Raw genomic sequence first — 72,089 nt, 5'->3', positions numbered from 1 at the left:
GATGTAAAGCCAGCTTGAAAAACGGAGATTTTTCACATGTTGTTTATGAAACATGTGCAAAAGCGTTTGCGGACATTAATGGAGCTGGAGACTCGGGCCATCTGGGCTCACACTGATGCGCTCGCAGCCATCCCAGTAGGGCACTGCGAACGGGACCTGTTCATGGTGCCACCGTTCTTAATGTCCATCATTTTTCATTCGTTTCTTCAGCCAATTAAATCGCCTTCTCAAAACAAGACCGGTAGGTGGTTAGGTCACACAGCTAACTATTGAAGGCTACGTGCGGTGTGTCGAGAACAAAATGACGCGTTTCCATGTGTGACCTCATTGCTTCACTGCAGCTGCAAACTAGAAACGGGTGAAGAGCAACATAGAAGGAGCCCCTGGTACTGTAGCAGTTGGCGCTGCAGCCTTTGGGCCCAAAAGTTGCAGGTTCGAGTCCCATGTCATGCTGCAGTAGCCTTGATCGAAGTACTTACCCTGAACTGCTTGTTGAACGTTACAGTGGTGTGTAAATTGGTAAATCAGTGTAAGTTGCTTAACATTGTAAGTCACTTTTGGGAAAAGCATCAGTTACTATAAATGTACAGTTCGGGAGCTGCATCTCAACCGCTCGGTGAAAACATTTCGAAAGCTCTTTACACATAATCGTGTCAAACCAGATGGGCTAAAAACAGAACCGCTGATCCCGGCGTGACCCCGTTTGTCCTTCCCGTTTATTAGTCGTCCATCGTTATCGCCGCCCATTTTGCACTGATCACATGACCAAAGGACCAAATTTGGGTCCACTGGTCATTCCCAAATGATAATATTCTGTAATAACCACGTTTCAGCACAGACATAACAAGGAGTAATGGCTCAAAAACATTACAAATATTTCATTTTAATAATGTTTTTATTTTGTAAAGAAGATTAATAGTTCTTTGTACCCAAAGATGGTTTCGATGGAACAAAAAAGTCTTCATAGATTGTAAGCTTTAAAGACATTTCTGTCATGATGAATAAGCAGGTTAGGATATTATGAGGCTGTTATTACATTACACTTTCTGGTGCTTTCAAACATATTTTATAACCCAGGAGCTCTGCATCTCCTTAGAGCTCAGTGTTGCTCTCTGCTGGAATCGAGCGGCAGATTCATTGTGAGGGTGTGTGTGTGAAGATGACTGCGGTACACGGTACCCACAATGCACTGCTGTTCAAACTTTCAGTGACAGGTTGTGAAGGAACATCTAATAGAAGAATGAAAACGCATTTCGAACTGTTACATCGATACATCGATCAGAGGTGTCCAGGTCAGTTATTAGTGATCTACATTGAAACCTGGGTTTTCCTGGGTTAATTAATTACATTTATCGTTTTTTTTTTATATTATTTATTTTTTTTGCCAAAAACAGTGCTGAAATGTGATGTATGGATGATGTAAAATAACAAATCAACATAACGAAGCAAACTAAGTAACTATTGTTTCGGGTTTGGAGCTAAATCCTCCATACAGAGAGCCAGAAGCGGCGTGACACACACACACACACACACACACACACACACACACACACACACACACACACACACACACACTCTCCATCGTGTAGCTGGTGACTAGTCGGTTAATGACCATCAGGTGCCCTACCTGTATTACATTGACAGGACAGCAAATGTCGTAGCAATTAAGTGCCGTCTTGTAATCTAAGGCCCTGGGTTCAAATCCCGTACACGGCAATGCTCATGAACACAACATACTTGAATCAGTGATGCTCAGAGTTTATGTGCGATTTCAAGAATTAACGCAAAAAACAGAATAAAGACGAAAGCGACGCAAACGAACTCTCTGAGCCCAGCGGGGAGCATGTCGGTGTGAGCGCACTCATATTTCGATGAATGAAACTGCTCTTGTGAGCGCTCTTTCCTTGCCACGCCAAGCGGGAGGGAGGCCCCCTCCCACGCCGCCCTAGAAGAAGCCGAGCGTTGGCATGTCCACACGTCCGTATGGCGAGCGAGAGCAAAGAGAGCACTTCATAGAGCATCCGTCCAAGTGCCCTCATCATGTGCTGCTCAGAATTAACAGGAAGGGCCCTGAGAGCAGCAGGCGGTGAAAGAGAAAGGAAAGAAAGGTCCGGGGGAAGATTAAACACATGGGATTACGAGTCCCACGTTCCGCCCCTGTTGGTCCATTGGGAGAACAAGGGCTCCTTGAAATGAACAAAAAAGTGAAAGGAAAAGATCCAAATGCTTCCGTTGAAGCTGCAGGTCGAAAGAGGTTCTTTGCAGCCCGACCGGAACTAAACCCTTTCGCCCTGAAATTTACATCACATTTTCCCCAAAGCAATTTCCAGCATCGGGCTTCTTACATTGATTTACCTATTGGTACACCTGGGTAATTTTCACTGTCGTTTCAGGGTAAGTGCCTCGATCACAGGTACGACAGCAGGAGGTGGGAGATGAAACTCCAGGAGGTCTGACCTCTACGCTGCAACTAGCAGTTACCATTATTCAGTGATGGGGGGTTCATATACTATAGCACACATGTAGTACTGTGGTGTAGTGATCATTTCCAGCCAGTTCCCGCTGCTCGCTGCTGTGTGCCTGTTTTTGTGCGCAACGGCGAGGGGTTCGAGCTCCTTTGCCTCATTAGAGGTGTCAGTGTGAGTGTGGGTTTGGGCTCGATCGAGGACTGCTGTGTTTGAGAGGGTGATGGGTGTTGAAGGGCCTGGAGAAGCAACTGGGAGATATAGCGCAGCCTCGAGTGTGTGTGTGTGTGTGTGTGTGTGTGTGTGTGTGTGTGTGTGTGGGCACGTGTGTGTGGGTGCGTGTGTGTGGGTAGGTGCTGCTGTCAAGCCGACCTCCCTCCTTTATCCAGGGCTGTACTTTAGAGCTCCCCATCCCTCTACGTGGGTGTAAAGCGGCTCCGATTTCTGCGCTGAGGCTCCGTGGGCTGAAGTCCCGTGTTCAGGTGGACGTGTCGGCGCGTCCCCAGAGTCAGCCGGTGGGTGTCCTTCTCACACGATCCGTTCTTTTTCTTTGCCTAAATTGTTTGCGGCAAAACGGCCACCTGGCACAAGACAGTCTTCAAACATCAGTGCACACACGCGCACACACACACGCACAGAGGACACTGAGAACGTTCTAGAATTTTCTCATTAAAATGCGTAACATCCTTCTCAAACTGCTGTACGGCTACATATTGTGTTTCACGCGGACGAATTAAAGAGTGACAAACAGAAGTGACAGTAATTTAGTTCTGATTGTGTTCCATATGGCAGCGGAAGGTGGGATGCGGGACTCCAGATGAGACTGAATGAAGAGCAGCACTGAGACGCAGTGATTCCGCTGCGGTCCCCTTGAAACGTGATCATGCGGCTGTCCGCTTCCCTCATGCCAATTCATTTTTTGAAAAATAACACAAAAATCTTTGCTATAGACCGGGGTGCAATAGCACAGTGGGTTGGACCAGGTCCTGCTCGCGGGTGGGTCTGGGGTTCGAGTCCTGCTTCAGGCACCTTGCGACAGACTAGCATCCTGTGCTGGGTGTGTCCCCTCCCTCTCCAGCCTTGTGCCCTGTGTTGCCGGGTTAGGTTCTGGCTCCCCGTGACCCTGTATGGAACAAGCAGTTTCAGATGGTGTGTGTGTGTGTGTATTTGCCATGAACAAGAGGAAATTAAATGGTCCCTTTCAGATTCTACTTTTCCGAAGTAGTTCAGCTGCAGAACTGCAGCCCCGGACTAGACCCATAATGTCTCGTCTTGAATTTAATTCAATATTTATTCTGAAACTGCACTGAATGGTGCTCATTTTACAGGTATTCCTAAATCATGTGAACATAATAAAAAAAAAAAACTAACAAACAAACAGATAAATAAATAAATTCTCACTTTGATGAATAAAAAACTTCCCAGGCACTTTTTTTTCAGCTGAAAGCTGAACGCTATACACGTTATCAATATAATATAATATAGCACTTTTATCAATACGACAAATTAGTCTGGTGAGGACTTCTGGAAATAGATTTAAACAAGAAGGGAATGATGGGTAATGGAAATAGTTGTGTAACCGCGGAGGGGTTTGTGAGGGACTGGAGTGAAGTGTGTACTGTACTTAGCGTTGACTCAGCCAAGGAATGTAAAGTTATTTTTGCTCCAGGATCTGCGGTTCATAGAGCAAGACAACATGTCTGTGTGTTTTCTGTTACTTCCCTGCGGTGAGGCTATCGGTTTGGCCCACGGTGCAGAGCCGAAGGCCACGGCATCCCGAGAGAAGGCGAGACTCATTGTGCATCTCCGGCGCTGAACGTACAACCTTTAGGTGGAGGTCTATGGACCGTGTTCTGCACACCTCTCTGGCAGCAAACCCTCCGCAGAGATCCAATTCAGCACCGAACGCAGTAGAGGCGTCGGCCACGTTCAGCACGAGCGCTCACGCCGGCGCGTCCATCCTCCGATAATCCGACGGAGGCAGCCGGGCATGCTGGGAAAGTGTCTGGAGCGGGATCGTCAGCAGTAAATATTCAGAGTAAATCAGGATTAACTGTGATCTGAAAAGTGCTTCTTCATAAATTCCCTCTCTGGGGTGCCGTGAGAGAGTGGTGAGCGCGTGTGTGTGTGTGTGTGTGTGTGTGCGCGCGCCTGTGTGTGTTTTCATCATTGTATCTACTTTTAACATGATTCCTGCTGGACTTGTAATTTCTATGTATTTCTATACTGATCAACACAAAGTGAATTTACAGTTTTTTACACAGATTTTGTGGTTACAGCCGACAAGCCCCTCCAGCATCATCCCTTCCTGCAAAGTGTTGTTTACAGCGTTTTTTCCAGGTTCCAGTCTCAGGTGTTGGATCCGTGGCTGATTCTCCAGACTCGGCTGTTGGTGCCCATTCACATCCGTTCCCTTTCCTGGAGCGGAGAACCAGATAAGACGAAGGTCGTGAGGTCGAGTCCCTTCAACACCTCACTGTGTACATGAGGTCAGTAAAATACTGTGGTGTATAAATAAAAGCAGGGTTTGTGGTCTCTGTCCTTTCTGGGAAATGACGATAAGAGACTTAATCATTAATGTCTGGAGACCCCTGATATTAAGTTGCGACCAAGATCTTGCTGTCTGTGAGGGACACATGGGGGTCATGGGGTGCATAGAGGCCTTTGACTTTTGTCTCTCAAAAGTATAATTTTTGAGATATTAGGCTTTGAATTCACCAGTTAAAAGATACAAAGCATTTCTATGTGACTTGCAGTTTCTTTGATCAAATGTTTGAACTTTTTCACTTTTCTCAGAGGCTATCTAGCCTTTCAATAAGAGCAGGAATATGTATAGAAGTTTACAAAAACTGAGATTATTGATTAAGGCTTTTTATGAGCGCTACACTCTTTTTGCACTGTGACTTCTCTTCACTGGTTTGTTGCCATGTCTTTTGAATGCCGTACTTTACCGTCTTTTACTGCAGAAGCATCATGGGCTTGGGGCTGGGGATGGGGGGTAATGTTCTTAAGAAACATTCAAAGGTCAGAACAAAGAGAAAATGTAATGGGATGAATTAAACCAAACTATTAACTAAAGCCCATAATTTGGATTTGGAGCTCAGTCTCCACGTGCGTTTGTCTCAGAATTTGTAATGGGAAATGTTTCGGTTACAAAAAAATCTATTCTAGATAAAAATGTCTCCTAAGGTCATGCATTTTTAGTGTTACTCAATATATATGATCACTTTATCAAACATTGTTTGCAACAGAGCTACAGCTAACCCTTGTTCGTCATCGGAGTATTTCCTGGGATGAGAACCAATGTCCTTCCTGCTTCATCCCCTAGCTTTCGTTACCAAATAGGACCTTGAAGTAGTGCCTCATTGTTCATACACTTTTAGGCTGGGGCAGCAGGTGGCGTAGTGGTTAAAGCCACTCAAAAGGCCTAGGTTTGAATCCCCTTCCTGCTGTAGTACCCATGACAGTAAAAATTACCCTAATGTATGAGCAGGTAAATTACTGCAAGAGTCGTAAATCATGTTGGAGAAAAGCATGAGCTGAATGAATATGTAACTCACTCCAGTTATAAACCATATGCAATATTATTATGATCTGTGGGTTCGGGCTGAATTTTGCCCCCTTTGCTGTGGAAAATCACCAAGTTGCAGTGTTTACCTCGATAGCTGTAAACAGTGTTTCAGAAACTATGATGGGGAAAGTTGGTAGTTTAGGGGTTAGCGCTACTGCCCTTGGCTCCAAAGGTTGCAGGTTTGAGTCCCACCCCCTAGTGCTGCGCCCTTGAACGAAGTACTTACCTTCAGTTACTCCTGGAGAAAAAAAGAAAAAAGAATTATCCAACTATACGTATAATTGTAAGTTGCTTTGCTGAAAAGAGATGGCTGAGTGAATAAATGTAAATATTAATTCGGAGACAGAAAATGAGCCCCATCATGTGGAAGCGAGAGCCTTTTCGCCCGTTCTCACTTTACACTCTGCAGTAAATTTATACGCACAGTTTTGCAGTGCGACAACTTACTCTGAATTTACTTTGCCTGCGTGGTCTGAATATGAGACGATGGGTCTGCTGCTCAACTTTCCTCACTGCGTGCTGCTCTTGTTTATTTTATAAGCCGTCTATTTTAATCCAGTGCCGCCTTATCCATATCGGGAGAATTTTCTCCTTCAAAGTATTTTTAATAATGAAATAAAAAGAAGAGCGGAAGGAGCCCCTACTTGGATGCGGCCGACAGACCTTTAGGCGCCCTTCTTTGGGCGTCACGAGGCCCAGCGCCGAGCACGGTGCGAACGCGGCAGGCCTCCGTTACACAGCCTCCGCAGGTCCAGCACCTGCCCTTGGAAGTTCTGTCGTCCTCCACAGAGGACAAGGCTTCCTTCCTTCTGATTTAGTGCCTCGCCAAAGAGGTGAATCGCGCCGCCTTGTAGGACACCTTATTGTTCCATGTTATTCTTCCGGCTCCTGGGTAAATCACTTTGATTTATGAACGGATTTACGTTTCTGAGCTCAGTAAGTCAGGGAGGCTGTTTTCGCCGGCGGTTTCCTCAAATGCGGCCTTCTTCCTTCATGTGGGATCACGGTGATTTACTGTGTTTGTGGACAAACCTGGGCGGAAAGAGCCGTTCGGTTTGTGAGACTTTCTCGGAGAAGCGGCGTGTGTGTGTGTGTGTGTGTTTTCGGGTTCTTGCTGAGCAAACTGACTGAGCATCAGTGTCTAAAATACTGCGCCCCCTGCTGGTGGGGGTGGGGAATAAAATGAACACTTTTAATCTTGAGCTCACGAAGGGTCTGAAATCCTACGTCAGCACCTCTGAAGGTGCTGTAGAGGTTAGAGATGTTATGTTCCATCCGAAGGGTGCTGGTTCCAATCCCATCTCCTGCTGTGATGCAGTAAAAACCACTTTGCTGTGTAAATGGCTGAATCGTTGTAAGTAGCTTAATACCGGAGCTGGATTCTGGTAAATTCAAAGTGTCGTTTATTAAATAAACAGCTGTTCGTCTTTTAACAACAGTTACTTGGAGAGGTGAAGATGCGCAATTTCAAATGGATGAAAACCAGTCCAGATTTTGTCTCCCCTTTACTTGTGTCCATTTAGTAGCGTTAAAGTCTTGTGTCCTGATGTGCATTGTCACTGTGCCTCAGACCATCTGGTTTGTCCTCTTCTTCTCAGCATTAGGGTTAGGGTTAGGAACCTCTCCTTCTCTTTCAAACTTATTCCACCATCGCTGTCTTCTCGAGACAATCTCACCTTCTCGCGGTGTGTCCGGGGCACGAAAACCTCCAAATATGATCCAAAATCCACCTGTTTATCTTCCCCTCTCTTTCTGCGACATCGTTAGTGTAACAGTGAGAACTGCTGACTTTGGATCCCAATCCTACCTCCAGCTGTAGGAGCCTTGAGCAAGGTACTTACCCTAAATTACTCCAGTAAAACAGCCCATCTTTCCCCTTTGGAGAAAACAAACCAATACATTTTTGGTATGTTATTATTGTTATTATTCCTCAGTCGCATATTTCCTCTGGTTCTTGATGAATTCAGATCTCAACAACAGACCAAAGAAATTCATTGAAACTTTGAGTTATTTTCTGAACTTTGGATGTGTTTGGTTGCCCTTGGAGTTTCTCTGAGTTGTTACATCCAAGTTCTTTTTATTAATTACTGTTTTGTCACACCCGCATTGACTGAAACTGCTTGTCCCGAGCGGGGTCGTGGCGAGCCGGAGTCCAACTCAGCAACATAAGGCACAAGGCCGGAGGGGGAGGGGACGCACCCAGGACGGGACGCCAGTCCATCGCAAGGCACCCCAAGCGGGACTGGAACCCCAGACCCACCGGAGAGCAGGACCCATTCAAACCTGCTGTGCCACCCCACCAATTACTGTTTTTGTTTGTGTGATACAGTAACATATTGTCATGTCATGTCATCGTCGGAACCGCTTGTCCCACATGGGGAGCCAGAGCCTAACCCAGCAACTCAGGGCGTAAGGCTGGAGATAGATAGATAGATAGATAGATATACTTTATTGATCTCACAAGGGAAATTATTATGTTACAGCAGCAGAACACAAGTCAGATAAATACTTGCAATATATATATATAAAAAAAAAGGAGGGGGAGGGGACACACCCAGTCCATTGCAAGGCACCCCAAGCAGGACCAGGATCAACCCAGTGTGCCGCTACACACACACACACACGCACACGCGCACTCTGTAGCGTCCGGACGGGAGTCCGACACGGACGCGCGTTGCTATTACGTCCAAACACAGACGAAATATATAATGACTTCACGTGCAGTGTGAGGTTAGACGTGTACGGTGAGTATTGTAAGACACTCGGTGGAAGTGAAACAAGAAACACGAGACCAGGAAACACACACGGTGTTGGAACTACGGTGAACAGTGAAACGCTAATCTGTGAGTCTGACCGCAACCCTGAGACGTGACGAAATACCGGACAGGAACGATGGACCAGGACTGAAGAACAAGAGGCAGGAACTGACGGGACGGGCACTCGGGACTGGAACATGCACACCTAGGAAACAAGAGACTACCAATCGCCAACGAAGCACAAGAGAACTGCTGATTAAGAATCCGCGACTAGTTCTGCTCCGCTGGCTCCTTTTATACCTCCATGTCCTACGAGACTGTGAGGTGATAGGTAAGCGTTAGCTAGCGGCACTGAGTGGCGCCGCCTCTGACCAGGAGGGGCAGTGACCCCGTGAGATGTGACACACGCACACACACACACACAGAGTCTGAACCACTTGTCCCATACAGGGTCGTGGGGAACCGGAGCCTAACCCAGCAACTCAGAGCGTGAGGGAGAGGGGACACACCCAGGGTGGGACGCCAGTCCATCGCAAGGCACCCCAAGCGGGACTCGAACCCCAGGCCCACCAGAGAGCAGGACCCGGTCCAACCCACTGCGCCACCGCACCCCCCCTAACATATTGTAAATATTGTAAAATGTTTTCTTAAATGAATGTTGTTTTCACTGATTATAAATGTTAATGTCCTGGAGTACAAGGTGCTGAGTCCATAGCCAGAGGTGGACACCTGCTTGTATTGAGGTGTGTGAGTCATGGGGGGGGGGGGGGGGGGGGGGTCACTCGAGCGCTCGAGAGGATTCTGGGATTTGCCAGCCGTGGCGTTTACTCTGCTTTTATTTCTTTTAATAAATGGAGAACTTTGGACATATGTATTTCTTTCCTTCGCTTCTTTTTGGGCTCTGCTCTGAAGGAGAGTCACCAGCGCGTTGATGGGAAAATCGCCTCTTCTATTTCTCCCTCTCAACTGCTTCTGTGAGAGATTTGGTTCATATTGCTGCAGAAACACAATGGTTTGGTCTGAAAAAAAAAGAGCACCTGGTTGACGTGAATAGAAGAGAGTCGCGTGAAGAGAGAAATAATTTGTGGCAAAGCGTTGGGCCCAAGCGGGAGCCGCTCTCACACGTTCGCCTCTTAGCGACGCTGACGCACAGATCATTGTCGACGAGCACAATTGATCCGGTGCTGTTTAGTAATTGTTTGGATGACATGTTGGCGGGCAGGAGAGGGAAATTTACAAAGACAAAATCTATGCCAATATGGTGCTAAATACGCACCCGCCCCTCCGCCCCCAATCCCTGCAAGCGGCGCTCTTCAGGTGGAGTGTGCGCCGCTCAGCTAATCTTCCCCTTGAAAGAGGCACGTGGCGCTCGAGAGCTCGGGTTCGAAATGAGACGCGAAACGAGCCTCGCCGTTCTCCGTCTCCTCTCGGGACGGACGCCCCGCATCACGTCCGATGAAAGGCGCGTCGCGGTAACCCTAATCCCCATCGGGGCTGGGATACGCTCGGAATTGGGCCTAAGGGGAAGGCGGGGGGGGGTTGTTGAGCCAAAGCGCTCTCTCGACGCCGGGGTCATCTCCGAGTGCCCAGCTTAGATTTAAACATCTCTGCACGTTACAACAGATGTTCCCGATGCGATTAGGAAACGTTATACGTCACACCGGATCTGCGCTTCTCATCCGTCCGGTGACCAGGGAGTGACCGGGAGGCGCCAGGGACGTGAGTCGCATGCAGACGCCGCGCTCCTGCCGGATCCGGATCCCGCTCTGATAAATGGAGCGCCGTCTGGCCGCGCGCGTTACATGTTGATCACATTGGACACGCACTTCACACGCTGTACGTTCGCTAGCTGAGCTCCAGTCGCATCCCACTCGTCATCTTTACGTGGTTCTTTGATCGGGCCTTCGGAACCAGCGCAAAATTTAATTGCTGTTAATTTCTAGTCAGTGGTTGGTGGTGTCGCTTTTTAGCCAGTGGCTCTGGGTTCAAAGCCTGCTCCTGTACCCTTAATCAGGGTACTTACCCTGAGTTAGAGTAAAAATTGCCCTGCTGTTAAAATAGGTAAATCAACATCTGTCACAAAAAAGGGAATTATGTATCGCTCTAACTTACCTCCCTGAAATGTCCTTTGGCCACACGTTCCGACGTGCATCGAGTCTCCGTTCGCCTCCTCTTTCACACGATGGAAAAACCGTGACGTTTTCTGACCGTTCCCTGCATTCGAGCGGAAGGTTGGCGCTCGCTCCTCTTCGCCTGGACGAACAGGAAGGAACCTGAGCTTCGTCTCGTTGTCTCTTTCTGGGAGATCGATAATGGACACGGGACCAGTTTCACCTCCGTGGGAGAGGATTCAATGGCGACGCGGTGCAATAAGTGAAAACTAAAAGGCTGCGCCGCACAAGTGTTGTTCTGTACTGTAAATGTGAATATAATGAAGACATAAATGGCTCCTGCTTGTTATGTGTTTATGTGGCGGAAATGTTTGCAAATGGAACGAGTGGCTCATTGTCCTCGTTGGGTCCCCGAACCGCACTCGCCACTGCTGCTGGAGGGCCAGCCATTGGTGGGGACAGGTGTGAAAGAGTGAAAGTATATAAATTAATGGTAGAGATTGGGGGGGTCTCAGTTCTGGCTTCCGGTTTCAGGTTGTGTTTCAGAGAAAACAGCTCCGTGGCCCAGTCAGAGAGGATGTGTTTCACACACACTGTACGCAAAGGAATGTTCCAGGTTTATAGCTCTGTTGTCGTGTAAATCTGGTACTTGGTATCCAGTTATGCAAAACACCTGGGGCATTTCCAGGTGCTCTGGTTTCCTCCCACAGTCCACAGATGTTGTGTGAAGAGGTCTGGTGACTCTAAATTACCCATTGTCTGTCTGTGTGTGATAGATAGATAGATAGATAGATAGATAAAATGCCCTGTGATGAACCGGCTCCCCATCTTGTTAAAGACCGGGTTAAAAACCATGTCCTGGGTAAGTGCTGTCTGAAAAGGGGTAGTTGGATCGATTACAGCAACTTAATTAGTTTATGTAAATTTTCTCCAATTTCACTTCTTTAAAAAAAAAAATTCCCTCGACTGACCAATCAGGGTAAGAAATCTTAATTTATGGGAAGTGCAGTCAAACAGAGGACTGTAAAACAGTCCAGTGTCAGCAGGTCCTTGTTCCTCCTTCCAGGTCATGTGGTGATAGAGGTGATTGCTGACAGGCTGCTGGAAAGACTGTTGAACACACACACACACACACACACACACACACACACACACACACACACACACACATATCACTGGACCGAAAGCTAATGTGTCTCCTGTAGTGATAATAAGAACAGAAAAAGTCACAAATGTTTCTCCTCCTTATGATCTGGGGAGATAGTTTGCCCTGCAGTGTAGATGGAAGACGAACTACAGGAAGTAGTTCTCTACCGCAAAGTGCTTCAGGCAAAAACAAAAGAAAACTAAACAAACAGGACCGGCACCCTCTCCCCAGGGCTGGTGGCCAGTGCTTCTGGGATAGGCTCCAGCCCACCACGACCCTGCGGTTGGATGGATTAATGGATGAAAAAAAATAAAATAGTCGTGAAACTGGTAGCTTTGAAGTGCCCCTTTAATTAAAAGTTTGAGAAACTCACTAAAAACAAACGTGCGCTGCGCTGACAGCGTGAAAATGTGCAGCGGTGATACTTTGCACTCCATCGATATTAATAGTGCACATGCGTAGTGAGAAAGCCGATGTGAGTACGGCTCCAGAGCATCATCAATACACCTTGGAGACATCACTTTTTCTGTGCTCTGCTTTGTGGTCCGGCTGCAGCATCGATCGCTTCCCTCTTTCACCCTCTTTTGCCTCACTTTGTTATAAATACAATAGGAAATTATACATTACTGTTCCTGATCATTGATTTCTGAGAGAAAACCAAAATGTTAATATAATTGGCTGGAAAAAAACACATGATCATCATAACTGTACATAAACCATAAATATATAGTCTCTGTGCACATATTTATAAAACTTATTCTGTGAGCTATATAATTTTTTATAATGTATTTCATGTATATTTGTTACAATAAGCAGAATTTAAGTGTGTGACTGTGTGTGCACTTTCTATAGGTTTCCTTTTATGGAAGCAGACAACTTACAAGGATGAGATATACAAATTGATTTTTTATTAGTAAATATAAAAAATATTTTTGGTATATATTTAAAACCAGAAGAAGACAAAAAGTTTGATTTATGCACTACATAAAAAATATATATACTGTATGTATGCACTATGTAATAATTTACCGTTTTGACTCACTACCATCGTTGCTAATATTTTATTCTGTTGTTTACTATATTAGCCTGCGATGGACTGGGGTCCCGTCCAGGGGGTACCTCCCGCAGCATTGCATTCTGCGATAGGCTCCGGATCACCGGGACCCTGATCAGGACAAGTGTTTGCTGAAATTGGATGCATGTATGTTTACCACATGCATTATTGCCTCAGTGCTCAAGGCCAGTGGGCTGGGAAGAGCATCACATAAAATAAAATTAAAGGAAAACTAATTTTTTGGAGAGACAGCCTTTCATTTTAACCTTGAAATCAGAAGCACCAGTGGAGCGCAGAGCTACACCTCTGCAGGACACATTTTGAACAGCAGAAAGATCTCATTACCCAGTAACTCAATAACAGTAAAATATATTTATTCCATAATAAAATATTAAATAATAAATAAATAAATAAATGAGTTCTGTCTCTGAGCAATATTCCAACAATGCACTGATTTTTTTTTTTACCACCGACATTTTTTCATTCTCTTCAGACCTATTTGGCTGACTCGAAAATGATAAAAAATAATAAAAATATGTAAATAAAAAACCTTGATATTGTTTCTCACAGCACACGGAAATACCTCCAGCAACAACATCTTGAAACATGGTGAAACCACTTTCCACAGAATGGATGTTCAGAGCCGAACGTGTTCCCCGCGATCTTCTCACAGCTCCGGATCTCTCAGCACTCTTCCGTCAATGGTGATGTATGAAGCGATGACCATGCAGGATGGACTTGTCCTCCACACCCATCTTGACCCTTCACCTTCTCCATGTGTCTTTCATTTACATTGGCTCCACTCCTTCTGCGAGACCTGGGTTCCGAAGACAGACTCCGGAGACGTCTACTCCCTTCCGATCAACGCGGGCAAGAATGTCAACGGAGCCCTGTCCCCGTGGGGTCGGATCTGAGAGCTGACCAGGAGGACTGATAAGAACTGCCGGGCTTCCTTCACTTTGCTGGAAGTAAGTGACCTAATACTGACCTTCCCGCACTCTCACTTCTCAGCCATATGAGCAGATACCATAAAGACTTCATGTCTCCCATCGGCTTCCCGAGGAGGTCCAGTTTCATCATCATTTTCATCTTCATCAGCAAACAGAGCAACCAAAGGTCAGAGAAGCCAGATGCAGGCTTTTGACCTGAATTATCTTCCTGGCTTTAGGAGGCAATCATCAAAATTTGGGGCTTTTTCTGTATATCTCTGATTATGATGGTTTTGTTCTATCTTCATGTGTCCAATTATGAAGCTTTGTGCTCTGTCTTAGGATCTGCAGTCATCAAGGTTCAAATCCAGCTTCACTTCTCCAGTTATGAAGGTTCATCTCTGCCCTCATGTCTCCAGTTACGAAGACTGTATCCCAGGTTTTAAAGGCTGGTTCCAAAGCAGAGCAACAAATGCAAAGACACAATACAAGATGCATTAAAATGAAACTCTTAACTCAGTGCATTAATTTAACATAAGCACATTACTTTCTTTGCACAGATGGATATTTGATGGAAGCAATTACATTTAAGTGCTTTTCTCAAGGGTACAACAGCATAGCCACAAACTCCAAGGTGAACTGATGCTCAGTCCATCACCACAAAGAGCCTATAAAGTCAATAGGCAGCGTTAACCTTGACCATGTTGGCCATCGTCCATCTGATCTGTGACCCAGAGAAATTAATGGCAGTGATTATATGTACTAAGAAAATTAATGACTGTGATGAATGATCAGTTTGCCGGTGACTCACACATCCTTGAGTAATTCTTCAGCACCACTCTCCAACCTGTGGCCTCACCGTGGACACACTGCTGTCCCTGCCATAGCTTCCGATGTTCACACGTTGGGTTTTCAGTTTTTATACACATGACAAATTGATAACTTGGCGAAAAGTCACAAGAATCCAAGTGGACATTAAAGGTATTTTGGATGCCGAACTTTTTGTTGATAAACTGGAGATCACGTTGGGCCTGGATTTCGGAGCACACACCGTCTGCGGGGCTTTTCCTGGGCGTACCTGTGTTTTTACAGTAGTGTCACAATAAAAACTGTCAACGATGTGACTATAAGTGGAATAAAATATGTTTGATGACCTGATAGTCATAATGGTCATAATTTAAATAACCATAATGGTTTAATGTCTGGTGTCATAATTCAAATGATTCATCTACTCATACAGCTGGACTATTAAAATCAAACAGAACAAATAGATATTTTACACATTGTTTTTTATTTATCTGATGTCTTCATCCATGGTGACTTAAACTGTTAGATAATCAGAAAACTTAGCATTTTACATTGATTTATTCAGCAGGGTAAATTTTATGGGAGCAATTCAGGGTAAGTACCTTGATGAAGGAAATTACAGCATGAGCAGAGATTCGAAGCAGTAACTTTGAAGTTGCGTGATGATCGCTCTAACCATCATGCCACCTGCTGCCATTACGCATGTATGACACTGACAGAAATTACTGAACCCCTTGGTAAGTGGTTAATGCACCTTTAATATACAACTCTACCAGTAAAGAAGTTTTTGCTCAACCAGGTGTTCTTCATTTGTAGCCAAATCCTTGGAAGTTGTTCTTTATTGCACACTATGAATGTGTGATATCATAATTAGAGGTGATATGAAGGATCTTCTCACAAAAGGGTCACGTGGTTCTATAGAGTGAGAAAGTGGCAATACATGCAGACACGAGACGGGGGTGTGTGGTCGGCTGTTTGGGGGTATATGGAGGCGCCTCTATTTATATATCTGTTGTCCTGCCTGGTCCAAGAGCTCTGCTCTGCTCTCCTGCCCCCTGGATATTGGACATGGTTTTTTTGTATTTCTAATCATAATTCTAATTCTGCTGCCTGCATGGAGACTGAAAAAAGCAGCAAAATTTCCCCATTAGTGACATTTTGTGACAATATTCACTTCCTGCACCCCAGGCCCAAGGATGGTCACCTGAGGGACACCATGCAGCCACCAAGAGACAGGAGCACTGGACCTGGTCCAAATACTGTAACTCCATCTCCTGCAGGCACAGGATGCAGATGTGAGGTGACCTGTACAGAAGACAAATTTTCCTGATCGTTCCTTCAAATTTATTGCTGTTCTTTTCCAGACTGAGGCACTTATTTAGTTTATTCAGTTGCTTTTTTTGTTGGGTGCTAATGCCTTGACTTCCTCTGCAGTTTTGTTCTAAGTATGTCCACAGCTTTAACCAGGACAGCATTGGAGAAGTTTCCACTGGGATGTTCAATGACCCAGAATTATATCTACTCCTTTAGCTGACATTCTTCTTTATACAATTGGAATTACTTGTTTCCTTAGAGGACACTTTGTCAGAAGAGAGTAAGGAAATATACAATTTTTCCAAAGAATTCCAGATGAGGGCAGCACTGGATTCAGACATGGGTTCAAATCCGGCTTGGTGGCTCCGCGGACCGTGCACCTTTTCCCTGTGTTGATGTAGGTTTCCTCCAGGTACTCTGGTTTCTTCACACGATCCCAAGACATCATTTTCCAGCTAATTTGTGCTTCAGGTGTATTGCTGACACTAAACTGCCTTTTGTGTGTGTGTGTGTGTGTGTGCGTGTGTGTGTGTGTGTGTATGTGTGAGTGTATGTACACAAGATCAGTCACATGGGTAAAGAAAATGTCATTTGCGACCACACCAGTGCTGTCAGGGACGGGACTCGGAGGTCTAAAATTGTGCTGCTGCTGTCAGTTGAGCCAAATACGTGAGCGATTACACACAAAAATGCAAACTTTAAGTGGAAAGACATCAGAGACACGTAGCACATTTGGGTCAAGAACCTTGAAAGTTTAACAAAATATCAATTTCCTCCACGAATTTTAAGCGAGTCGAGTGCAGCCGGCAAATGGGGGGGAGGGCTGTGATGCAACAAACCACCACTGGGGATGAAATAGTCACAACTGGACGTTCGGTTGCAACCTCTGTCTTTCAAACATGCTTTGTCTTAAAAAAAAAAAAAACTGTTATATGGCATGTTCACTTTGCTACACATACGGTAACTATTAGCATAAAAATAGGTAAGAAAATTAAAATGTGCACAACCAACCTGTAGGAGGCAGTAGTGCTTCCAGCAAATTAGTGCTTCCCTAGTGGACTTGAGCAGTCTGGAATATCAGGTCCTTCCTTAATTTAGTCAGTGTGTTTGCAGTTAGACTGGTTCAGTACCTCTGTTTTAATGGTACTTTTACTATAGTCACTGAATTCAATCACATAACTATGTATATGTGTAAAATATGTGTGTGTGGGATCAGCAGCCATGGAAGAGAAGAGATGTCGTTCAGAGGTGCTCATCTATTGCTTGCAGCCACGTCCTTGTAACCAATGTATTCAACAGAAGGGAACTGAGGGCTGTTGTAGGAACAACATGGTAAAAAGGGGCTGAAAATATCACTGATTTTCACCAGACTGACTGACACTGTTCAGCTACTTACACTGATTTACCCATTTATACAGCCGTATAATTTTTACTGGAACAATTTTGGGTAAATACCTTGCTCGAGGGTACTATATCAGTAGGGGGGATTCAAACCAGCAACCTTTAGATCCAGGAACTCAAACCACTACGCTACAGAGTCACATGTGAGCACTGCACACCAATCCAATTGCCTGGACAACAAGCACTCGCACTTTGACTCATTCGCCACCAAGGAGCCACAATCACATGGAAGCTTCTCCGTCTCCCAGGTGTCTTTAGAAGTGTGTGTGTGTGGAGGAGGGGGAGGGGTGTCAGGCTGGACACACACTGGGGATGAGCGGGTCAGAAGGCTCTGAACCCATATGACTCTGTCATGAAGACAATAACCTGCTGGGAGGCAGAACACATGTGGAACACATCAGAGCGCCACGTCCGTGTAATTCCAGCGAACACGGAGCTCTGGTTGTGGCACCACTTCCAACCAGCTCCCACACCGGCAGTCTGAGTTCTGGACCCACAGTAAGCGCCCCTGCCCACCGCGCTGTGCTCAAACCGATGCCTCGGTTCATTTGCGGCCTTCAAGAACACATGTTCATGGGGTCCTCTCTCACTGTGTGCCATTGCCACAGATATGGGGGACCTGGGCCGCACCAAAACACTGAGACCACGGAGAGAGGGCACCTTCTCAGAGCCAGTGTTGTGGGGGCCACAGTGTGCATTCGCTCATCCTGTATGTTCCAAAGAGGCGTGGAGCACATGAGCGGCACAGATGAGGCCAACGGGTCCATTAGCAGCGCTGTCTCTTTGTGTGAGAACGCCGTCCCCCGATGGACGTGGCTCAGCCCACCATCCTCTCCTCACGTAATGAGAGCGTCCAGGAGGCGACGCCCACATGGCTTTTTTTTTTCCATATCCACAAACCGAGCTTGACGAAGACGGGGTCAAGAAGGAGTGATCTTAATAAAGCCGTCCTCCTGATCTGGCTGCTGCTTTCGGTGTGGATGAAGGCAAGTTTGACAGCGGGGGACCAATGAACTTGTCCTAGAAAGATGGTTAAAGAATACCAGAAATCCTCAGCAGAAGTTTCATCCAACCAACTCACACTTTTTTCACATTTTTTGTTTAGCTGAAGCGAGTCAGGAGAAATATTTCTCAAAAGTTCAGACGCAGGGATCCTTTAGAGGACTTGAAGCAGTTCCCTTTATATTACAAGTCCACGTGCTTAATCCTAACCTGTCTATCTATCTATCTATCTATCTATCTATCTATCTATCTATCTATCTACCTATCTATCTATCCATCTATCAGCAGCAGCATTGTGCACTAAGGATACCAGGTGTCGTACTGGCAGCTGTTGGCTTCCAACTGAGTGGAAAAGATGACAGCCATCAAAATGATCTTTTATATATCGTATGAAGTAATTTGAGTTGAGAAATGGCACTCTGTGAGACCCAGGTGTGAGCTGCAAACCACTAAATGACACTATCTGATGTGCAATAGACCTGGTTAGCATCAGCCCAGCCCCCGAGTGAAGGGGCGCTCGAGGAAGGGTCATGACAGGAGCCGTTTGCGGCACCGCGAGGAACCTCACCGTTTTACTTAGGACTTAGTTGTTTTTACCATGATCCGGAGGGACAGAAAGCCCTCCTCAAAAAGGCAGAATTTTAATGCTTCCAAGTCACCAATGTACAGCCTTCTCTTGTTCTTCCTCTGAAATCCAGGCCCGTGTCACAGTTTCAATCCAAGTGAAGGCGCAAAAATGATTACAGTCTTGGCAGAGATGGAGACCTGCTCTTTAATTAATTTAACACGATTAAGGTTATATGTAGGGTGGTACAACGCAACGTAATTTGTTAATTTTGGCTTAGGTTCACCAAATAATTTGTCCAGAAACAAGCATATGATAATAGAAACTTGAACCCAAGGACAACGCTGAGTTATTGGTGCATTAGTGCACCACATTAGACTTCATTACGGGTGACGTATTGCGGGCAGAGCAGGAGATGCGAGGCAAAGCGCTTGCGCACGCTCTTCTATTTGAGGGAAGTCCAGTGGACCAGGTGCTGGCCAGCTGACCAGGAGGTGACTGCAGGACAGCTTTCTGCTCCTGCAAACGGCACTATGAACTACACAAAAACAATCCCATCCACTTTTTGAAGTCTCTCCAGCCACGTCCAGGTAGAGGGTTGAATTGTTTCAGGATGAATGGTATGGTAACTGTTCGCAGTACTGCTGGTAACTGAAGGATCTCAGTGGGCAGTGGATGCCTGACATGACTGAACAACTGATGTTCTACTGATCTTCTACTGTCACTGGAATCCTGATCGCAATCAGCTAAGTACAGGTGAAATTTCAGCCCAACCTCGGCATGATCTCAGCTGTGGAAAAGCAAATTTGAAAACCTGAGCCTTTCAGGGCCCCTGCGAAGAGCATTCTGATGCACCCATAAAAAAATCATTAGATCTGATTCCTGCATAAAAGCTTGGAAGATTATCCCACAGCTCCATAGGAGGAGACAACTCCTCTGAACACTGCTCACTGGTTTTTCTGGATTTACAAGAGAGCGAGCCTTTTGTGAGCCAAGCAATGAACGTGGGACATTCAGTATGGTCAAAGCTCTGTTGAACTGGCAGAAGGCCCATTTCACGCAGCTTTATTGGTTAAGAGCAGCAAGACTTTTTTGTTGGTTGTTGGTCCATCACTTTTTATTCTTTGTGAGCCGGATGACTTTAAAAAGATGTTAGAAGTTCCTAAGGCAATGGAACAACCTAGCTGAGACGTGACAAAGCCATGTCAAATCCTCTGACCCACTTATGGCTGGATACCGAGTGTCCTTCTAAGGTGCGAAGATGCTGTCTGAGAGACATTATCACGTCCACTGGGGGACAGCTCTTAGCTGGAAAGCTTACAGAGAGCTTCCGCAGTACAGCGTGACCCTGCACAGCATACATGTGTTTAACATAGAAAATGACAGTGCATGGTGGACAACGAAGACTTCCATTTTTTCCCATGATAAACAGCTTCTTGGGAGAGATCCAGTGCAGCTTCACAAAAAACTAAAGAATGTGACATAAAAACGGAAGATGTTGCTTGTTTGCATTGATAAATCAAATGGGAATGAATGCACATATGCAGTATTTGGCTAGCTGAGATTTCATCCTATTTATATTATCGCTCCTCGTACAGTATGTCTCCCTGTTACAATTTGGAATACAGTTCTTTCTAATGCCTCTAACCTTATAATTACATGATCAAAACAGATTGCACGGTGAAATACTAGATGGCATTTGTTTAGTTATTTATTTATTCCTCTTCCCTGTGTTTTCTCTAATCGTTTCTGAGATGTGAAATGTGCTTTTCACACTCAATTTGTTTCATTGACGAATAATAATTTTGGAGGAAAATTTCTAGTTTAGATGGTATTGAAACCTGAACAGCTGTTATAAAAATCTTCTCAGCAACACATTTTCACCCTCATAAAATTGCCATCCCTACTGTTTTTGTTCATGTGCCCTCTTTCTCATATACAAACACATTTTTTCATAAATACCTTCGAAATACAACAGTGGATGGAAATCATCAGGGCATTCAAACTGTGCAAGTGCATATGGGCTTCTGGTAATAGTAACAATAAAGATAGAAATATAAACCAGAGCCAGCTTTGCATTATAGGACAATTGACATACCTTCCTGTTTATGTTCCATGACATGTCATCCACCATAAAAATCTCAGTTTTCCACAAGACTCATTTGGAAACATATATAGTGGTCCCTCTGGCTTGTAAAGCTCTATTGAAAATATATGTTTCCTGAATGCAAAGGAAATGAAAATACAAAGAAATAAATCAGACTACGTGAAGTACAGCTACACAATCCATTTCCTTCTTCTTTTTGTGTATAAGGCAAAATAATGAATAATATGTGTATATAAATTATGCTGATTGAAGCCAAAGCTGGCCATGGCTATCTTTTTCAAATATTTTAAGCAATTTATTTAAGGGAAGATGGAAAAATCATGTTGAACTCTATAATTTCAGTGTCCATGTCTTCTAATCACATAGGTAAAGTTTAGTTGTCCGTCAGCGTAGTGCTGACTGTGTACTGCATTTAACTGGAACAAAAACACAGTGTAGTTTAATTTGATTGAAAAGATTTGCACATACTTAAAAATGCCCTTGACATTATTACGGAAAAGTATTTTAGCTCCGTCAGCACTAGACTGAAAGCTGCACTGTCGCCTGCTATTTCTCACAAGTACGAAGTATCCATTTTCTCAAGTCTTAGAAAGTCATCAAGTGTTTTGGTGTCTCTGTGTTACATTATCACAGCTGAATTGGCACAGTAACTGGTAGATTTCAACCGCAGACTGCAGCCAAAGAAAACATCATGCCATATGGACTGTTTAAGTACTGCATCTTTCCCTTTGGACTCAGTGGTGTCCCTACAGCCTTGAAAAATGTGTTGATTGACCCAATGAGTGAGTTTAGGCCTTATTCCTCAGTCTCTCTCAAAGGGTGATTGAGGAGCTATAGCTTTGGGAAGCCCCTGTGGAAAAAAGTTGGAGACACTGTGTTACCAGGGGTGTCTTAGATGAAAGATTATGGATTACAAATTGAGGTTATAAAGAGGGAAATAATTTAATTGGCATCAAATGTAAATAATTTATGGGGGTAGGCGGTAGTGTAGTGGTTAGAGCTGCTGCCTCAGGTCCAAATATTACAAGTTAGATTCCCACCTCCCACTGTAGTACCCTTGAGCAAGGTACTTACCTTAACTTGTTCCAGGAAAAATTACCTAGCTGTAGAAATGGCTAAATTATTGTAGGTAACTTAACCTGTAAGTCGCTACGTCATTTGAATGAATTGGAGTCGGTCTTCATGTCTGTTTGAACTACAAAATGGAATTTTAAAATGTCAAAGTAACTTTTGCTTTAGAGACTTTTTTCTGTATTTCTCTCAGATGGTTATGACTAGAAATAGACAATAAGACTGATAATAATAATAAAAAAATGCATTGAATTTTGATGGGCTTCTTCCATAATCTAGACCACTAAAATCCATTTTAAAAAGCCATTTTGCCCCGCAAAGCACCTTCATACAAATTTGAGACTAAGTTCAAGCATCCATGGCCAATTTAAAGGTTTGAATGGCAATCTATCTTTAAATTATGGTCTTGTCCCATTCTGACCCCTTGAGTCTTTTGCTTGTTACGGCACTCGAGGATTTGACGAGCGACTAAGCGGGCGTCAGAGGGCTCAAAGAATACCCTTTCGGTAATAGAAAGGGAGCAGTATTTCTTTGGAGACTATCTCCTTGGGTTCTAAACCATTAAAACCGTTTTTATATTGGCCCAGATAGATTGCGTGCAATATTTATATGTGTACTAGGGAAGATTACCATGGTAGTAAATTTAATGCTGAGCAAGGGGCTACCATATATTTACTGAAATCTTTTCAAATGTATTTTAAACAACTGTGCTAAAACTCACAAAGTGTTGTATTCAAAGGGCACCGTTTTCATGGAATGTGACGCTGTATGTTTTGCGGCTCCGCGGTGTTTCGACAGACGTGCTGAAAGTGGCGTTTTTCAAAGCCCCGTATTGATACAACACAACTGGTATGGAGGCTCACAGGAAATCGAGCCGTCAAAAATGCAATGTGCTCCACCATTTCTCGTTTGTTGCCTTTTTCGTTTGTTTGTTTGTTTGTTCTTACAGTATCCTAGTCACACTAAAGCAATTTCGAGCATGTACATGGAAAGCAACGAGTGAATGAAAGAGTAAAGATTCAATTTGAGGAAAATGAAAGCCATGTTCTGTGCAGAAGACATCAGAACAGTGAAATGCCAAGACAATGATCTGGTGCTGTAATTAAATCTTTTTAACTGTGTCATAGACTCTGACTCTATGGGCCATGGCCAATGTCGTGTGACAGTTAGTACCTCATACCTCAAGGTGTGTTAACCTCTTTGACCAGTCGCTGAAGATTTATGCATTTCAGCCACTGCAAGGAGCCACTCTGGTGTGTTTATACACACTTCCCATGTTGCCTGGTGTTACCCTAGAAAAACATCTCATTAATCTTCTGCAAAACAAGTCAATGTTCGGTTTTTAAGTTCCTGAGTCTTTCGCTGGCGCCGCTGGCTTCACGCTACAGCCTGATGTTTGTGGGGTTTGACGGATCCTCAGAAAACCCTGGTCTCTGACTGCAGGTGTATATCTCACCTAATTTCAGCTCTGTCTCTCAACTTACACAGCCAATGTAGCGTTCCTCTCCTTTTAATCCGCCTTTTGCCAGCGCAGACTAACTTTCACTCACGTCATAGGAAGCGTTCTGCTACTGCAGCCTTTTTTTAAAATTATTTACATGCTGAAAAGTCATATTTAAAGCCTATCTAAACAGCTTTCTTCCTTAAACCATTTCAGATAAGTACCTGCTTTAAAAGTGCTGCAGCAAAGCAAAATGACTCCAACCACTCACCTGTCCAGATCCTTAACCGCTCTGCCACTCTATTCCATAGTACCCTGCGGAGTGAAAGTCCTTAAAAGGTACTTTTAGAAGAACCTAGAAAAGCGATGGTATTTTGTGGCATATGAGGTGCATGTGAAACGTGAAACCCCCACCTGGACAGATGCCACCGAAACTATAATAAGACTCACTTTTGGGGAGGGGGGCGGAGCCCAGGGGTTCACCGCCAGCTACACTTACCTCATCCATTATTAATGTGCTAGTAGAAATTCTGAGGGGTCATTTAATAAAGTCTGGTTCCTGTCTCCTTTTGCTGAAGGGGAGATGTGGGAGACCGGTTAGCAGTATCTTCCTTCGACAAACAGGATTCGGTGGCGATAACGATAACGAGCAAGATATTTCTAATCGTTTCTCACCACACGTTCGTTGTCCATGGAAGTCCGCACAGCAGAAATTGACCTGCGCTAGAAAATCATACTAAGCGAAATGTTGCCAATACAAGTTATTACAAATTTATATTTTCAATTCTTTTCATCCTTTAATCCTGTTTTGACAGTTCAGTTCTTTGACACCTGCTTCATACTTTATTATCAAAACTGGGTGCTTCAATGGGGCAGCACAGAGATACAATGGTCTGTAGGTTTAGACGTGGGTTCGAATCCATGTCAGTCCGCGTCGGGTTTGAATACTCTACTCGTGTTTGTGCTGGATTCCTCGGGTGCTCCGGTTTCCTCCTACTGTTCAAACAGGAGTTTCTGGCTAATTGGTGATTGTAATTGTGTGCAAGTGTGTGTGTGTGTGTGTGTGTGCGTTGCCATGTGATAAACTGGCATCCTGTCCACGGTGTATCGCCTCATACCCTATGCTTCTGAGAAAGGCTCCAAACCTCCATTAGCCAAGTGGGTATAAATAATAGACCGATGGATGGATGGTATTTGATCGGACAGTGAACACATTTATTCCGAGTACCTGATGCAGCGGTACACGGTTTTTTTTTCTTCTTCTTCTCTCCATGAACTGAAACTGTCAGCATTATTTAAAAATACTATTTTGAACAGTCACCTTATAACATGGGGTGTAGAGAAAGGCTTAGCTGAGCGCAGAGCAGAATGTTCCCCTTGTACAGAATTGATGCTCAGTGTCACACACTATTCCGTTTGAGATGTGTGACTGTACAGTGTGCAGACAGGTTGACAACCATGTCCAAGGTGCGAAAGGGATCAGAATTTGTTCAATGGTCCAAATGTTTTTTTTAGCCACTAGGCAAAGGGGAGGACAGCTGACAGTCACAACGTAAGGAGAAGCAGATATCTAGTCTCCCGGGTGCCATACATCAAGGATGTCACCCCACCCATCGGGATCTCATTTCATTACTGAAGCTCCCCTGCCGGGATTGGAACCAGCAACCTTTCAGCAAGCACTACAGCACATCTCGTTGTAGAAACCACACATCATGCATGAACAAGCTATTTGAAAATAGGCTGGACTGGATCTGGCATCAGACAGGAAGGAGGGTGATGCATGACTTTGAGAGAAGTGAATCTGTCCTTCAAGAGCGGGACACGTGAAGGGTTGTAAATCGAAGCCTGCGGCCGGGCCTACAGTAGCTCCGCCCCCTCACTCTCATTCTTCGTCCTGATAAGGACACGACAGTTACTGCTAGATTGGAAAGTGGGCCTGTTTATGACCTGCTTCATTTCCTCCCACTTTATTAAAGCAATCCCGGGGGTCTCCGCCAATAATGGGACAGCAGCACTGAGCCAGGATCACACACATGGTTACGTGACAAAAGTGGGACAGTCCACCATCTGCAGCTGGATGAGCCAAAGAACGCAATTATTATAAAAAATATGGTTTCTGATGCCATCACCGCACTTCTGAAGTGCAAAGTTTACCGGCCTTCCGTCTTAGTAAGTCTGAAATAAGGGCCAAAATGTTCTATGGTCATTGAAGAAAAGGAAGCATCTTCCACTGAGTGGTGCCTATTAAAAAAGTGTGTGTGTGTGTGTGTGTGTGTGTGTGTGTGTGTGTGTGTGTGTGTGTGCGTGTGCGCGCGTGTAGGGGGTTCATCATCTGGAAAACATTATAAAGATAGATTATCTGATAACTAAACCGGGATAAAAAGCCATTATTGAAAAGTTTTACATTGAAGTGACTGCTGTGGCAGACGTATGAACTGTATCTCTGTTGATTCTTTTATTTTTTTATTTTTTATCTCAGGTCAGGCTAAAAAGTGTTATGCAATCAGTTTATAAAGTATACATGAAGTGGAACATTTGAACCCTTTATAGCGCGCAGTCAAAGCAGTTTATTCAAGTATTAAATGAATATTTAACTGTATCCAAGATAAATGCTGTTATATAAACCATGTTAGTGAAATATAAGTAAAATTGACTGTAAAAGTGTTTAAATTAAACTGCAGACAGTGTACGAACATTTTCACCGCCTCCATACACTAATTAGCATTTTTACACACCAGTGAGATGTGAAATATGAGAGAAGAGAATATTTTTGTGATTGAAACAGTGTACCTCTCTGTCCTGTTACACTGATATTTATCATTAATAATAAATAATAATAATAATAATAATAATAATAAGAAGAAGAAGCCTTTGACTGCCAGTCCAGGTGATAATGCCTTCACATGATTCACGTCTCGTTTCTTTTGCCTATTTGCGCGCGTGTCCGCGCACGGGTGCGCGCACGGCCGATTTGCCTGCTGCCACAAGTGAGCGAATGTCCTGCCGCTCGACCGCTTCGCCTTAAAGGCGGTGCTGTATTAAATACTGCAATTTAAAACACGAAAACAGGCAGCCGAGAAACGCCCGTGTGCGTGTCATCCGTCTCGCGCCTGACAGTGACACGCGCCCGTCCACGCGGACCGCATCCCTAATTCCTCCAAAGGGAGGAGGGGGGGGGGGGTCTCTTTTTTTAACTGGATTTAACTAGTGCCCCTCCTCCCCCCCTCCCGACCTCCCACCGCCACCCACCCCCTCCCATCACGCAGCGTCCACGGTTTCCTCAGCACCCTCGTGCCGCGAAGCGCGAGCCGCCGCCGCCGCCGCCCGCGCTCACGAGCGCACCGTTCGTTCCACGCAGGAAACTTCATTCCGGGAGCCCGCGCGCTTTACGCCGCTTTTACGGGGTAGCTGCTGGACGCTTTCAGAAAACGCGCACGGCGGGCGCGCGCACCACGCGAACCCTTTCGCTGCAGCCCGGCCGGTCCGGAACGGGATGTCACCGCGCAGGGAATCGAGCCCACGTCCACGTCCCGCGAGCCGCAGCGCGTGATGGAAATGTAACCGTGACTGTCCGCTCCTGCGTGCCGCCACCACCTGTCCACGCATCGGCCCGGGGGAGGGGAGGGAGTCCGACCCGTGGATGCGGGGTCCACGGCGGGCAGTGCGCGTGGGAACTGCGCGGATTCCACTGTCGCTGGAGTATCGGTCTCGCCGGAGTCTCCGTCGTCCCACTGGAGTGTCCGTCTCGCGTCCACGGAGATGCTCCTCCTGGTTCCGCTCCTCTGCTTCCTGTGGACTCTCGCGGAGACGCGCGCGGCGCCCTCGCTGCTCACGGCCGAGCAGACGAACATGATGGGCACGGTGAGCGATCGAACCCCGAACCCGCTGCGCGCCGCCGCGCGCGCCGGCACTCGTCCGGGCGACTCGGCTACTTTGTTTCCTCCTGTCTCGATCGTTTTCCTCCTTCGGTGCGCAGTAGGAACGAACGCGGCGCGCGCCACCGGTCACAGACGTGTAACCCGCTCACGTCGATGAGTCGGCGAACCTCATCATCCTCATCATCCTCATCATCATCATCACCATCCCCGAGCCCTCGCGCGGAGGGAACTTTGGCGCGTTTAGCAGATCCGACTCCGTTCTGAAAGTTGATTCGGCTCCTTTGACTCGCCGTCGTGAATCTTGTCGCGTGTTGCCACTATTTTACCGCGGTGATTCATGTTTCCGGTAACTGTACATGTTCTGTAGAGGACAGTCGATACGAACAACGGCTTCAAAGCGCTGCATGTTCCTCCTGTCTGCTGAAATTATTATTTTTTCCCTCCATGATCATAGTCATTTATTTGCCGTTTCCATGATTTATCGACGGTGACATGATGATGACACTGGGTTTATTACACTAAACTACTTTCAGTGATTTACCCCGTTATGCAGAGTCGACTCATTTTACCTGTAGCCTATCCCTTGTAGGGAAGTACCTCGATTCAGAGGGGGGATTCGAACCTGCATCCGTCCAACCGCTGCGCCACCTAATGCCAGGAGCCCCAGTGGTCCCCGAAATATTTTTGCGAGCTGGAGTTCATTGGCAACTCCTAAAGGTGTCTGGTTGAAATATGTAGATGTTGCACAAGTGTATAGAAATGGGGTAAATTCATTGGCAGTAATTAGAAGGAGTACATTAGTGCGACTAAAGCAGAGCAAACTCACAGCCTACTGGAACACAGAGTAACAGGAGGCGGTTCGCCCATCAGACACTGTGGTTCTTTTGGCATCCAAGTGTTTCCCTCAGTCGACCCCAGTTGACATAATTACTGTGTTTTGGGCTTTTTCAGTGGTCACAGATGAAATAGAAATGTGGTGAAATAGTGTAAATCCAGAGTGACATCGCATACTGTCACTGAAACCTCTCCACGTAGAGGAGGAGCTGCTGCAGGTGAGGACGTGGGGGGGGGGGGGGGGAGTGTAAACATGTGTAAACACTCAGCTTGTCCTCCACCTGACTGTCTGTGTGAAACTGAGGGTGGGTGTGTGTGTGTGTGTGTGTGTGTGTGTGTGTGTGTGTGTGTGTGTGTGTGTGGGGGGGGGGGGGGGGGCGGCGGTGGAGTATATTGGAGTGAATTGGTGCCCAAGCGGTTAAAGACGTGTGATTTCGGAGGCTCGTGGGAGTCCTGGGGGAGGCCGGGGTGGGGGTCATGCAATTCTGCGCATGAAATTGAGATTTTGAACTGTGTATGTTAATTTGCTGAGCAGCGGAGTGAGCAGCCCCGCCGCCCCCCCGGGTAGATAGAGCCGAGAAACCTGGTGTCGTGCAGAATTTCGGTGCAGGCTGTGCAGATCGAACCCGAGCGAGAGCGTGGTCTGCATGCGTCGCTGCGCTCAGCTCCCTTCATTCTGTGCAGAGGAGGAGGAGGAGGCAGGGAACCGTGGATGATGTTGCATTGGAGAGTCCCCACACTCCTTTTTTTGCCTGCTTCTGGGAGGGGTCTCTACTGTGCCTCTCCGTGCGTGTATGGGGGTGGGGGCGGGGGGCATGGGTGCGAAGCCGATGAAAGTCCAGCCTGTATCTCCATCTGCTTCTGTGGCTCTTGTGATGTATGGGCCCCCCATCATCCTGCCCTCTGGTGGGTTCTGATGGGGACGGGACGACCGAGGCTCTGAGGAGAGCGAGACAGGCAGCGTATAAAGGTGTGACAACAGCGGCATCCTTTGCATGTGAGAGGAGCGGATCGTGACGTTGGCCAGACGTGTGTCTGAATGACACTTAGCAGGAGACACATGGAAGACCACAGGGTACACAGAGGGAGTGAGATCAGGCTTTACCTCTCAGAGTAAAGTACTTATTGATCACCAAAATGTGTTATTGTTATCGATTCCTTCAGCTCATGCTTTCCTCTTAATGTACAATGAGAGCTTTTCACACTAACTTACCTACACTGATTTACCCATTTACACAGCAGGGTGAGTTCTACTGTATCAGCTAAGATTAAGTAACTTAATCAGAAGGTAATACAGCAGGAGGTCAAATTCAAACCCGGGTCCTTTGGCTGCAAGGTGAGGACTCTGACCACCACTCCACCTGCTGCAGGAGCCGTGCAAAAGAGAATGGGGAAAAATGCATGTAGAAACGTAAATTTCTATTATAATTGCATTGAAAAATAATATAAAATACTTAAGAATTATATACATGCGCATGCACACGGATAAACTAATGGGACTGGAATTTAGACACAATAGCAGATGTTTTGAAAATAAAAAATGGTCGATTGTCTGTAATGTGCTATTCCTCAGAGCGCGGTATAAATAAGTGATGCTCTACTGTGAGTGAACAGAAACAGTGTGTGTTGAGTAATGTCTGGAGTAGTGGGATTGTGCACATATTACACTATCACACCTCTCAAGCATAACAGTTTCCAGCATCTGAGGATGACAGTGAGTCACGGTTAAATATTCATTACCCCTCTCTCTCTCTCTCTCTCTCTGACACACACACACACACACACACACACACACCCGTCTTCACTGGGAGTTTTTCGGACTGTTTGTCTGCTTTCATGTGATCTGTGTTGCAGTGTCCTGCTGCGCAGAAGCACCAGCGGGTCCTGGGTTTATCGCAGCCTGATCAATAATTTATTCCCTTTGATGAATTCTGTGTTTTCACACTCGGAGCTGGGTAATTAGGTACACCATATTTCATGTCGAGGGTCCCGGGTGACTGGTCGGGTGGTAACCCTCGTGTGGGACCGTATCTCAGAAGTAACATAATAATTCTCACATTTGCTCAGATGTTTTTGGCCTGTCGGGCTGGAGATTAAAGATGACCTGTGAATAATAAAGTCTTCCTGCTTCCATTCTATATATTAATTCTATATATTATTCTATATAATAAACTGAGAAGAGCTCATTTTAATTCTCTACACTGTATGTGTATATATATCGAATATGAATATGTATATCAACTCCAGACCACTTGGTGTGGGGAAAAAAAGAAATGAAAAGTAAATACACACACACACACATATATTCCTGTATATATCCAATCCACATCCATATCCATGGGTATGTATATATATCCAACAGGAAATCCCTCTCATATAAATGTATACATTTTATTCTCTTTACATTCACACAGTCACAAAGAACGCTAACTAACATATACATTTATTTTGCCACTTCTTTTTTATCTACAGTGAGTAAATTGCTAAGCTACCAAGTGGTGATTGGTCCATTTGCACAGCAGGATCCTATTTACTTTATCAGTTCAGGGTAAGTACCTTGATCAAGGGTACTACAGCATAACTGAGGATTTGAACCTAGGTGCAGTTGTAACCACTTCACCACCTGCTTGCCAACTAGATAATAATAATAATAATAATAATAATAATAATAATAATTCATCAGTCCAATTTCCAAGTTAAATAAACACTTGTCCTGATGAGGGTTGCAGTGATCCAGAGCCTGTCGCAGAAGCGTTTTGTGTCAGATAGATGAATCAGTGTTGATGTATTGAAGCCTTTGCGACGCCCCCTTGTGAAGCTGGCATTAAGTGTAGACAGAGTCAGGTCAAGTCATAACCCCACCGCTCACCACACCGGCAGGGGGTGGCCAACGGACAGCTGAGCCTCACCGAGTGCAGCGGGTTCCCCGGAGTGTGTGTTCTTCCCCTCGCATCACTCATTAGTTGCAGTTGGTGATCGTTGCAATTAGCACGACGCTGAGGTGGTGCACAGCAACACTACCGCACACTGGAGATGCACTGGTGTCACTGGGGTGGTGATGGGCTGGGGGTTGCAAGTCAGATGAAAATGGTGCTTTGAAGTCACACAGAACGTGTCTGCACCACGTTGCATCATGGAGACTCGAGCAGGAGCGCCGTACCACCGCAGCCTACTGATGATCGTAGGAAGGCGCCTCTGGGGACTGTATGAGGGAACTTTCCGGAAGTAGTAAAATCCAGAGAGTGCTGCTATTGAGGTAGATGCGGTGGGGGAGGACAGCCTCGGGATGTGTTTCTCACACCTTCTTTTCAGGGTTACGTCTCTCTGACTTTCTTCCTTTCTGCTGCACGACCCCCCGCTGCCCTCCTTCCCTCGCTGGGACTTGATATTTGGATTCTGCAGCTATTTTTGGCACAGCTCCTGTGCTAGAGAGGCCGCTGGGGGCGACCGTGGCATTGTTCTCCTTACATGATCTTCCCCACACTCTTCTCGGCGGCTTTCATCTCCCATCGCCTCACCCTCACCCGCAAACGTCCCGGGTTCAGGTGTATATGTCAAAAGTAGAGCACTTCTCTGCTGCAGGACTCTGCATGGATTTTATTGGCCAGAGATCTTCATCTGCTACTTAAAGGTTGTCAGTTCAGATCTTTGGAGGGTCCTTCTTTCTGGTTGTAAAGTAAAGTATTGTAAGTCACTATGGCTAAAAGTGTTTGAAGAGAATATAAATTATGCAATGCAATATAATATTCAGTTGTGTGTTTTATGTCGGGCATGTGTGGAATTACCTTATGAGAATAATATGACCGCTATACGGTTATGTAATGTGGAGCCGCTCTCCGTCATCTGTCCCTCTTTTTTTCCTTCCCGAAATATATGAGCAGGAAAATTGAAACAGCAAAAGCCTCCTGACAGCCTAGAGGAACGGTTTAATCATTACACAGATGTGGGAAAGTGTCCTTCTCCTTGTTTTTATCTTGAAAAGGGATGGCAAATTATTTAAAACCCATCATTGATTCTAGCAACAGTCCCTAAATCTCCCTTAATAAGTATCTGCTTGTCGGGTCATTCTGAGCCACCCAGCTTGTCCACCCATTGTTTGTCTCATTTGCATGTTTCAGGACTTAACAAGATGTAAAGGGATGAAACACCTTGACGAGATGGAGGCCACACCAAAGGAGCCCATCTAGAACCAGAAACGGGCTTTTGATATGCAGAGCAGGATCGACCTCAACTCTCGGCAATTTGTGCAAAAAAAACAGAAGGCGGCTTGATCTCTTTTCCAGTGCTGGACTTGTTGGCTTTTGCGACTATCGAGAAATTATTCTTGAGGTACAAATGGGGATCAGAGCAAGGGGCGTGGAACCTGAGTGAGATGTGAGAAGATGTTAACCAGTTTGAGATAGTAAGTCGTCCGCTCCTGTTGAGGGCCTCATTAGTTGCTTCGTTTGAACTCCTTATTGGCTGAATGCTAATGTTTGGTCAGTGTCCTTCCCTCTCAGGGCCTTTGGTGGGAGATGTTTGTCATTTCCATGGCGTTACTTTGCCAGTGCAATGTTGCGGATTTCTTGATGTTCACAAAGTTGATGAAGTTCCTCCAGAAATGGGGGTGTCAAGAAGAGTTGACTAAATGTGTGTTACTGAGGCTGCTTGGGCTGGCTATTGGCTTTGCAAAGTTAAAAACCCTCACAGAGAAGATTTTATCGTGAGATGTTATTCACATTTCTTTATCTTAGTCAATGGTTTTATTCAATGCGCTTGTATAGCTTAGCAGCTTAATCTTTTTCTGTGTTTTTGAGTGAGGCGGGAAGCTCATTTCATCTGCAGGACTGCAACAACACTGCACCAGTGTTCCAATTGTGTCTGATGGAACATGCTGGACGTACAGATGTCTAAGTATGAGATTACCGTGGGCTGAGCTAGCGGCTCAGTTGATAGCATGGGGTGGGTACTTTGGTGAGATCGGGGCAGATCCTTTAGATGCTGAAAAGGAGGAATTGGTTCACACAGGATTCAGTAGAGTTCACAGTCGCTCTGATAACAACACATGCCATCTCTGTACAAGTTCCCTACAAGTCAAAAGTTTGAGTACACCTGCTTTAAACCAGACTGGGCCAAAAGAACAAAAACTCAACGTTTGAAGAGTTGAAGTTGGCCCTTCTGTTGGTGCACCGAAGAGTCAATATGTGAGGTATCTCAATCCCACCAGGTATTTGCACAATCTACAGTGGATGAGTGCATGAGTTGTGTCTGTAGTTCCCCCTGTTCAGCATGGTGGTGGCAGCATCATGTTGTGGGGCTGCTTTGCAGTCTATAGCAAAACAAACTAACGTGGCTGTCACAGCATGTTTCAGAGGCAAGCTGTTCCATGACAGTAACCCTACTTGCGCAGTCTTTTTTGCTTCAGCAAGATACTGATGCAAAATGTATCTCAAAGTCTATTTGGCAAAGAAGGAAAGTGAAGGACAACTCAGACTAATCGTGTGATTGTAAAACAATTAAAAAAAGTTATCTGTGGAATTCACTGTGAATTTCACCATCTGTGAAATAACTTCAATAATAACATTTGATTCATGAGATGTAGCAGATGGCAGACACAGAATAGCTATATGGCTCCAGGTTGCAGGCCTTGGGCCATGTCCTGGGTCACATGTGTTATCCTTCCAGATATCTAGTCTGGCACCTTACATCTATTAATGAGCAATATGTGAATGTTTACTGTGTCATTTAATGTCATGCTGATATATTGTGTCTAGTAAAGGACCTTTACCTGATAGCTTGATGGATTTGGGTACATTTTTCAGTTTGCTGCCAAAAAGTATTTGCTGGTCCGAGAAATCATTAATCACAGCTGTGTTGCAGTCAGTCAGTGTAATGTGAGATTAATAAGAACACTTTATGATTTGGTATCAGAGCGATATCAGAGAGCTCATTTGCAGCCTTAGGTGATCTAGTTAGTGTTCATTTCAGAGAGCTGGACTGCAATTTTTTGAGTAATTAGGTTACGTTCCATTTATCTCACTTCTTTTCTCCATAGCAACTTACAATGTTAGCTTTATGCACTAAACTATTTACAGTGATTTACCCATTTATAGCATTGGGTATTTCTTACAGTAAAAAATTCAGAGAAAGAACCTTTATTAAGGGTACTACAGTAGGAGGGAAATGCCTGGATCAAACCTGTATCCTTACATTAGAAGGTCATGGCACCTGCTCACCCTTTCTGCTTTCCCTTTACACTGAGAAGTATCTATAGGACTAAAGTCTGAGTTTAATTGAGCCCAGGTTTATGCCTGAGGTACAAGTTAAAGCCGACTCATTGCCTGCAGCAGGTTGTAAGGGAGCGTGCTTGTTGTGACATTCCAGCTCTATCCTCATTAAACTTCCGTCAAACAAGCGGAGCCATCCTGCATTCCCCATTGAGCTCATTGGCAGTCCTTGGCCGCCTTCCAGCTGCTGGGGGGTGGAGGTGGGGTTCCGTTGCGGACCAACACAGGCTTGAATGGCTTGAGCGAAATGCTCACTCGTACCGAGTAATGACCCTAAAATCGGAACTGAAAAATCATGATTTCGCCTAAAGTGTGTTTGTTTCGCAGCACAAGCGCGGCTCAATTTGTTAACCCGACAAGTTGGAAAGGAATTAATCGCAGCTAACTGGCAATTAAGTCTAAAGATTTAGTACAAAAGTGGCGAAAGAGTCACATTTCTGCCTGAATGGCTGTAGGATCGAGACCGAAGACCGGAATAGCTGTTGTTTCTGACAAAGGCTGAGATAAATACGTTGCTTTGAAATAATAATAATAAAAAATCCTCAGCTAAGCACTTAACAAAGTAATTGCTTTATTAATAAGAAATCGCTGCTTTGCATTTTTAGATATTTGTTCTGAGCCGCTGGGAAAAAAAAAAAACTCTCTGCTAATTAGGAAGGACAGCCCACAGTGGGGCGAAAGGGGTGAAGCATGTTAGAAAACGAAAGCTCTTGTTGTTGTTTCTCCCCTAAAGTTAAGCCGTAGAGATGCGGAGTAGTGTTCAAACAAAGAGTACATTCTGCCGGTACACTGGCTAATGGTATCACAACACCATATGGTGCTACAATATGAAGAGAAAAGGCAACGCGCATGGATAAACATCACAGTCACATTTTATTTGTTCTAGACTTAAGAAAATACTGGACAGAGACTCGGAAAACCTACCGGCAAATGGGGAAAGAGCTGGAAAATGTTTCTCCTCCTTCCTGGAAGGATAGCTCATTAAAACACAACCAATTGTATGTAGTTTAAGGTATAATCTACACTTTCGCCGTTACTTTGCTGGTCACTTGGAGACATTCCGGGTTTCACTTTGTTTTTTATCGATTGTCGGTGGTGCAAAAGTGTTCACCGGGACTCTGTCAAATTGTCTCTGAGACCTCTGATTTAATCAACCGGTGTAATGTGAGATTAGTAAGGATGAACATTGTTGACGGTGTGGTAACAGATGGTAATAAGAGAAGACGAAGGATGTTCCCAGTCTCGGGGGATGCTGAAAGGAGCATTACTGCACGGATCCCGTTGCATGAGCTTCTCCGACGTTGACATTATCCATTATTAATTGCGTTGACCACCTCGGGATTAACTGGTTAATCCATAATTAAATACTGTGAATTTTACTGAGCTGATACATATTAAACCGCAATTATCGTACCACGGTATGAATACCTGTGGAGAACAGTGAGTGAAAACAACAGGGGATATTTTCTTCGGTTCAATGTCAATTGCACTGAACATCCATAATGCACCAACAAGTGATATTTAAAGCTGTGGTCTTAAACTCAAACGACCCGGGTTTGAATTCCACGTCCTCCGCAGTGCTTTTGATGAAGGTACTAACCCCAGTAAGAATACCCTGCTGTTTAAAGGGGTAAATTAATGTAAAGTCCAGTATTTTATACAGCGTGGAGAAAAGTAAAAAGAATAGATTAGCTAAAAAAATAAATCATTAGAATGAATAATAAAAGGTGTGCGAGGGTAAAGCAAAGTGTGTGTGAACCCATGTCACGCAATTTGAAGCTGTAGTTGCTTTTTTTTATAACTGTCCTTGGCTCAGTGGTCAAGACATCAGCGGGGAGTAGATGTTTTCAAACCAAGGAGATCGGAGAAGGAGCCATCCTTTTCTCGCCCAGCGTGAGTAAGAAGGTACTGACTACAGGCCCCCACCCCCGCCGGCCCATCGGCCCGTCGGCCCGCCGCCGCATTGCCGAGGTGTCGTTCCCATAGTGGAGAAACACAGCGTGAAGCGGCTTAAGCTGCGTGGTGTGAGATTTGGCCGCTGGTTCCCAGTGTGGTTTAGACGGCTGCCGCGGGTCGGGAAGAACCGCTTGAGCCGCACGCCTTCTCGTCTGGGTCGAAAGGAAACAACGGATGGGAGAAGAAAGGCTCGAAGCTCTCATTACTGACCGGCACTTTGGGCCCCTCACTGACCGCCTTTGGGTTTTAGGTGATTCTGTAAAGAAGCTCTTACGGAGAACATTAGCAAAGACATTCGTCGCCAGATTCCCCATGGGAGGCCGGTCATTAGGTACTGTCCCACGCGTCATCAGATTTACCGTATTGCACTTGTACCACAGACAGAGGGTGAGAAGCTGCTTGCCATGGGAGCGGAGAAGAATGAAGGTTATCATGTAGGGGTTAAAGTACAAGTTCATTCTTTTTCACATCTGAGTTCCTGTCCAACAGCCCTTGTCAAGAAGTTCTTGGCATGTTGCTTTAGTTCCATTTTTGCTCACTTTAGTTCCACACCCTTTTCTTCCCCTTTTTGTTATCCGGGAAGTAATATTGTGTCAAAGCACAGCGTTGCCTGTCACAAAGTGGACAGAAAAGAGTGAAACTTTGAGGGTAACCAGTCAAGCTTTACTTTTGATTTTATGACCTGCAAAAAGTAGCTGTTCCGAATTGTTCTTGTGCGAACTGCACTCCGACCTTCTCGATGTTTCCTTTCTCTGTGAAACACCAGTTCTTATACAAACGGTTTCATCCTACCCAACTTTTTTAACCTTTCGTACACAAAAAGCAATTATTAGAGTTTAATCACCCCTTTCTTGACAGTTGTATGATTAGATATCAGTGCTAATTACATGGCAAATCTACAATTTTATTAGTTGAATTCATCAAGTATTTTATAAATGAGGTTTGAATAATAGACTCAGAATGAGTTTTGTATAAATATTAAATTGCAGCTGGGACAAAAGAGCGTTTTCTTCAACTGTTTAAAATTTCAGTTTGCAGCACGGAAAACACTCCCTGTGTTTAGCTTCCGAGCCGAGAGGTGGCAGTAAAAAGCAACCGAGTGGTACGGCAGCGTGCGACCGCCTTCATTCATCTCACTTCCACGGTGTTTACGGCTCGTGTCCGCTGTTCCAGTGTCATGATCAGCGACAATGAGAAGTGATGCATCATCATTCAACAATCAGCACTGATTATGAATTTGACAAAAGAATGCATTATTATTAGTATAATAGGGGGTGCGGTGGTGCAGTGGGTTGGACCGCAGTCCTGCTTTCCGGTGGGTCTGGGGTTCAAGTCCCGCTTGGGGTGCCTTGTGACGGACTGGCGTCCCGTCCTGGGTGTGTCCCCTTCCCTCTCTGGCCTTACGCCCTGTGTTGCCGGGTAGGCTCCGGTTCCCCGTGACCCCGTAAGGGACAAGCGGTTCTGAAAATGTGTGTGTGTGTGTATTATTAGTATAATATTAGTTTTTAATTTCAAAATTTGTTTCAATTGTAGCATATCTCCGACTTTACAGAAATATTAAAATGTCTTAGTATTTCTACTTCTTATTAAAAAACATCTTGGATTTTTACAGAAAAATACATTGAGAGAGGTCTGTATTATTAACCTTTGGCTCATTACAGACTTCCGGTGCCAATTGTGAGTGGAAGCCAGTGTAAAGTTTTGTCGATATTTCATTTTAGTTTCAGAAACAACCTTTTTGCTTGAAAAGCTAAGAAGAAAATATGACATTTGTGTATATACTAACTAGGTCAATGGAGAGATTATTTTGCCTGCAGCATCATTAACCATGTTCTGTCAATGTAGAATAAGAGCAGTGCAAAGGGAGCCAGTGGTTGGAATGCGGTATCACAGCATCCTCAGCGGAGGAAACATCTGTAGTGAAAAGGAATGAAAGGAGGTGTGAGAGAGACGAGTCCTCCTGAAACCCTTCTCAGTGTTTATTCGTGGGGATTCCTCTGGCGGTACTCGAGGGACGTCACATGAAAATGACCCAACGGAAGTCCAAAAAAAAATCTAGCTCTGTTTTACATGATTACATTTTTCATTTAAAGTAGCTATTATTTAAGCCAAATGACACACTTGTATTACACACCACAATTCAAGTCAAGTGTTTCGCGGAGACTTCAACCAGCCACCTACCGGTCTCCAAATGCTCTCTTTGAGCACCGTGCGGCCCGCGTGTCCTCCGCATTGCACCTGTGTTCTCCAGAGGCTCCGCTGACCCATTTCGCTGCGCTAGTGCGAGCGTTGGCTTTCCTGGAGCGGTTACCGTGGTGACAGTCGCCGTTTGTGTTCTCACTCAATTGAATAATCACTAAAGTGACTCGAGGGAGACAGTGAGGCGGCGATGGGGCCGGGCGGTGGGCCGGGGGGCGTCTCAGATTCCATGCAGGAAGCGTGCAGTCTAATTTTCACTGTTACGGGCATATTAATTTATTATGAATACTGTCAGTTACTAATTAGTCCATTGTAGCATTGCAGAGCCAGTGGGAACTTGTCCTCGATTGTGGAGACTTTGAAGCGGAGGCAAGACGACCGCAGAGAGCAATGGGACCATGAAAGGCAGTCTTCTTATCTTAAGCTGCCATTTCCTGGGGCTTATCCGGGGTGTCGCAGCTGCGAGGGGGTTGCCGTGGTTTCTGCCTGCGCTTCGGTCCAGATGTTGGCGGAATCCATGTCAGACGAGGACACGGACTTCGTTCTTCGCGTGTTCCGGTGGCGGCGTTTAGCTCCCTGATGCTACAACATCAAAATATTCCCAACCGTAGCAACGAATGAAGGGCTGAGATTTGGCACAACGGCTTATTTAAGACGTCTAGCTTTAGGCATCCTGCTTCACCGTGATGATCTGATAGAACTCGATGAATCAAAGTTCTCGTTAAATTATTAAATGGCGCTTTCCGTGCTTGGGACACATTAACGTCTCGGGATGGTTTTACTGAGAAATCCGGCTCAAAATTTCTAGCGATGGTAATATGTCTGTGAATTACTGTGACAGCAAGTGCGGTGGACCCCCGACGTGCTTGGAGAAGCTACAGGGGGAATAAGGAGCTTTTGTTTCGGTTTGGACCCAACACTTCTCGATCACACCGCTGCTGGCCATCTTCACATTCGTACAAACAGTTGTGGCGCCCACGTCCTGGCCCGTTGTTCTCGATGCTGAACCCTTCTCATAGAGTGGCTCCTAAATCACTAATTTCCTAATGTGCATCAACTTTTATTGTTCTGATGAAAGATTAATTAACGGAGCTCCGTTAGCTCCACCGAGGTTCCAATTTTGAAGGCTGTCCTCAGTAAATACATTATTGATTTGCCGTCAAAGCTTTTAAATGAATGTGCGGTCACGTCTCGGAAGGATACCATTCATCTACTAGACTGTAGCCTGTGGATACTGTTATATTTGGCACAATCTTTCCAGACAATAAGGACTCTTTTAATGTTTCCATTGAAATGCATCGCCTGCTGGGTTCAAACATGAACATTTTTATAGCAGGTTTACAAATTCTTTGAATATGAATAGATATGAAATACAGTAGCATGAAAAGAAACTGCCAGTAGATCATCACCTAAAACGAAATGGGAAATTTGTCAGTTGGCTTGGCATTTGTGCCATCAAAGACATATGAACAATATAGTAATAAAAATTAATTTAATAAGAATCTTGCAGGAACTGAACACATGCAATGCGCTGCAATACTCTTTGCTGGAACTGTTTTGTGCTTAGAATCCGTGGGAGAAAAGTCACATTTATAACAATCATAAGTTCACACCGCTCACATGGCACAAAAAAACTGTGCGCTCATTGGTCACCTGGTACATACACTGTTTGCTCATTGGTCACTTGGTACGTATACTCTCTACTCATTGGTCACCTGGTAGAGACACTGTCTGCTCATTGGTTTCCTGGTATATAGACTGTTTGCTCATTGGTCACCTTGTCCAACCTTCTATTCAGCAGCAAACATAAAGACATCTCATCACGTTTTTTGATTTTTATTTCAAGTCAAAGGCTTAATTTATCAACAGAGTGGTTGTATCTCAATCACGTAAAGATGCGTTGCTTCTGTTAATAAATGGAAAAAACCTAAATGGTTTATTTATCTGCTTGACTTGCTCTCCGTGTTCCCGGAAGCCAGATGGCAGTGTGCAAAAGCAGTTTTAATGTTTTCTACACCTCTGGGACAATGAGCGGTTGTAACTGAAGTGACCTGTCTGTATTTGTAATGGAAATGTTCTTCATCAGGTCATGCAGAGATAAATCTGTAAGTCCCATGCTGCATTTCACGATAATTTTAACCGTAATTTCAGTACAAAGAAATTCAACACATTGTATAGCGGGGAGCTACTGAGGTACAAAGAAACCCTGGTGTAATAATTTCGATTGGTACACTACTATATCAGTGTCTGATAATGAACGCTAACAAGGCTTGTCAATGTGTCATTACATTTACATTCATTCATTTAGTAGGGGCTTTTCTTCAAAGCGACATACAGAGAAAATACACACACACACACTTTCAGAACCGCTTGTCCCATACAGGGTTGCAGGGAACCAGAGCCTAACCCAGCAACACAGGGTGCATGGCTGGAGGGGGAGGGGACACACCCAGGACGGGACGCCAGTCCATCACAAGGCACCCCAAGCGGGACTCAAACCCCAGACCCACCGGAGAGCAGGACTGCGGTCCAACCCACTGCACCACCGCACCCTCCACCCAATTTCTGAACCGCTTGTCCCATATGGGGTCACGGGGAACCGGAGCCTACCCGGTAACACAGGGCGTAAGGCCAGAGGGGGAGGGGACACACCCAGGACGGGACGCCAGTCCATCGCAAGGCACCCCAAGCGGGACTCGAACCCTAGACCCACTAGAGAGCAGGACCCAGACCAACCCACTGCGCCACCGCACCCCCCGGTACACAAACATTTACGTACAATACAGGAGTAGTGGCTGCGTAAAGATTTCTCTGGGGATGAATCATTAAGTATTTACTGTTCGCTCTCTCTCGGCTCACATATACGACAGGGAGTCAAAGTCTACTTGTACCTTTCTTTGGTCATAAATACAACCAGTATGTCGCTATTACTAAAAGTGCAATAATAGAGAGAGCCCTTGACTTACTGACAGGTTATGTAACAAACTTCAAGTAAAGCGATAATAAATAAAAAAGATTGCAGTTGCATTAATTTATTCCATTTTCATCAAATGCTCGTGTTATGCAGGGTTGCTGTCTTGCTATGTTCTAGAACCTGTCACGAAAACAGTGTCTCTGCCCGTTGCAGAACTTTACTACATTATTTTGTTTCCTTCCATAACACATTCCTTGTCCTCCAGTCACTTTCAGTTTGCTCTATTATCTCGAAAATAAATAAAAGTAAGGAGACATATCTTAGTTAATTCGCTGGGCAGGTTTTGTAAAAGTCTTGCGTGCAAGAGGAGTAGAAAATTTGTAAGACTTTTGTTTCGACATCTTTTATTTTATTTTGTCAACTCTGAACTTAATACAAGTTCAGAATAATAAAAATTAAAATACGTTGAACCCACAAACTCCTGTTCGATGCCGACTGTTGATACTTTCGGCCCATTAACGTGTGCAATGTTCGTCATCTTCTTATTGATCCTAGACCCTCGAGAAGAGGGGAGACGAGCTATAAACACCATGGAAGTGAGTTGAACTAATGCGGTTCCTCACACGCAAAAAAATTCACGACCGGAACGCGTGTGACACGACGAACAAGTGTGTTACGAAACAGCGACCGGAGAATGAAGCAGCGATGACAGTCTTTTCCTTAATTTGCAGCCTGTTTTGCTGCCGCCGGTTACCTTCGTGTCTCCGAGGACGATGGTGACTTCTTACAACAGCGACTCACGGAGGAGCCCGACGTTACGTTTTCGCCGCTGACTGCCGCGCCTCACGCTGCCAGAAACGTGTGAACATATCTGTCCATCGGGGGTTGCTTCGGGCACGAAGACGGAGCGATCGACCTGTCGAGGGCCTCGCTAATCTGGGGTCACGCGCGCGCTCACACACACACACACACACACACACACACACACGCCGACACACGTCTGGCTTGTGCGTTCCCACACGTTTCGCAGGGCTGATACTGAAGCAGATGGTCCGGGATCAACATCTTATGGGTTTCTATCCAGCCGAAGGCAACAGACCTCTTGGCTGGTGAGTCGCTATCAGTATTCCAGGAACAGGGCTCCTCTGAGAGACGGGAAGTGTTAAAATCAAATCAGACAGGATGCCTGCTTGGCATTCACCGCTAACACGGCACCGTCACTCCTCTCCTCCGTGAAAACACTTTGAAAGGGGCTGTTTTTGTGTGAGAATGCCTAGTGATGATAACACCAGGGCAAACACACACACACACACACACACACACACACACAGGTCACACATATATTCACAATGGCAAACAATACGTTTGCTGGCAGCAAAGACCGAAGGTGTGATGGTGCACATGGCTGATTTGAATGTCAAAGTTGGATGCATAAAGGTGCGTACACACACGCACACACACACCATTTGTCTCAAGCAGGGTTACAGCAACACAGGGAGCAAGGCCGGAGGGGGAGGGGGCACACCCCGGACGGGACACCAGTCCACCGCAAGGCACTCCAGCAGGACCAAGCCAAGCCCGCTGCGCCGCCACACCCCCCCGCATAAAGGTGCGCAATTTGGCAAACAAAACCCGAGACTGTGCGATCTGCTGCAACGCTCACGTCAGGTTAGTTCAGGCAGATGGACTAAAACAAAAAGCTGGAGTTCAGACAGAACTCTGTTCAATACTTCTTCGTTCTGCAACATTCACCCTTGGAGACGGAGAGGATTCGCTCCCTCATTCCATCACTTTTCCTTAAAGATGACACTAGTAATGGTTGCTCGTAGGCAGCAATCACAGAGGACGAAAGAAAGAAAAAAAACAAACATAAGCATCAGTCACCTTCATATAATAGCTAGAAAACAATCTTCCTGTCTGAGGGAAGCTACCAGTTAAGAGGTAAATACGTTATCATTCCTCCTTAGCTGTGTTAACATAAATCTGATCAAGGCTGCTTATTAAATCTGTAGCCTTGCAGAGCCTAATTTCTATTTTTGAATCTTTATAAATTCATATTCATTCTTTGACCGTTCCCTCTGTGTGGCAGTGTGCTGTTTGCAGATTTGTGACCATGTCTCTCCGTAAAGTGCTTTATCCCCAGAAATACCTCGGCACACCAGCGAAGGGACTCATTTTAACTCAGCGTTGAAAATGACTGAAAAATGTGTCTTTACATTTTTATTCAGAAATTATTGTCTTAAAAGATCTTTTTGAAGAAAATACTGTGCTCATTCGCAAACGAACAGATGTTATTCCCATCCACTAATTTAGAGAGCATGATGTGCTTAAAGTGACAGTACACCCTGAATGTCAAATTTAATGAGGAAAAAACAATAACTCCTAAAAGACATAGGACACTCACTTTCCAAAAATACAGCTAGTTGACAGGGGCAGGGTTACACACACATATTTAATGGTGCAGCACTGCATTTTGTCGTTTCTTGAATGGACATGTACGGACAGTGTATGGACAGCATCTGAATCCAATTTACTCAAATGCACTGTCTGTTACTTTGATCCTATTGCATCCTGTTACATCAGTAAAATGGCTAAGAACAGGGATAAACAGTTATAAAATACACTAATACTAGCATGAGAAGAGTAAGATAAATGCGAAATGGAGCTAATGAAGTCTTTAAAGCTCCAATGTCCGTCTCCATGGAGCATCACTTTGCTCTTTGTCTGCTAATGTCACAGAGTATGGATTTATACCATACAACCCAACTTTTCATATATATATATATATATAATTTTTAGAAAAATTTGCTCTCTTCGTTCACCGCAAAATCTCTGTAAAAGTTGAACAAGCCCAGTTGACGGCCTCAGAAAGATGAAAAGCTGAATACATCTGAATGCCATTAAAACACATAAATATGTCAGTGTTCCAGAGCGCTGAACTAAAAAGACCTCCTTCGGAGCAGTTTGACGGAAACAGCTGTTTTGCGGGGTCATTCTGAAGTGACTGAGAGCGTTTAGATTGCATCTTCCTTGCAGGGGAATAAAAAATGTTTTAACATCCAACCAAACACAATCTGCCATAAATTCATGTGCCATGAATACTCTGGCAAGGAAACGTGCGGCTGCTTCCCTTAACGGCGCTCATTAAGGACGCGCGCGGAAAACACAAAGGCTCAGCTCTGCGCCCTGCGACATATCATTTCCACGACCAATTTTGGCACCGCTTAATCAGATCATTACATTTCATTCTTCTCGGCAAAGCCAAATTCAACAGCGTCTGCCGGGCGTCTGGACGAGGAGAAAGAGTTGATTGGATTTGTGACTGATGAGAGCTGTGTGATTATGATTCTTTACAAATACAATAATAAAGTAATGTGCCGCAGATGCTGTGACGCAAACTATATTTGTGCAGTTTCGCGTTCGCTGGCGCATGGAAAAAAAAATCTAGGTTCTATTTTTGCATCTCAGTTTATGAGGCCTCACCAGTCAGCACCGCTTTAACTTAATCCGAGTAATTTTACCAAGTTTTACCTGTAATTTGTTTAGATGAAACTTTTTCACGCAGCTGAACCATCCTTTATTATTTAATCGAATTTCACCACGAGTGTAATCTAGCAGGTTATACCGTAACACAGTGAATTATTTGTGGGTGTCACGTCCACGCCCACAACACAAGCAAGAACACCTGACTCCGCACTAGCTCATGAGTAATCGCTCACCCTTTAAAGACCCTCTTCAGCTCCCGTACCGTTGCGGAATCTCGTTTGGGACAACCGCCCTTCCTCGTGTTACTACACTCTTGCTCCGTCTACGGTCTCTGGTTTTTTTGACTCCTTGCTTTGTTCTCCGACCACGTCCATGAATCCTCGTTCCTGTCCCCCTTCGCCTGTCCCTGGTTTTGAGACCTTGCCTCTTCCCTCAACGTCTAACGAACAACGCTGCACTTGGGTTCAGCCATCCCGGTTCCCTGTGACAGTGACAGTGACGGTGGGTTTGTTGCTGTAGAGATTTTGGTCATAACAATTTTTTCTTTTTTTTTAAATAAAAACCTTTTTCTTTGTTTCTCTAAAACTTTGAAGGTTTGTTAAAGTAAAAACTAATTTAAAAGAACTAAAAAAAAATTCCGCCTCCGCAAAATCTTATTTGATGGCAGCTGTTGATGGATTCATCCCATAAATTTGTTCAGCTTCTCTCATCATGTATTTGATCACCCACATTCAGAAAGAGCGGAAACCGGGGAAGTGCTTTGAACGAAGGTGGGTCTGTTCCGAATGGTTCCTCTTTACTGCCATCTATGGGCTTGGAGGACAAACACAGGTCACATTCACTGCTACAGGCAGAAATTTTCGAAATTCGTTTGCAACTGAAATAAATGGGGAAAAAATAGCATCTTTGAAAGCCTGTAACTCGACTGTCGAGCGGTTCCACTCAGTCCTGCACTAAATCATCGACAAGAGCAGCGGGCCGATGGATTCTTCTCTGCTCAACGCAGATCTGCGGCACAGATCTCAGCTCAGGTTTCTTGGTGAAGCTGGTTGGGGGGTAACAGGAACAGTCCTGCTTTTCAGGGCTGAGGAGTGTGTGGAAACCAGCTGCCGAGCAACTAAGACCACCCTGCCCCCACCTCTGGAACCTCGTGCCCCTGCAGCTCAGCGCACAGAAGAGGGATTTACCGCACCATTTGAATTCAGCACTTGATCTCCGCGAGTCTCGGCGTGATGCGAGCTGCCTTGTAATCCATCACCGGGCACCCCCCAGCCCCTTCCCTCTCTACGGTCTCGTTCCTGGGCTCTTCTCAAGCCGCTTGGGTCAGAACGGCTCCCATTATGCGTCCGGGTCGACCCTCCCGTTGACCTCTGTCCAGTTGCACAACGCGGGGTGAGCCGTCATTCGATTTACCACGCTCCACTCCTTTGCCGCTTGTTAGGATGGCCGCTCTCCGGTGTTTGTTGAGTCGGGACCATGGCGAGGAAGTGTGTGCTGAATGTGCAGCGCCAGGTGCGTAACAGGTAACCATGACGATGAGACAAGGATGCTGAAGTAAACCTGTTTGGCCCGCTGTTTCTCAGCGGTATTTTCAGTCCTCCCGAACTGTCACCCTGCAGTCACCTGAGGGCCCCGGCTGTTCTCCCATCTCACCTCTCGCTGTGTCCATTTTTTTTTTTTTTACCTTTCCCAAAGTAAATTTGGAGAGGCGTATTCAGAGTCAACCAGTCAGTTATGTGTTTACTGCAAGGTGTAAATTTTTGGCAGGGTTTCTCATCCGGAATGTGTGATACTTTTTAAACCTCTGTATGCAAGGCTGCCAGAAGTAATCAACGAAAATTGCTTGATAAAAGCGTGCAGCTGGTCTTCAAAAAGTAAAATAAACTAAAGTAAATAAAATACAATTTGAAAGAAAAATATGAAAATGTGCCGGCAGTGACGGGAATGTGTTAAGACTGATGTGCACTTAGGTGTGTGACAGTTCTTTACAGATGTTGACGACCGCACCTGCTGTGTCTGTTCGGTCAGTCGTCGGAAATCACAGCACTTTTCAGAAGTAGTTTTTTTTTTTTTTTTTTAACGATCTTGTAAATTTTTTACTTTGATTTTTTTTTAACATGCTGTGCACCTGATTGGCAGCTGGTTCTGAAAGCCAAGTGTGATTCTGCTTCTCTTGTCCTGTCTCTGGGAATCTGGGCTTGAAAAAGCACACACGTTTCCCGCGCTAATTAAGCTCTCATCTGTATTCCTCCGACTGGCCGTAGCCTATATTTCACAGCTATATTTCAGGACAATATTTTACTCATTAACCTTTCATCAGATCAGCTGAAGAACATGCTCTCAGGCTGTGCAGCCTTTCCTGGGGGGGAGTGATACAATAAGACAGGGAAAAAGATAAAAGAGCTCAGGGATCAATAACTCCGCTCTGTTCACTCAATAGAAATCTTAAAGGTCAAGACGGGCAGCTCTGGAACACACCGAGAAACATCGCTGCGAGAAATAAATCTCGACCGTGACCTCGGAGCGCCCGGCCGTTCTGCATGGATGACCGAATACTTTACATCGCATTCCCAGTTACCACTCATTTATGAGAAAAGAGCACAGGTTCGGGCCATTCAGGCAGTTCATTCTCATGTTACGAACGGTGACGTTACTAATTTCAGAGACACACCAACTTGTGAACACAACCAGAACCGGAAATCTGCCTGTAGCTCGGCTTGTTCATGATTTCAGCCTCTAAGACAAATATATAAAAGTTTGATAATACAGTACAGATGTCCCTTCATTCACCTGGGGTTTTTGTTCTGTAAAAAAACCCCAGGTGAATGACTGAATGAATGAATGAATGAATGAATGAATGAATATTTGCAGGAAGAGTTCATCTTTGTCAACTGCTCATCTTATGCGGGGTTGATGTGTTCCAGAGCCTACCCTGGAAGCACAAGGTGTGAGGGAAGGATGTCGGTCCGTTACAGCTCTTTCATTTTTTATATTGTTCACTAACTTGAAACAACATGAGCGACATTGAACAGTCAGCATCTGGCCACTTTCAGCTTGCTTTATTATCCATAGAATCAATCCAAGTGTAATAACAGAGATTTACTTATGTGAATGATTTTTTATTCTGCCTCGATTTACTTGCTGGGTGAGTAAATTAGTTGTTCATTGTAACGCAGCATGTCATTAATAAAAATGGCAAAAGTCTTACATATTTGTATTTATGTGTTTTAGCTACAGCCGAGATTTTTACAGAATGCTTCTTGAGGAACGTTTGTATCATTAACTTCTAGCGACTGTAACTTAGTGGTAAAGCTGACTTTGGACTTACAAACAAATTGAACTACGAACAGAACCGTGTTTGTAAGACGTGGAGCCGGTGCTCTGACATCTCTGCCCAGGCAGGCGCAGGGAAAGTGGCCGACGAGCCCCGCAGTCGCAGTGCGTGCACGTCCTTCAGGCATGCCTCTCACGTCCTCGTGACACGAACCGGAGCACTTAGGGAGTGCCTTTGTGTGAGTGGCTGCGTGTTCCTGGAAGAAGCGCCACTTTCGGGGCAGGAGAAGGAGCTTTCGTAGGCCGTCGTTCTCTTCGATCGGTCCTGTCGGCCGCGGGATCGCACGTCACTCAAGCGTTCAGGACGCTGTCGTTTGGTGACACCAAAAGTGTCGAGCTGCCTACTGAGCCTCGGGAAGGGTTGGCAGCTGCTCCTTTTCACAGCGCGCTGCCCGGAGCTCTCAGTATGGACTCGTAAGCGTGTCCAAGTGCCGAGTCTTGTTTAGTTGCGCAACCTCAGTCTTGACGGTTTGTGCTGCATCTCGAGCTGAGGGAACGCCGACCGCACCGGCACCGAATGAGCAATAAAGGTTCATTTCTCATCCTCTGAACTGATCTTCACATAACATTCATTGAAGCAATAGGAGATTTTTTTTAAAAATTCTGAGCATTAAATATGAAGATGATGTGCCCTCGCAGGATTGGCTGAGCAAGTTTGGGTACCTCCCACCGCCGGACCCTGTGACCGGACAGCTGCAGACCAAGGAGGCTCTGACCAAAGCCATCAAAGCCATGCAGAAGTTTGGAGGCCTGGAGGAGACCGGCGTGTTGGGTTAGCGTGTGTGACTTTCTGCGACCGTGTGTGTTTGTATGAGCGTGTGTGCGTATGACTCTGTGTGCGTGTTCCCCATCCCCAGACGAAGAGACCCTGGGCCTGATGAAGACTCCACGCTGCTCTCTACCCGACCTCTCCGAGTCTGAATCACCTTTGACCCGACGGAGACGTGCGCCGCCCTCCCAGTCCAAGTGGAGCAAGAGACACTTGTCCTGGAGGTAAGCTGGAGAGCAAGGCATGATGGGAAATGCAACAGAATGTGCGCAATCCAAGATCAATAACTCATCTCTGCTCGTTCAGTAGAAATCCAAAAGGTCAGGCTGGTCTACTCTAAGCTCAGGAATGTTGTCGTCGAGAATAAATTTCAGATATTGACACTGCGCTGCGCTCACTGAGGCAAGAGCTATCAGTCCTGGAGATGTCTGGGAGTGCAGATCACGACGGGAAATGTCCCTTATTACACTGTCCCCCATCAGTGCTCTTCTCTTGCACATACGTACACATGAGCGCATGATGATATTTGACAGAACGGTGTTGTCAGAAGTCCATCAATGGACTCGGGTTCCATTCAGGACGAACCCTACATTTTTCCTGATGCTCCCTGGATTGGCTCTGCACCTGTGTGACCCTGTGCTGGATATGGATTTACTAATAATGGATGGATCGATGGATGGTGGACATTCTAATTAGCTCATTTTCATCCGCAGCCACATAAAAGCTTATTTGATCCATAATTTAATGAAATTATTAATATTTGAGAAGCAAACGCAGTTGTGATAAATACTTGGTGAACCCTCTGCAATTGTCTACATTTCTACACGAAAGGGTCGTAAAATGTGATGCGATTTTCACCCAAGTCATAATGATGAATAGTCGTATTTAATAGAAAAAATGGGACATTTTACGTTTCCGTATTATTACAGCCAAAAATATGTGCAATATTAAGGGAAATGTTCTTAAAATATGTCCAATGCCAGTGTGAGGTATCAGTGTGTTCAACTCGACTTGTTTGTGTACGATCTGCAGTGCTCTCCTATGAGTCACACACACACACACACACAGTGGGCTTTGAGGGATGTTGAAAACAAGGTCCTCCACCCCCTCCACCTTCATCTGATATTCCTGCTGCTGATATGGGAACAGCTGGTTTCTAAGGAACATCTTAGGGGTTTTGGGGGGTGGGGGGGTGCAGAACATGGGTGCTGCACTAAAACACTGAAACATGGGGGGGTGTTGTTACATAAGTCTGTTCATCCCTGATGATCTGACACTAGGAGAGTTATCCTGGGCGCGAATACAGCTTTATTTTTTTATCAGTCGAAACCAAAGAAGTTTTTCGGTTGGATTCGTGACATGTTCTGTGCGGCTTAAAGGGAAAAAAGAACCATGTGACCCATGAAAGACTCAACAGAGGAGTTCAGCTCTCTCGGCGGGTCGGGTTCCGAGACCAAGTAATACCGTATTGCGCTCGTTAGTTTTAATCAGGGCATAAATACGAGAATGAGAAAAGAAACTGGATGAGAAGAGAAGCTGATCAGGAGTCAGTTCCTCAAATTGTGTGTAAATCTCCAGCCAATCCATTAATCACTGCAGCCCAGCAAGAGCACTGAGCTCCTGCACCTCTGGCCATTTGGTGGGCCAATTTGGTGACAAGGGTCCAAAATCAAAAGCTTGAATGGGCTCCCCGTGTCCCTCGGAGTTGCTGAATCCCTCCCACATTCAGTAAGGGACTCAAACCCATCTCTTTGAGAGCCACTTCTCTCCTGATCTCCTGACAGCTCCATAAACGAGTCCAACGCCATCTGCTATGATTATATACAGTACTGCGCAAAAGTTTTAGGCACCTGGGGAAAAAAGCTGTGAAGTGAGAATGATTCCAAAAATAATGCTCTTAATTACTAAACTCCCTACAAAGTATAGTAACCATCCATCGTCAACAACCGCTTGTCCCGAGGACGACCACCATGTGTCTTGTTGCTATACCCACTCTTGCCATGGTGTAAGATCTGAGAGTTAAACTGCCACATCTGAGAAAACCTCACATTTTCAGGACGCTTGTCCCTCGTCCAGTTTTATTGCCTCTATACAGCTGTTTCTGTTTCAGTTATTCGGTGTGCTGTACAAAGGCCTCAAGTTCTGTATTTGGAAAGAGGTTTATTACTATTTTTCTTTCCTTCTTTAACAACATACAAAAGCCCTTCTGTAACACTGTAACTTTTTGCAAAAGGAATGCTTGGAAATATAAAATATGCTCCTTCCCATTGACACTAATTCAGAAGACATTAAATAACCATCTAAAGCAAATATTTTTGTGAAACATCTAATTGCCTAAGACTTTTGCACAGTGTTTTCTCCTTGAATGTCATTTCTATGGGAGCTGCTGGAGGGATGTGAACCAATAACATGGTGGTGTCAGACACACAAGTTGTGTCCATAGTCCTGTGTCCGTATCTAAAGCTCTTTTTATGTTGTTGACGCACTTCTGTATACTCTGTTTTACATCACTTTACCAAAAAGTACCTGCCAAACGTATGGTGTAAATGTTTCATTATGTGTAAAATGATTATATTCAGGGGGGCGCGGTGGCGTAGTGGGTTGGACCGGGTCCTGCTCTCCAGTGGGTCTGGGGTTTGAGTCCCGCTTGGGGTGCCTTGCGACGGACTGGCGTCCCGTCCTGGGTGTGTCCCCTCCCCCTCCGGCCTTACGCCCTGTGTTGCCGGGTAGGCTCCGGGACCCCGTATGGGACAAGCGGTTCGGTGAGTGTATGAAATTATATTCATTTTTCAGTATCAGCTTCATTTTGAGGCAGCAGGTGAAGTATCGTTAAGGTTGTGGATATACAATCAGAAGATCCCTGGTTCCAATCTCTGCTCCTGTTCTGGCACCCTTGATCTTCCTCTGAATCGATACAGTAGGAATGCAATGCTGTATAAATGGGTAAATCGGTGTAAAGTTGATAATCTAACTGTAAGTCCAGGTTGCCCTGCATTAGAACAGTGAATAGTTACTCTTCTGCCTCCCTTGCCCTGATAAACTCTCTCTGGACAAGACCAGTTTTGTAACTCGGCTTCTTCCGGAGCACTTTGAACAGGGTGGAGTGTGGACAAAACGTGAATTTACGCCCGGTCCACTCAGCGTGGATGTCCAGGGCTTCGCTTGGATGCTGTCGCTGCGGCTGGAGGTTTGGGAGCCGTTGCTGCTCGCTGGCGCCCCATCATCGCCCCAGGAACTTGTCCCCATCCTCTGCGCTGCCACTTCACTTTGACTCACCATTTAATGGGGACGCCTGTCCCTCGCATTAAACGAAAATTAATAAAGAGGACGAGGGCTAACGAGGCCCTTTCACAGTTACTTCTCCATGGCTGCTCAGACGTTCTTAATGGGCCTCGTACAAGTCTGAGCTTAATGGTTTGAAAAATTGGCCCCTTCTTCCCCTCGACGTGGGATGAATAGAGAGGGGCACCAGCTGAGCCCCAGTGACCAACGCGGGGTTGTCCCAGGAGCAGCCCGTCTTGCCTCCCTCTCTTCCTCCCTCCCTCCTTCCGTGGGGCCCCGTTTCTGCTCAGAGTGGGAGTGGGAGTGGGAGCAGAGGGAGGGCGGTTCCCTTTGAACCCGCGCCATGCACAGAAGCAGAGCCCATGGAGGGGGAAGCCTTCCCCTGCAGTCTTTCATTTTGTCATTCTGTACGACTGATTTAGGTGGAGCCCAGACACGCGCACGCACGCACGCACGCACACACACACACACACAAACACACACGCACACACACACACACACACACAAACACACACACACACAGGCACATGGTTATTCAAACGATGAAGGAGCATAACAGATTCCAATCAACCCAGTCTAGAAATACACCAAAAAATAACATTCTTTCTTCTTTTCACATTTTCACTGTATCAGATTTTACTCCTATTAAATTCCCTCTCCATTCCCCTCCAAGGCTGGTGAAGGAAGGTTTTTCTCTGGGTTTTCTTAAGGGACCTCCAGAGACGCTCCACAGACACATTTTGGAATGCTCCACACTGTTGTTCAATAAATCACAGTGCAGTGCTGAAATATTCAGGGGTCCTCAAGTTACGGTACTTGTGACTTACAAACATCCAGACGTATGACAACCGTCCCGTTAACCCTGTTGTATTATTTTGGTGCTCCGACATTATTCGGCATGATTATTATTTTAAGACTGATAATATGCAAAATTACAAATTTCATATTACTAATCTTGAATTTGGTGAAACGCAGAGTCATGGCCATGGATTTGGAATTCAACTTGGCCGATTTCAATTGGCTGCGACAATTTATTCTGAGTACGGAGGCAGAACTGGCTTTTCTCTGTATAGCTGGTGACAGAAGGGCCCCGGAACCGAGTTTCCCATCATCCTCGGGGGCTGTCTGCGCGTTGCCCTTGGCTCTAGAAGAGGAAACTGCTTTGTTTGCATGTGGTGCTCTGCTACAAATTGACTGCATTTGTGTTTAGAAAGCTTTGGACCGTGGATGGGGAAACACGGCCCGCCGCGTCCCATGTTTATTCAGATATTGTTGCGGTCGAGGAAGAGCCACCAGCCGCCCCGCTGGGCTTCGCATAATTTTTCCAGTCTTTATCTCCTCTGTGAAAGCACTGGGAATCGACATCAAAATGACTCTGAAATTTTTTGGAAGCGAAATGGCCAAAAAACTGGATATTTTTTTCACTTTTCTAATGAACGTGCGTGCGTGCGTGTGTGTGTGTGTGTGTGTGTGTGTGTGTGTGTGTGTGTGTGTGTATCTCGTGCAGGATTCGGACCTTTCCCAAGGAGTCGCACCTGCTGGGCCGGGACACGGTGCGGGCGCTCATGTACTACGCCCTGAAGGTGTGGAGCGACATCGCGCCGCTCGACTTCCACGAGGTGGCGGGGAACCAGGCCGACATCCAGGTCGACTTCACCAAGGCCGACCACAACGACGGCTACCCGTTCGACGGCCCCGGGGGCACCGTGGCGCACGCCTTCTACCCCGGGGACCGCCTCACCGCCGGGGATGTCCATTTCGACGACGACGAGGCCTGGACCTTCAGGTCACCGGGTGAGGGGGGGGGCGGCAGCAGGAGACAGCTCTAAAAATCGTGATCGTGGTGGGAGGGGTCTGATGACGTCTCCACTGTGAAAGCAACACGGTCAGTTAGCGAAACAGGATTTTCACAAATCTGTCATCAAACTTAATGAAAAAAAAATTACTGCGCCTTTGCTGGGTGCAGATATCTACTTGCCACACCGAACGAAGAGCCTCGCCGTGCTCCTTGCAAGGCATTCTGGGAGTTACGTGGTTTAGGCTTGTCTGAACCGAGATACACCATAATGAGGGCCAATATAAATATTTGTCATGTTTGGCAGGAAATTATTGCACGTGCAGTGGAGAGCATGGCGGCGAGAGGTGTCAGCTCATGCACAGATGTTTGAATCCCACTTCCTGCTGTACCCTGGTTCAATGTACTTACCCTGAACTGGCTGCGGAAAACTACCTTGCAGTATAAATTGGTAAATCAGTGAAAATAGCTTTGTACAGTACACCACATGATGTAAGTATCCCTGTCAGCCAAGTAACAGTTAATGACTATTGTCTAATTTTACCGCAGTACTTTTTCATTGTCCTACCGGTTTGAACATCCCGATGGCTGTTGGTTGGCTGTTTCTAAATATTCCTTCGACGCAATTTGGTGCTGTGTTTGTATCTTACGGATTGTTAACAAGGGTTATTGTTTGCGAATTTATTCAACACAATGAGTGCAAAGCTGCTGTGCTTTTGTTGCTATTTAAAAAGCAGAACTGTTATATAACAAGCTTACTTTGAGATGAACTACTTGCACACATCTATCTAATCCATTCATTAAATCCTGCAGAAACGGCGGCTTATCGATCGACCTGCGTTCAGGTCCCATCTGGGCTCGCGCACCCAAGAAGCCGCCCTTCTTACACTCACATTTTCTCCAGATTCTCTGTGGTTATATGATCATTTCCCTAAAGTTTAACTTCAGTAAATAGGTGGGGGGAGGGGGCATTTTTTCATTTTGTTCTAGAAGATTCTTCTGTGGCTGTTTGATTGTAAAAACAGGCTACGCCGTGCCGGCCTCCTCCCAATTCCTGCGCTCCTCTCAGCTTAATAGAGAAAAGAATAGTAATTTGAATAATTAGAATGAACACAGAGACGAGCAGCGAGTTTGTGTTTATTGATAGGCTGGTCTCCGGCAGGCATTCCGACGTCTCGAAACCACACGCAAATTGTTGAAGGTAAATTAAGCAAAACCATTAAGGGCTCCTTGATTTTCTCTACCTTATGGTCCAAGAAGTGCGCAGCATAGTAATCTGGTCGCCGCGTGTTAGTGACCCCACGGGCACCTCGTACAAAAAGGCTTTGAGAACCACGGGGAATTGCGACGCATGAACACATTCCCTCTTCATGTACAACCGGAGCGCCTCGCCGCTTTCGCGTTTCAGAGCATATGCATATACAGTGTGGGGTTTTGTTGATCTTGGCAGGACATAAAAGTACTGGCCCCTCTGCAAATAACTGGAAAGCATAATTCATTTTTTTCTCATATTTAAAATGTGTGCAAACATGAGCAAAGAGTGTCCTGTTAATTAGTGTGATGGAGCCTGCACTCAGCTCTGGGCTCTTTGACTGTTCTTCACTAAGGCTGACTAGGTGTGGGTGGGAGTGTGTGTGGGTGTGTGTGTGTGGACACACATGTCTACAGGAAGGCATCCCCAAGACACACGCATCTACCCGTAGGTGGATCTGCGAAATACTCTGCGGTGTTCTGGTATACTCCATAGTCCAGCTACCCGAACTAGGCACTTGGGAATACTGTTATGCATCAGGGTAATTTTTTACTGTGTTGGGATAAAGAGCAGGGTACTGTTTCAGGGTAAGAAGTTGAATCTGAGCAGAAGGTGCGATTTAGACTTGGTAAATGTATTTCTAAAAAATAATTGGTAAAGTCTCTATCTATCTATCTATCTATCTATCTATCTATCTATCACCTTGGAAACTAGGAATATGAAATGTTTACATACAAAAATGAGCAGCTGGTGGTGTGATAGTTAGCACCATTACCTTACAGCTGAAGGATCCAGATCAGAATCCTCACTGCTGCTGTTTTGCACTCGATGAAGGCATTTACCATGGAAAGATAGAGTAAAAAAAAAACCTAGCTTGAAAAGTGGACAAACATTAACAATCAGCGTTGTGTACAAACATTGTGAGGTGCCTTGGAAAAAATGGTTGAATAAATATTGCTTAATAAAAAAGCGACCAAACTCAGAATAAATATCTGTCTGGAATCATAAATAACTATATTTAAAAGTAATTTGTCCCTAGAATACATGGGAGGGCACACTTCTCTCACACTGTCCTTAGGGCTGGTACCTCAGCAGGATGCTGCAGTGCAGCCCATTTGATTCCCAACTTCTTCCCATCGCGGGAGGTAAGAGGACTGGCAACGCAACAGACGGAACAGGCAGTCGGGCCGACTCCGCAGCGGGGTCCTCTGGAGTCCCGCCAAATCGTGTTGCTCGCGCAAAGAACATCTTCATCCAAGTTCTCAGAGTTAAAAACAAGGCCTGATCCCCACAGGAAATGTACGGGCTTAATGCCGCCTTTGTCGCTTCATAAAATAGCAGAACACGGGGTTCTTTGGGTAGAACTACTGCCTCCTTTATCTCTAATCACATTTGACTCTGCTCATTTCCATAGGCTGCACAAGGTGATTTTTCTCCCAAAGTGGAGGCACCACTCGGTGCCTCTAAAGCGACAATAATTGCTTCTAACAGACATGTAGGGAAGGGAAGTGCACGGCCTATTAAACTGTGGTAAAGTAATCCAAGTAGAACCATACTGCCGCTGCTGCTCAGCCTTTCGCGGTTCACAGGCCGTACTCATGGGTCCATGATGTTTGCAGGTCCCTGATTCATAAACCTCTTAGTGACTTGTTAACATCGACTGGTTCTTCTCGCAGACACCCACGGGATGGACCTGTTCGCGGTGGCGGTTCATGAGTTCGGTCACGCCATTGGCCTGGCTCATACCTCGGCCATCGAGTCCATCATGAGGCCGTACTACCAGGGCCCCGTGGGCGACCCGCTCAAGTACCACCTTCCATACGAGGACAAAGTCCGGGTCTGGCAGCTCTACGGTACGACAGCCGTGCTCACGTCTCTTCCTTCGTACGTGGTAGGACCTTCAGGAATGAGTCCTGGGGCTCGTTACTATGTTAGCGCTATAACCATCGTTTTGGAAAGTCAGCTTTGAGAAGTTACTGTGTCTTCTTTCTCATTTTCATTTTCAGGCTGCACTGTCGCTTTAACCAAATCCTTCTCTCTCACTTAGTGGGTGGGAATAAAGCCTAATAAATTCTAAAAAGCACAGACCTTTTACAATCATATTTTTGGTAACTGTTTCAGTCAAGTTTTTGGTAACTTTCAACTCTGAGTTATATGACTACCTTTGTGAGACTAGCAACATGCGCAAGGTGTCTGTATAACAATCTGCAGCCAGTAGTCGTATAGAATTCATCATATTTCATCCTTTTGTGCAGAAGTTTCCTGACCGAACTGAACTCCTGTATGTGAAAGTATATGTTTCATTCATTACAGAAATAAGACGAGCCTTAATCTAATTTGGATACATAGCCTACTGAGAATGATGACATATTTACTGCTTATTTGGTAGTTTCCATCACATGGTAACATTGTTATCAGCTTTCATATGAAAATTAACATAGCATTGCCGCAAGAAAAACCTAAAAAACTACATCATTATTTGTGCATTCAGAGTTTCGGGAAGCCAGCAGACACACACCAGAAACTGAGCTTGACACCCCTGTTCTGTGAAATGCATGAATATATGAAATATTTAGAAATGTATTCATCACCAAAGAAAAAAATATTTTGTTATGTGAGGGATAACTGGCAAAGTGGAAGGTGACCTTCATTATGTGGAAACTATGTTCTTCATTGCTACAACATTCTTCAGTGGATTATTTGGTTTACTTGGCAACTCATGTTTGCGAGTGAAGCAGAATTTCACATTTGTCACAATGCTGACATTTGACAGAAAATGAAATTGGCATATAGACATGGCAGCATTTCAGGCTTGGTAAACGTTTTCTGCTTTACCACATTTTCCCCACTGCTGTCTTCATATGTCAAATGCTTTGCTTCCCAGGGGTACGAGACTCAACATCCCACACAGTTGAGCCTGACACCTCCCACAGTGCAGAACACCCCGTCCTTCTGGACCTCCCCGAGAACAGGTCCACTGTCCCGTGAGTAAGAATCCCGCCCTCGACCCTCCTGGGCAGTGAAACGGAGAGGCTGGTCCCTCCTAATGGACCGGTGGTGGACTCAATAGATTTTGTCAGTCATTATTCAAGGATCAATACTCAATAGACATGACTTGTGAGAACTGAATCAGTTATTAGCTATTATGTCATTATATCTACATTTGCATTCACTCATTTATCTGACGCTTTTCTCCAAAGTGACTCGCAGTGATTTACCCGTTTATACAGCTGGGGAGTTTTTACCGTATCAGTTCAGGGCAAGTGCATTGAGCAACGGTACTGTATGCTTATTTGCTTTATACATAACACATGGGGTTGCACCCAGAGAAAAGAGCAGAACAGTCAGCCTCGGAAGATACTGTAGGTGAGGAGAACGTCTCTCAGTTGTGTCCGAGCGGGTGCTTTATACTGCGTCTCTGGGGTTGTCAAGGGAAGGGAGTCACGGTGGTCGTGTTGTCGCCGGGTACGTGGTCGTCAGGGGCAGGAACGCCAGTGACAGGTACTGCAGCAGAACATGGGGTTAGAACAGCTGGTAGCATAATGGTTAGAGCTGCTGTCTTTGGACCCAAAGGTCACAGGTTTGCCCCCAGACCCCCAACTCCAGCTGTAGTACCCTTGAGCACAGTACTTACCCTAAATTGCTCCAGTAAAAAATTTACCCATCTGTAGAAATGGGTCAATAATTGTAAGCTTGTGATAAATATAACCTTAACGTTGTAAGTCGCTTTGGAGAAAAGCGTCAACGAAATGTAAATGTAGAACCTATGACCTCTACTGGCTCCCCTTGCTGCCCTCCAGGATGCGGATCACTTGTTCCAATCACAGTTGAATGGCTGTAAAGATAGTGGAAAGACACAAACACACAGAGCTGTGGAACACATGTTCACTTGCCAGCTGATTAGTAAAGCCTTGTGTTATGCAGCCCACTAATTTACCTGTGTCCTCCCCCAGGCCAGCTCGTGGCGTCCCAGATAGGTGTAGTGCTAACTTTGATGCGGTGGCCCAAATCCGAGGCGAAGCCTTCTTCTTCAAAGGTAAATCCGGGACAAACAATGGCAGCGCAGTGGATCCTGAGAGAAGGCGGTTGTCTGCGTTGCCTCGGGGGGCGTCCTGTCCCTGCAGTCCCTTTGTGTCAATTACCGATGATGTTAGTGCCTTGATGAGGCTGAGGCAGGCTTGTACGAATGCCCTTGGGACGAATATTTGCCCATGACTACATGTGCATGTGGTTCTTCCAGCCACTCTCCCATCCTGCAGGGAATCCCTGCGGATATAGAGGTTAGTCTTCCATCTGGCCATTCTATCTTTCCCGTTTAATCGCCTCCAACATCCTCAACCCACCCAACAACCCACTTCCTCCAGGAATCCCACAAGGGTTTGCATCTGCTCAGCCGGCTCAGGATACTAAGATCCCAGCTTCTGAACGGCTCGGTTCTCCGCTTTGCGTTTGTCGCTTTGTGGTCTCGTCTCTGTTTACTTACAGCAGAAATGATAACATTGAGAGAGACAGAGGGCAATACGCATGTTCTGTTGTCCTCCCCCCACCACCAAAAAAACCTCCCAGGGAAATACTTCTGGCGTCTGACGAGAGAGAAGCACCTGGTGTCACTGCGCCCAGCTCAGGTCCAGCGCTTCTGGAGGGGTCTCCCCACCACCTTGGAGGGCGTGGATGCTGTGTACGAGAGGCCCGGAGACCACAAGATCGTCTTCTTCAAAGGTATCAGCGGAACCCAAAGGACGTGTTGGGTCTTCTGGGTGCTTGAACTGGGAGAAGAACAGTGAATAGAGCCCTACGCCAAGATTTGTAAAAGACACAGCATGGTCTATGTATGTATGTCACTCCCTATGTAATGCTCAGGCACGCGGATGAAGGCATCGTGCCGAAACACATCCATTCCGTACAAATTAAAGTATATGTTTCAAAAAGTTTGAGTGTGAGAGTGTCTAAAAAAATTTGATCAGATAAAGTTTCTGCAGTCTGAAAGTTAACTATTTTGAATTTGAATTGCAAATTTGTTTTCTGATGGTCCTTCTCTGCCCTAAGGGATGAAATACTGGGTGTTCAAGGATAACAACGTGGAGGAGGGCTACCCCCGGCCAATCAGCGACTTCGGTTTGCCCACAGATGGTGTGGATGCCGCCTTCGTGTGGCCACACAATGAGAAGACCTACTTCTTCAAGGACGGTCGCTACTGGCGCTACGACGACTACGTGCACCGCATGGACCTGGGCTACCCCAAGGACAGCACGCTGTGGAAGGGGGTACCGCCCCAGCTGGACGATGCCATGCGATGGTCCGATGGTGAGTTCCCCGTGGAAGTGTGGAAGATGATAGGATGGAAGATGATCTCTTCTGGTTGCTCAGAAACCCAAGAAAATCTTTTGCTATTGTGATTTGAAGTGTCGAATGCCCTTCATCTGCAGTCTTACTTGGCATTTCCCACTGCCTAGCAATAGACCAAATACAGTGCTTTTAATCATCCAGACTAGTGATGGGCAGATTGGACTTTGAGAACATTTCAGCCCTTGGCAAAGGACAGCATCGAGGGACCATTACATTAGCACACGTTCATTTAGTGGAAGCATTTCAACTTACAATATCAAGTTACGGTGAATGACTGACCCAATTGCGGATACAGAGATGCACCTTCGAGTCGAAGCAAACTCATAGTGACCACTTGCATGGTTTTCTAGGAAAAGGAGGGAATGGAAATGGTTTCCCACTGCCTTCTTCCTTTCATGTCAACATGAGGAGAAGATGCAAACTCCAAACACTCCGAAATGGATTCGAACCCCGTGCCTACCGATGAGCTCAGGAGCTGCGAGGCATCGACTTTACCTGCTGGGTAACAGCAGGGTATTTTTTTAAGGAGTTTGCTCAAGGGTACAGCAGCAGGAGATTGGATTGAAACCTGGGTCCTTCGAGCGGCAGGCAGCAGCTCTAACCACTATGTCACCTGTTGCCGGCAAACTGGAATATGTATCTATTCGGCTTACCTTTCTCATGTTCACAACTGTCTTAGTCATTTTTCAAAGAGGGAATGAGGATTTGTTTGTTTACTTCTTGGGCTGGAAATGGACAGGCAGCCGGATGCGTCTGGGCAGAGTTTGCTGTCAAAGAACTCAGCATGGAGCTCCGAGTGTTTGATAATAAGCAGCGTGCCCCCCAGTTGTGTGCTAACGGTTCTGCCGAGGCAGATCTCTGTGGCTGTCGGGTTTTTCTGAGCTCCATCCACGCCGCCCGAACTGAGCGGAGGCGTCCTGCCCCGTGGGTTGCGGGTGCGAGCCAGCTGGACAAAAAGCCGAGGGCTGTGCCCCGATGGGAAACGTGTGGTCTGGCTCCAAGTGATAGGCTGGCTGCAGTGAGAGCAGCGGGTCTTGTGAAGCCAAAACCTTGCTAACCGGGGGGCCGCCGCAAAAAGCTTCTCATATCCAGCTTCAAAAGGATGACTTGGTGATGAGCGTCGTCGACACAGGGTAGCAGGCGGAGGGAAGCACAGCCAGGCAGCCGAACAAACTTTTTTCTGCACCTGAAACAATTCAAGGCTATTCTGCTGACGTGTGTGTGTGTGTGTGTGTGTTTGGGCAGACAGAGCTTTTTATATAAAGCTGAGCAGGGAGCTGTCTTCAACAATGTGCTTGAAGCATGTTTGATACTCCATTTTTGCTCACTACAACAGACGAAAACATGAGCGAGCGTAAGCTGCCCCCCGCTTTACATTTTTTTTGAGACAGCACGTCTTTTCTTTCTAAAGATTTCACCATTATGAGAAGAATAAATGTGATTCCTGTTAGATGAAAATGTGATGTTTGTCCTGAGTCCAAGTGATGGTACACAGCTCCCACTGTGAGGGAGACTCTCTTTTTTTCCTAATTTCCACACTCTCCATCTGCTCTCCAGGGGCCTCCTACTTCTTCAAAGGGGCTGAGTATTGGCGGGTGGCGGGCAGCGACATGGAGGTGGAGGACGGCTACCCGCGGCCCGTCGGCAAGGACTGGCTGGTGTGCGCGGACATGCTGTCGGACTCTCCTGCCCCGGAGGCAAACGGCACAGACGCACGCCCTCGGGGACGGCACCGCGCCAGCCACGCGGGCAGCAACTACGAGGTGTGCTCCTGCACCTCTGACTCGGCCACGGCTCTCTGGCCCCGTCCGTCCTCCCCACCCTTTGGAGTTCTGGTCTTGCTCTGGACGCTTCCAGTAACCCTCAATACACAACTATGATGTTCGTACGTCACAGACTCACAGATGAAAAATCAAACGGCCGATACGCGTACAGGACTTTTGTGGATCTTTTTATCCTCTTTTCTCCCAGTTAAGTTACTTAAGCAAAAATGATATCCACAAACGACAACCAAACGTTATTTCACATTTGATATATTCATAAACACTGAATATTTATTTTTTTACATTTTATTTAAGTTTCAAAGAGTACTTGGTTGTTACCAGGTGATATACTGTATTTACAGTAATAAGACTGATACTACCAGTAGAGGCATTTCGAAGTAGAACTTTTAAAAAAATGACTAATCATTTCATGTGGAAAATTCCAGATCTTACTGTTCAGCTTCATATAAAAGTAGAACTAAAGTTATTTGAATGGGGTGACCGGTACCCAGGAAGTGAGTGAGAAGCGGTCAAATCCATTGTACAGGAACATCGTCATGATTAATACGTAGCCAAAGGATTTAACGCCCTGTTGGACGGGGCTATTTGGTTAAACCTGGGTGGAGGCATTAGACAGGAGGGTTGAGGGAACTCTGCTGTACAAGAGGAGGTTTCTCACACTGGGGTTTCTCATTCGCATGGGGGTCCTTGTGTCTTGCAATACAAGAAAGAGATGTTTCTTTTTTCCCCTCCTTGATTTGCAAGCATTTTCTTACTTTGTGTTCAAGTGCTTTAATAGACAAATATTTTCACTAATGAGAATCTGAAATTCAACATTATATTAGAAATATGTTTAAGAACATTTGACGGGTTGGAGATGTTGCATTTCACGTGTTTCATTATCCTTATCGCTCTTTGTTGATTTGGCTTTTCTTGCTTCTCTGTTTGTTTACTGCTTTTGTGCGGTCCGCCAGTCGGCTCCCATCGGCAAAAAGTCCTAATTTCTGATATGAACGCAAGCAAGATGTGATCTAACCTATAACAGGAAATATGGCTAAATATTATGGTGTCCCCTCAGGTCCTTGTTGTGATAACGTATTGCACTGTTTGTTTAAAAAATGTTACTTTTCTAACAGAAGATATGTTTAGTTCTACATCACTCGTAGATAAAGCAAAAATGAAAGCATAATAATGGTAATAAAAATGTACAAAGATTATTAGAAAATGTATAAATACATGTAAATGATATATGGATAAAAACAAGTATTCCAAGCCAACTTTTCTATTATTTGTACAAATATAACTGGAAGCAGCTATGAAGGAGTTCAGTTACTTTTTGTTATTGACACTGTGAAAGTAGAAGGTTTTATAAAACAGCCACACTGAGAACGGGAAATACATGTTGACATTCATATAACATTTGATATCATTTGTACCAAACTCTTATGAATGTAAAGTGGATGTATATTCTTAAGAAAAAACCTTTTCTCTCACTTTGTTCTTAGCTTTCTTTGGTCATTCAGTTTTCTCCAGGGATTACATAAGGCTTATGTAAACCATGACTGAAAGCCACAATTTTGGGAATATACCTCTTTAAGATTAATGAACATCAGTATTGATAAGCTTACAAATCATTTGTTGATGCAAGACAGAAGAGTCATTGGATTAAACTGACAGTGAAACACAATGGGCCATTAAGATGACAAGATGAAAGGGGCTTCCTGAGAAGATGGGAGAGAAACGCTCTTAGGCAATGACTTGGCTGGAAAACAACAGCAGAACAGTCACAATCACTCATTTCCACAAACTGAAGTGTTCACCACCCTTTGAAGGGCTGTGCCAGTATGGACCTCTCTACATTACTTTGCCCCACACCCTGCCTTTGCTCCCAACTGGAATCAACCTTGGCTCCGAACTCCTGATTGGAGATGTCCAAACTTCTCAGGCTTATCCCTTAGGGGTTTGTAACAGGGAACGCGAAAGAGCGGAAGGAAACACTTTGGAGCTTCAATTTTGAAGGAGCTGCGGTAAACAGCCTTTCCTTGAAAAGGGGATAGAAATATACTCTATATCCCAATGCAATACAATAACAGTTAACGTAATTAAAGCTGATGAAACTGGATAAAACATGCAGCAAAACTATCTAATTTTAATAAACAATAGTCAGTTTAGCTAAATCTGCTACAATGATTACCTTATTTTGACAACTGGTTTCCTGTTCTCAGCTATTGTTGTTGACGATACAGTCCTCCCTGGGGTTTGTTGCACATCTCACCTCTCTAAAGGTCTCCTGGATGTTCCCAACATTATACAAGTGATTTAAGCTGAACTGGTGGTAAAGAGCAACACAATTCAAGATGTGAATATATTAATTAAAGTGCATACATGAGCTCCTGAAAGGTAAAAGGGGGCTCTGTGTAGGCCAAAGAGCATCACACAGTACTCGTATGAGCCATATGACCTTTTACTTTTACATCTGCAGAGGAGGAAACTTTCCACAACCCTTTGCTTAGCTTGTTCAATGTGCTCATAAATCAAGACCTACCCAACCATCCCACTGACTTTTGCACTGTGCACAAGATGGGCATCATGTTCTTGTAGACATATCCACAGTTTGATGAATCATATGATTCTGGCACCCCAATTATTTGGTGGTACCAGGCCCTAGAGAGCCCTGTGATCCCATGTTTGTTACTTTTAGACTAGATTCCTGTCTCAGCTAGAGCTACATTTTTGGTCAATGTGACACACTGAAGAAATACAAACATCAGCATTTATTAAAAATGTAATTTGATATTAGTGATAAGGAAGTGGAAGCATGCATAAAAGTATCCTTAATCCATATATTCTCTCATGACTGAAAGTGTAATTTAAGTAATTACAAATAAACAGTCAGAGGTTTTACTGGGTGTTTAAATCAGCCCGATCCTTTTATGGAAAAAGTCTAAGAAAATGAGCTGACAGACAGATAAATCTGAGTGTCACCAGATTGACCAGGGAGATGTGTAATCACTGTCACTGGGATACAGGAACAGTATGAAGGGAAAAAAAATGCAGTTACATGTTGATTTTTCTTGGTCACTGCTCCCTAACCCCCTGCAGCCTCTGCCTGATATGACAATTTTCAAAATCAGCCAGACATGTACATTAAAGCAACTTTCTCCAGGAAACATGCAAAAGCATGAAAAATATTCAAATCCCCACATATAATAACTAGTGCATTGATAAGAAAGCATTTATGTGCAAAGGCTGGATTGTACATTTCCCGATGAGAGAATTAATCTGACCAGTTGAATCAGACATTTATTGTTTCATTTGTTGTACTACTTTTGTGTCATGTTGTCATTTACTGCCAGACTGCGGCAGGCTGAAGTGTCCCATCCCCATCCCATACCCAAATTCCCCAGACTCACGGCTGCACCTGGATACAGCTTGTTAAGCGGAAACGAGTACCAGGTGCGGCCAGTTAACCAATGAACAATAAACTATTCAAAGAGATTGGACCTTGGCAGGAGAGTTTAAAGCTCTTTTTTTTGAAAGAGTTTTGCAGAGTTTGTGAGTTTAGAAAGCAAATAAATCTGTTTGTATTGATCATGATGCATTTTTTCTTAGTTCTTTTTTCTGGTCCTGTTTTGAATGCAAGCAATCTGTTTTGTTTCATTTAATAATTTATTTTTTTACAAATCATTGGTGTTAATTAGTGACAACTGGAACAGTACAATGAAGACTGCAGTGCAGATACAAAACTATAAATGCCTCCTGACAATGAATGGATAAAGTTAATACTCAGACAGTAATAATAAAAAATACAAATGATTGCATTTGCTCCACATAGTAATTGCTTTGATCTTTAGGTGATGCAAAAAGATTACCAGGTTGGGGTAACTTCATTTATTTTCTCTGACAGTTTCGGATTGATTTTCAAATTTGCTCCAGGAAATTGGTACTTTTACCAAATATATTCCCTGCATAAATTGTATGAGATGAATATAGCTAATATAGTGATCACTTAATGAGGACTGAGGATGAGGAAAGGCATTTAATGACCGACCTCAAGATGGATTTCTTCTCATTGAGTCGAGTAAATGCGTGGTGCCAAAGTCTCTAAATGGTGTCTGTATCCATGGCTCAGTCTTAATTATGTACACAGTTATGTACCCATTTTATAAATGTGAAATAATTAATAGTGTAAGCACTCCAAACAGAAAATAAAATTATATATAATGGTCGTTGTTGTCACTTTTGAGCAGACGTGTAATACCCTGGAATTATCTCAGCTGGCACTGCACTATGATCAATCACAGAGTACGATATTATTAAGACTCCGGACCTCCATCTATACGCCCACCTCCACTTTTATACCTCAGAAGGTGTTTTTGTCAGCAAATCCAAACAAAAGTTTCATCATATATCAATCAATAAGCAGTGCTTATTCTAAATAAAACATTATCCATGATATTAACAGAAAATTAAAAATTGCTCCAATAACATCACTGTCTGACAGGTGTAGGATTTACATATCAGATAATTAAATCTATTACAGCTCATACTTTATCTGTAACTAAAGTGGTCAGTCACTGTATTCTGTACTCGGGATCCCATGGTATACCACAGTATGCAGTACAGGAGTGTTCAGGCACCTTCATTCAGCTCCATTTCACAGTGTTTACAGCTTTTGTCTGATGTTCTTGAGTGTTTTCACCAGTAATATGATGGAAAATGTTGCACATGTTCATGAGATGAGTCAGCCAGTAATCACCCTCGAATAGTTCGTGGATACAAAATTTTTTGATCAAATGATCATACAGGGAATTAATAACTGTATGTCTGCATATAAACCACACACACACACACACACACACACTGTCTGAATCGCTTGTCCCATACGGGGTCGCGGGGAGCCGGAGCCTAACCCAGCAATAGAGGGCGTGGGGCTGGAGGGGGAGGGGACACACCCAGGACGGGACGCCAATCCGCTGCAATGCACCCCAAGCGGGACTCAAAACCCCAGATAGACCGAAGAGCAAGACCAGGTCCAACCCACTGCAACACCGCGCCCCCACGTATGTAAACCATTTGTTCTGGAATTTATATTTTTATACATGAGTTGGAGAAAATTAGAAAATTAATATGTATAATGTACATTTTCAGCCATAATATATATATTTTTTTACTTTAATGCAGCTCCAAGTTACATAAATAAATAAATTACAAAGCATTTTTTAATTTATTATAGCTACACCAAAGGTTTATAGAGAACATAATGTAGAAATAAAGAGAAACATGTTTATTATTAAACTTTTATTGATTGTCACTTAGTGGTAAGGTAAATTTGGAGTTATGAACTGACTTCCAGACCACAAGCTCAGAAGCTGGTTTATATGGGCAATGATAGGACCAACATCTAGGTGTCTTTCCTATGATTAACAAAAATTTATAATGCTTTACCGTTGAATCTTTTGTAAACGATTAAAGCTATTAAACATTTTACAGTTTGACTTATACGTGGGTAGTGATGGTGGCAGTATCTTGTTGTTGGACACATGTCAGTGTGAACAGTATCTCTGTTCATTCCATCTTGGTGTGTGGTGCACATTTCATTTCAGGGTGATACCGCATAGCGGAGTCCAGGCTTAAAATGATAAATGCAAGAATTCAAACATATCGCAGAGCCACTGTAATTAATACTAAAAAATTGGCCCGAGTCAGACTTCAGGTTCAACTGACTGATCTAAAGGACTGCATAAATTAAAGTACCACTGCAAAGCGCAAGGCTGCTTTAAAAAGGAATATGAAGGATGGAACAAGCGAACCTTCGCTTATTACTTGGGATGCTGCCATATTTCGTTTTGATTTCAGATCGTATCTGGCTGTAAAGTGAAAAAAAAACATTTAGTCTTTATTGAGTGGGGTTCAGTTGGAATAGTTTGCAAAATCTGTGTGTGTGTGTGTCTGTGCGTGTGTGAGAGAGAGAGAGATGACTAAAAATGTGAACTGTTGAAACAAGCCAGTGCAGTGATTTAACCCAATTAAATGGATTTATCACTTTATTCCCTAATTAAGTGCAGAAGATGTATGAGTTTCAAGGACAGCTAGAGATTACATTTGTATGCAAAGTGTCACCACCTCTTTTTCATATTTCACTGGGATTTTCATTTAATTAGTTTTGATGGAAAGGTTGTCAGCCACCAATCAACTGTTACCAGCAGTTTATTGCTGCTGCCCAATTTTCAGGAATAACAGCGACTTACGTGCTGTAATGAGTTGGACTTGTGACAAAACCGATTGACGTCCAGGAAGGGTCCTGCTGTTGCACCTTGAAATGCTCCAGTCAAATACTGAGGTGTGCAAAGGGCCACGTGTAAAACCACACTAAAATATATATCTTTAAAGCAGGAGTGGGGCTTTGAACCCACACCCTTCAGGCTGTAAGGTGCTTTCTTGATGCGTGCCTGCAATCTCTCTTATTCCCAGCTTCGCTATTTTGCTCCCGAATTGTTTCATGTTAGACAGTGAAAGGCCTGAGCTGCCAGGTCCGTTTTACACCGAGAAGACGGTCTGGTTCTCAGCCACTCAAATCCTGCTTAATCCCCCGAGTGTAAAATCACTCAGCGTCGAGTCCGCGACACACGGGAAACTGTGAGAGGGACAGTTAATCCGCAGTACTGTACCAATCCTGGGTAAACACCTTGATCACTGGTACTAGAGCGAGAGTGGCGTTTGAACTCCGGAGCAGCTTTTGCAAAGCAGTGACTCTAAATGTAACGCCACCTGCGGCACAGGTGCCCACACTGGGCTCAAAGTACAGTTGGGGTGAGGAAGTTCTGTAACCGGCATAGGTAACGTTAACAGCAGAGGTAACGCTACCGATGCTGCTGAGCTCAGATATCAGTCAAACACCCAACTCGTCGATCTTCTTGTCCCTCTAACACAAACTGCACGCGTCTTTGCATTTGTGTGCAGAGAAGTTGTTCATAAGAGGCAGAGTTCGGGCAGCAGGGGGCGCAGTGGTTAGAGTCACCAGTTCGCAAGCAAAAGACCCGACTTTGAATCTCACCTCTTGCTGGCGTCCCCTCGATCAAGGGACTTGTGTGTGTTTCTGCATATTCTCTGTAAGGGGATGCTTTGAGCGGCAGTTTTGAGATGATATATTGCTCTTTTGTCTGATTCCATGTCTGTGAAACGCAGACCAGAGGAGCGAAAGTGTGATGCTAATTAAAACAGACCAGGCAATAAGGCAAGTGAAGATAATGTGATGATCGGATCAACGAGGGTACAAGAAGAGGTAATGAGATCTCCAGTCAGGGCACCAAAAATTGAAACACCAATAAGCTGTCAACCAGCGCGGTGTCCGGGCCTTGACGTGTAGCCATGGCGACAAGGGTACGAAGCGGGGGGATGCTGAGCGCCTCAGTGGAAATTGGTTTGAAAAATTCATACAGAATATTCCCCCAAAAAGGGTTGGGTCACTGTTGGAGCCTCCTCAGATCTTGACGCATGCTTATCCTGTTGGATTGCAGGAACAGAGAAGAAGTGCTGTATGAGGGGATGCGGTGGCCATGTGTGACAATACACCATGAAACATGCAATCGTCATTCAGATGGAAATAATCCAAAACATGCCAGGCCTGCAAAACATTTCCCAAACACATTATGGATCCACCAAAAAACCAGCGCCGATATTTCAGGAGGTGAGAAGCTCAGCATTCATTCGGATTATTTCAAATGTCACATTTTGAAGCATGTGGAAGATCGACACAACGAACCAACCAGCCTCTTTGCTTCATTTGCATTGATTGGGACATAACTGTAATTATTACTGATGGATTGTGACTGACTTGTTCCACTTTTAGCATCTGAGAGTCAAATGTTTCTCAGTCTTAAAGTTGAAGTACCTGAAGTGCCTTTGCTGTAATGTTGGTGTAATGTTGCCACCTTGAGCATCAGAACTTCAGATCTTCCTTGGACTAACCATCCATCTGAAGGAAAGGTGATTCAGATGAAATCCAATAGCGAAACTGTGCCAGAAGTACGTGACACGTTCCCCACGTAGTCCATCCAATGGAATGAGTTCAAGGTTCTTAGACTTCAGTCACTGTCCTGTTTGGTCCATGCAGAGGAAGAAGTCCATGCTTCAAGGAGTTCTATCATTGCTCCTCATGTTCATGAGTGGAGGGTGTTCGTGGTTCTTGGACACCTATCACGGTTCCTCATGGTCCATTCAGAAAGAGTTCATGTTTCTTGGTCCATTCAGAGAAAGGAGTTCATGGTTCTTGGACACCTATTACTGTTCCTCATGGTCCACATGATGGACGGAGTTTGTGCTTCAATTTGTCCCTCAGTATCTTCAGGAGTTCCTGCTCTGTTCATCTTCAGCTACACCATTCTCTACTTTCTCATTATTTATGAGTGTTACATACAGAAAATCCATGTACAGACTTTCTTCTTTGCTGTCCTCTTTGCAGCTTGTAACCGGGCAGCATCTTTTCCTTCATTTGTGATTCAAGCAGCCTCATTGTTTCCCTGCAAAAATATCTAAAAAATGTCTTACGCAGTGGTTTTCTCACTTCCCTTTGTTCTTTGCAATATGTGCAATTATTTATTTTTTTCTCGTTGCCTGTCAGGATCCTTTGCTTTGTTATTTGTCATACTTGATATTTTTTTGTAAATGTTGTCTTTGCTCAACACACAGTTTCAGGTTATTCCAAACCTGTCATCTTTTCTCGACCATGTGTTGTTGTGACGATAACTTTTTTTTTTCGCAAATGTAAAGATTAAATCTTGCTAGCCAACCTCAGAAATTATTTTAAAATGTAGATGAAAGCTCTGTCAACACCAATATCTGTGCTTGAGCGCTGCCTATCAGGGAAGAATACTGCTTTAATTTCATTACGGTCCAGAGTGTCTGCTTATAGAAATCATTTTTCTCTGATCCTTTAATAAGCGCCTCTCTTGTGCGCCGTACGTCATTCTGCAGGTCTTCAGCTCTGAGCTGTCATGTTCCTCTGCCGAGGGAGGGTTAGAAGAGTACGACCTTTGTCTGTGTGTTGCGTCTCAAATTAAATTGGATGAAAAGAAGAGCACGTAAATTCGTCTCCCCGGAGTGGCCGAAATCCAAATAAAAAGGCTCATCCTGCACTGAGTCTGAACCGAACGCACGTCTAGTGGCGTGAGATCCTTCCATCGTCCTTATTCCACATTATTATTATTCATCGTTACGTTTTCATACACACTCGTTGGTCACCTTACACACCCGACTGGGACCAGACATGTGTT

At 45.0% G+C, this 72,089-nt stretch overlaps 1 protein-coding gene across 1 annotated transcript; it reads left to right on the top strand.

Annotated features, from left to right (window-relative positions):
- Positions 1 to 27,373: 27,373 nt before the first annotated feature.
- On the top strand, positions 27,374 to 64,201 carry LOC108921836 (matrix metalloproteinase-17-like). The gene is made up of 10 exons (XM_029259548.1): positions 27,374 to 27,602; positions 49,247 to 49,379; positions 49,465 to 49,600; positions 54,166 to 54,452; positions 57,382 to 57,558; positions 58,590 to 58,689; positions 59,659 to 59,741; positions 60,272 to 60,424; positions 60,752 to 61,009; positions 62,609 to 64,201. Exons 1-10 carry the CDS (start codon positions 27,501 to 27,503, stop codon positions 62,929 to 62,931), a joined length of 1,752 nt encoding a protein of 583 aa, XP_029115381.1. The 5' UTR covers positions 27,374 to 27,500; the 3' UTR covers positions 62,932 to 64,201.
- The last annotated feature ends 7,888 nt before the right edge of the window (positions 64,202 to 72,089 follow it).

This window comes from Scleropages formosus, chromosome 17 (assembly GCF_900964775.1).
Source record: "Scleropages formosus chromosome 17, fSclFor1.1, whole genome shotgun sequence".
In the NCBI taxonomy this organism is placed as follows: Eukaryota; Metazoa; Chordata; class Actinopteri; order Osteoglossiformes; family Osteoglossidae; genus Scleropages; species Scleropages formosus.
The sequence above is the reverse complement of the archived record's forward strand: the minus strand, read 5'-3'. Positions and strand labels throughout refer to the sequence as shown.

Bases quoted from the DNA above. Each gene is read 5' to 3' on its own strand.
- LOC108921836 (XM_029259548.1), top strand. From the start codon at position 27,501: ATGCTCCTCCTGGTTCCGCTCCTCTGCTTCCTGTGGACTCTCGCGGAG. The intron at 57,559-58,589 runs GTACGACAGCCG...TTTGCTTCCCAG, and splicing joins CCGGGTCTGGCAGCTCTACG to GGGTACGAGACTCAACATCC. The intron at 61,010-62,608 runs GTGAGTTCCCCG...TCTGCTCTCCAG, and splicing joins TGCCATGCGATGGTCCGATG to GGGCCTCCTACTTCTTCAAA.